Source organism: Liolophura sinensis, chromosome 6 (assembly GCF_032854445.1).
Source record: "Liolophura sinensis isolate JHLJ2023 chromosome 6, CUHK_Ljap_v2, whole genome shotgun sequence".
In the NCBI taxonomy this organism is placed as follows: Eukaryota; Metazoa; Mollusca; class Polyplacophora; order Chitonida; family Chitonidae; genus Liolophura; species Liolophura sinensis.
Window position 1 is genome coordinate 12,759,083 of NC_088300.1, and position 72,089 is coordinate 12,831,171.

At 38.9% G+C, this 72,089-nt stretch overlaps 1 protein-coding gene across 1 annotated transcript; it reads right to left on the reverse strand.

Annotated features, from left to right (window-relative positions):
• Window positions 1-7,544: 7,544 nt before the first annotated feature.
• On the reverse strand, window positions 7,545-39,793 carry LOC135467843 (homeobox protein six1-like). Its single transcript, XM_064745734.1, has 3 exons — window positions 39,170-39,793; window positions 14,495-15,158; window positions 7,545-10,949 (listed from the first exon to the last, which is right to left on the reverse strand). The coding sequence occupies exons 1-3, from the start codon at window positions 39,225-39,227 to the stop codon at window positions 10,604-10,606; spliced, it is 1,068 nt and encodes a 355-aa protein (XP_064601804.1). The 5' UTR covers window positions 39,228-39,793; the 3' UTR covers window positions 7,545-10,603.
• Window positions 39,794-72,089: the final 32,296 nt, after the last annotated feature.

Here is a 72,089-nt window from a genome sequence, read left to right on the forward strand (position 1 = left end):
TAAGAGCGCTACCATTTAACCCACTTTATTAATTAAGTCATCATCCTTAGCCATATCAAGTAGTTCTTCTACGTTGTGAGGGAGCAAATGCAACAATCATAATAGTGCGGAAAATGTGAAAGTCGTTTGGCTTACAAGATTATCGGTTTGTACCGAGACAGTGCTAACGACCTGGTGGCTAGCACGAAAACCCAACAGAACAAATGTGTTTGTTCTTGGGGCATATCTTATGACCTCGTTTTATCTAGAGAAATGCACTTTACTAACTAATGACCAGGCCCCTGGATCACGAAGCGATCTTAGACTTAAGAGAAAATTTTAGTCATTAAATTTTGTATGTTCCTTTCCGATATTTTAGCTGAAATTTGTTGTACAATAACTTACCAAGAATTTATGCTGTTAGGCAAAATTTTTACCTTTAACATAAGAAACAACAGTTTTAATGTGATTTGAAATTTAAGCCTAAGATGGCTTCGTGATCCCGAGGCCAGGCCAAAAGGCCTGACAGGTATTACATTCAACACGTGTCCATTTGTTTCATCTTTATTCAGTAACAAGTTTCTTATGGTATTTTGGTGACCAAGATCCAGCTGGTACTGGCTAAATTTCGCAAATCATAAATCCATGATTACACCGACTATTTTGTAGTAGACTATACTACTCGGAATGCAAATTAGCCAACATTGATTAAGCGTGGTGACGTTACGGCAAATATTCATGGAGGCAATTGGTAACATCTCACTGGACAAACCTTATACATGGAAAGTGCAAATCTTGTTGAATAACCCGAGGTTTCAAACCTTTTATCTCTATTAAGAAGAATGTTTTAATCAACGTTCATTCACCTTTATTGTTTGAGGCGTACAGTCTATTTTTATAACCTTGAAAGACATTTCTACTAGACGACGCTGTGCGGAGATGCCTAACCTCTGGAAGAGATGAAAGTTTGCAGTTGGATATGTTTGGTATATAGCGTCTAGTAGAAATTGGGCCTCATATCGCAGAAAGGTTTGGGTTCCTCTTAGAGGGTACAGCAGAACATAATTGGATGTGTTCTCCATGTTCAAAGTTCTTAGTCTGAACTATAAGAGGTGCGTATCTGCAGTTGCACAGTTGCAATGAAAAGCGCTTTAATCGCTGATAATATAGCGCCCTTGGAGGTTTACTCGGACCTGAGTGTTTGTGCTTATGACATACCATTAGAACAACACGCTCATAGGTTTGAGAAGTGACCGTGTCTGGACATGCGGAGGGTTTACAGTATCGCGCGTCCGTGAAACTATGAATATGATTGGCATTTTCAAATTGTGCACAGCACGCGTTTTAAGACTTCGTTAATGCAAAATGAAAGCTCTCTGGTCCCAATTGTCAAACTATGTTCTCAAATGGATGCGATTCCTACTCAGATAAAGAAACTTAATTTGATTTTGTCCCGTAGTTGTCACTTCGCATAAGTCTGACTGAATTAGAATAACCACAGAATTATTATTTGCAGTGATAGTTCTATTGCTTTAATAAATCTGATAAGTTGTCGATTATTGGGCATGAGGATTAGAATACGGTAAATTTTTGGTAACAGTGGGTGGTTTTCGGTATCACTTAAAGACACACCGATGCCATGGTGACTTAAATGTGTCCTCTATAGTCTTCTGGCTTCCCCAAAACGCACCAAAGTCTATAGCCATCTGTACAGTCATTGTCTAGATTTCTAAAATGATGTCTGCTAGGAAAATGTATAGGAAGTTAAATGGCATGTACAGATGTATATAGGATATACTTGTTAAATTTGTAGTGGGCTATACAGGTACGTGAGATATGATCTGAAAGCTCAAAGACATTTAGAGTGGAGACGTGTCAGCCGTTGAACAACAACCCCTAGTTTTTATGATAACTTCCACGGAAAAGGATGGGTGGTGGGTGGAAGAGAAAGCGGAAGTACCATGCGATGATGCAGGATAGAGGGCGAAGACTTCGTTGTCTGACTATCAACTTAATTTCGGTGAACATCTGCAGCTGTCATCGACTTTTCTTACTTGGCAGACTGGGTAAATGTTTGAAGACAGATGGGGCAGGGCATATCGGATGTCAGAGGCCCTCACTTATCCCTCCGCGTCCAAACAGACCGCTCTGATTGTATGTTACAATTTAGATAAGAAATCAGCCCGAGTGTAACCCGAAACGACGACTTTAATTAACGCGGTGTGTTTTCATCGCGACCATCTTTTGTTTTAACTTTCTGCCCGTCTTGGTTTGGGTATTCACATCCGCCAATGTTCCCTACATTCTCAACCAGGTCAGCTCATCCCGGACATATACCAGCGATGGCTGTATCTGGTCATAACCCTGCACCCGTGGGATAACAACTCAAACGGATACTGAATACAAGTCTGTCACGCTGATTTAACCATTCGACTGAAACAACATATGTGAGTTACAGATCGTACGATTTCTGGTTCTTAAGAAGTGCTGTAAACAACCACAGGCCTCCACCATTATCAGCGCTCTTAAATCAGAATATTTTATACGCTATCTTCTGTTGATTCAGGAATATGAACAACTACTCTTTTGGAGGTAGTATTTTGTAATATGGCGTAAACACACAGTAGGGGCCTACGCCGTTGCAAAGTTACCAAAAGCAATGATGTAAGGATGAATTTGATATTTTCAAGGATAAATTGCGGCACTGTAGCTCTGTTAAGCTGTTATCGTCAGCCTAAATTTTTTTGAAAAAAAAAACTCCAAGAAATCTGTCTAAGCAAACCACTGAGTCCGATGGGTAACAAATGTGAAGGTTTTAGTTGTTTTATAATATGTTATGTAAAGAATTTGCCTGTGGGCAGGTAGAGTTTCGCTGGCGTAAGATTTAGACACTAGTGAATATATATGTAGCGAAGTGTTGACACCTCTCTCTTCGAGCCTTATACCTCCTTCTCCTCACATCCCACCCATTGCCCACCCAAGGAAACATATAACTGACCCCTCCCTGTGTAAACATTCTGTGGTTTAGGCACAAAGAATGTACTCATTAATTAAGCCCTACGAACTTCGACCTTCTTATATATGGCAAACATTTATAGACAAAATGATATCACAAAGGGAGCTGTTCTTGCGAACGGAGCTCGTCTGGATACGCCATTGTTTTTCGTTATCTACATATCTGCAGACGTTCGAGAGTGTCTAGTCGGATGGGTGTCAACAAAAGGGGAGCACGCGCTCGTCATGGGGGCGAAGCTGTCAACCAGCGTCTGCGCCATCCAGCCGAATAATTCTCACAACTACACACTTTTAATGATCACTGTTTTGCATAAGTGGATCGAAGCGTGTCATTTCATTTCCTCTCACATCCGACGAGGTTCTGGTCGATATGAAATAACAGACAACGTTGCCTACATCCTCTCGTACCTGCCTGGGATAGCAGAAATGGAACCTGATTCATATGGGAAGGTGCTATAGGACCGAGTTGTAGCAATAACTCTCCCTCGCCTTAATAGTTTTAATAATTTTTCCTCACTATAAGACTCTCTATGCAGTCGATATAGCGCGTTCATTGTCAACTCTGTATTACAACCGGGCAATACGTGTTCCTTTCATGGCTATACACCAAATAATTGCATTGTTTCGTGAACGGGTCCCCATGAAAACGAACCTGTGATTGAGCTGACCGACATATGTTTGTGATTAATACGAATTTATTCCGGTGTAGGAATATTAATCTAGAAGGGAAATTGTCAATTGTCATCCTACAGCAGGTGCGTGTTCAACACCTATGTACTGTTACGAACATGTGTACATAGATGCGTGTTGTAACAATGGGGTAATGTAAGTCACGCTGAACACGCTGTTAATATTTAGAAAAAGTGTGCAGTATAAGACATTCAGTTGACATATTCGCCATGTTAAAAGGTTAAATTGTAACTTATGACTATGTACTTACATAATTAGGAGTAGCAACATTCACACATATAGCGAGAATTTCACCGAAATTCGGAGCTAAATCTGATTGCTATACACTCAATGCGTATATAAATGTAAAAAAAAAATCACTAACAAAAGCAATGAGGATAAAGTTAAACTTGAATTCGGGAAATCAGCGTATACAAAGTTTATGCTGTTGCATAGCAATTTTTCCACCTGCGGTTTTTACTGTTTTGACAAAAAAAACTACAGGCTATTTCCTCTCACCATAATGTTGAACACCGTGATTTTAAGTTATACATTCCTGAGTACTTCTTATCGTGGATATAGTCACAGTGTAAACACGTTGGCCTCTTGAAACAGCACGTAATACACAGGACACAATAGGTGGATTGCATACCGGATACTAGTGTGCTACATAACAGCCGTGAATTTATCATGCGCATATACAAGAAACACGGGCAATGCACTGACTGCCTACGTATACAGTCATATACATAGCGGCATTTACAACCACAGGATGAACAAATTTAATGCTGCACGTCCAAGTCTTCGTCACACTATCAAAATTCCACAAGCTCCCTCGTTATTTTGCTTAACCATAGACCGTGACATATTAGCTCATTATTCTTCAGTGATGGTGGAATATTCCATATGAACTACCCACCCGTTCTTGTCACGTCTGACGTGGTTTGCTTTGACTTTATTACCCATGGCAGATCGCTTGAGCTGCACAATGAATTACCCATTCCAGGAGTTCGGCTTCTGTGGCTTGATTTCAATTTTCTATACTATGGATCAGTCTATAAAAGCATATGTAGCTGATTACAACACCCGCCACAAAAAGAAGTCTCAATTGTACATTACCTACATATTTATTATAAACAACGGTAAACTGCTTTGTCGCTTTGCAATTTCTTAGCATACATAACCATCGTTATTCCGGTATGTTGCCAAGAGCATACGTATACCAGCAACCTTAATCATATGCAGTATACTCTCTCACCTCTTTGTTGGTTGAATATGTCATATCAAACTGATGGTTTTCAAAAAGGATGAAGCAGTCACATTTTTAACTGAACAATGCTTGGAAAACTTCGAAAAAAGATGCACATATTTTTTATGAGACTTATCAAATTGAAATTTCCGGCGAAAGTCCGTTGTAGAAAGAAGATTTCTTCGTCGACTACAGAATTAAAGCAAAGCCTTAAATAAAAAAAAGATGAAGAGAAAATGGTGGCATTTTGGGTGTATATCGCTTCAAGTAATAGTCCAGAAAGTATTGTGTATCAATCTATCTCTAAAAGCAATTGTATGCAATACATACACACCGTTTACCGAGGAGATACACATTAATTGTAACAAATTTGCATAGGTAAATTAATACGTCGAACATGTCACTCTGTACGTACAATTTAAACCTGTAGTACATACATCTTTACAGGTACAGTGACATATATTTACAAATCGGCACACGTTTGCTTTTAGGGAACAATTAAGTCAATTAATTCGTAAAGGCGATTATACCCAGGTTATGCATATGTAATCTATATCCCGGAAGTTTCAGGGGCTCGGTCGCTTCAGTTTTTGTGTGTGTGATACACAGAGCGCAGACATTTACCCCTATAGACAATTCCCCCTATAAGGATATCACCCTATGAACAATTCTCCCTTCGGACATTTTCCCTATCGGAGAATCTCCACTAATATATACATGTATGGCCGGGAAATGAACAGCTATATTTTTGCTCTAGTTTGATATCTATTACTTCGTATTTTATAATATTTCTTGGAATATACACATAGGGGGAAATGTCCAAAAGCGGGAAATGTTCGTAATGGGAAATTGTCCACAGGATCTATTGACCATAAGGGGAAATGTCCTGGCCATTGAAAACTGAACATCACCAACCCCATCAGTTCTACGAGTTGCCCTATCCCCGCCAGTGTCAATATTTTCCCATCAGTCCCATCCATAAGTCGTGTGTATTTCGCTGTGTTGTAAATCTGTAACTACTTGTTGTAGAGATATGGCACACAGACACATTGGTCATTCCATTCAGCTTAAAACAGGAAAATGACCACGTGGGATATCACCAGTTTATACTGGATTCAGAAATATTTCCCCTCATTTTACATTATTAGTATTTATCTGTGAATAGACACCCAAATAACTGCCATGTTTGTACACAGCAGAAGTGGGGCATATATACAGAGCTGTGTGTATTGATCATCCTCACATATAACCGTACATTCAAGTACATGCTATGAAATGCTATATGCTGAACATAATATCCTGCACAATGACAGTACATTTTAGTTGTAACCATACCATGATTCGGGAATCGAATTATGATTGCTAACCTGTTAAGCTGAGAATAAATTTTGTGTCAAACAGTTGCAAAATTGTTCCCTGAAAGAAGAAACTCAGATCACAAAAAGAATCTTAAACTGGATGTGAGCTGGTCTGAATCAGTTATTAACAATCAGGAATGGTGATGAAACTTCACATTCACATATTTACCAAAGTCAGTATAAAGAGCAGAAAACGACTGTAGGGTGTTGTTCAGAAATTATTTTCAAAAACATTTTTTTTTAAAATATCTGTGATATACATCTTCCTAGAATCCTTTCCTGTGAGTTAAAAACAAAGTCTGAAATATTTTTTAATAATAATTTTAAAAGGCTGCAAAAGGTTATGTCTCTAAAACCTTCAGAAAAGCCATTCTAAAAAAGACCGGTTTAAGAAGGTAATTGCAATACAGAGACCTGTTTGGTGCCAGGCTGCAGTAGATTAAAACTTAATTAAAATTTCAAATTTTATTTTCTTCATCCTGTCAAAGGCAGAACTGTAAAGGACAATATAGTCATTGTCCTTGAAGCAAGTCAGAATGAAAGAAAATGACTGAATATAAATCAATTCATTCCAGCTTCCTTGAATGCAGGTATTCCAGTAAAGCTATACTAGTATACTGCTGCTTCGTGACAATGGAGGAGTCCTTCGAAATTATTTTTGTCATAAATTCTTTGTGTCTCCAATTCTTATCTAAACAAGAATAGTTGTCCTGAACTATACAGTAATTAAAATACTACAACCGCAGCGATTAAGAGTATATCTGAGAGAATACATCTTACGACCACATTTCAAGGATAAGTGTACATGTGTCATTATACACTGCATGACAATAAATGAATTTTTTTTCAACTTCATTGAAATTAACTGCCTTGTTTTTCGCACCATTCCGCATGGCGTAGTAATTGGTGATTGCCTCTGTTATGACATGGGAGTGGTCACACGAGGGATGAAGTAAGAGCGCCATGAGATGACGTAATGTTACTCAACAATATTGCATTTGAAACAGTTATAGGCTGAAAGATTTGCAGAACACATGACCTGATAAAACAAGCCATCTGTACAGCTTGCATGTTTTTTCTGACACGTTGGAGTAAAACACATATGTGTATCACATAGCCAAGCCATCAATTACCAACACAAGCCCGTCCATCGCTTACCATGGCTTCCTAGCAAAAACGTGTGCCTCCAACCCTTGACTTATTAAACCGTTGGCTGAATATTTCATGCCAACCTTTGCTCAACAAAATGATGACTTAGAACTCTATACTTCAGCGTAATTATTTATTGAAAAGGACTGGTTTGGGAATATTACTTTGCTGTATGCTGGGCTTTGTGGCTGAATTGGAGACTAAAACAAACCTAGATTGACATACATGTACATGGTACAAACATACACAGACACAACTACATTCATCTTATTGTTTCATAATTTACATATTAGTTTTAAGTAGCTGACAGGGTTTTAAACAATTTAATAGTTCAGAAAACAGAATAATGTAGAATGTTTTTAGTACAACATGCAGAAAAGTTAAATAACTGTTAAAACTATTTCCCCACTATTTTTCCAAAATGGAAACGCCTTGGAATTATTTGATTAAAGTAATATCACAGCCAAAAATTTACATATTTAAAAATATGCAATATGTCTAACTTGTTTGGTGTAACGAAAATAGTAAATAAAAGAGTTTGGTCTTCCCGAATTACACGCTGGTGTATTTAATGGTTAAAGATCTGTATGAGCTTTCTAAGCGATCAAAGTAATTCACCATTAAACAAGGCCAATCAGTGTCTGTCGCGGCACTCGATTTGCCACATCTGGTGAGATGGATGTTTGTGTAATGAGCACTCTATTCCGTTAAGACGAGAGTTAGCACTATTTGTCCCAATGTCTGTAACAGGCAGTTTGTTTTATACATGACAGTTGAATCCGCTAAAAGTAGGGCGGGCTAAAATGGTATTATCAAACCCTTTAAGTGTTGACACAGCGACCCGAGGGACATTTGACACCGGCCGTGGGCCCAAGCTCTGAGGAAACATCTGAAACAGGATTGGATTATATTCTGGACGTCACGATGGTAGTGACAAATCACAACAATGTCGGCGACATCATGACGCCACTGCTCAGCATTAGGTCTGGCACTATGTACAGAACTAACTGGACATACTTTTAGGACAAAAAAAAGGTGCCCATAGAAGAGATTTTGTCCCAGAGTTCATTGAGGCCAATGATAATACTCAAATAAGAACAGAGAACTTAGCCATTACAAACACATAATGCAAGTTCACGTAAAAATAACGGTATTCTGTACAGCTCACGAATCTGTCAAACAAAAATATTATTTTAACACTAAATTCTAGAGAACTGTGTGACATAGGTATTCTCGTGGTCATCCACACTTATACGAAAATGACTTATGTGGAATTCTGAAATTGTATATTTTGACTTAATAAGTCTAAATTTTAGTTTAAGTTTAGCCACGTTCGGAGTAACATATTCGGGGATACAGTGATGCTAAAGTGTTGATTGTAGTAAGGACTGATTATATAAATCTTCACTGCCTAACCTCTAATCTTATTATTATTTTGTTGTTCCTGAAGAGAGTTTCGGTTTTCCGAAATCGCAAAGGAAAATTCTTAAACAAAAATTCAGTAAATTAAAATTAACATGTTAAAATTACTGTATAAAATTATAAAACACACATTCGCACACCTTTACTGACACCAACACGTTAAACTTGCTGGGGCATTATGTATTGAAGGATTTTGCCTATCTTTCACGAGGTTATCTTCCCAGAAAAGTGTATAAAATATACATAACATAGACAAGGAAATGCAAGATAATTGTCTTTTAATGAATGAACAAAGCTGTTTTAGTCGTAAATAACATTGTTATTTCATCTTAAAATGTGCAAGAAAAGTCGGTCGTATAAAGAAACAGTAGGGGATATAAATTGTAAATGGCAAGTTATGTACATGTACTATGCTTTTCGGGAGTTACAAGGTCGGTGTGAAAAAGACAATAGAAATAGTGATTATAATATTAACAGTACCTGCAAACAACACATGAGCAACTGGCAATAAATATTGGTAATATCAAAACAAAAAATGGCTGTACAGACATACGGTGACTGAACGTTTTTCTTAAAGAATCACAGGGGTTACATATTTTCTGGTGTAAACAATGGCACGTTTAGAAAAGGATGAACAAAACCGTTACGTAACACGTAACACTGAAATAAAAGCAGTAGAGAGAGGCTCAGTGCACAAAATTCTATGGTCTACTTCGAAGATACTTAAATGGTTAAAAAAAATTCATATTCATTCTGTAAGACGCATTAAATGGTATAAATGGTACGAAATGACCCCTTATTCAACAAAGATGAGTCCTCCTTAATTATTTCAACAACCATTTCTTCTCATTTGAGGTCATATAACTAGGAAGAATATTAAAGACATTATGCTTATTCACGAATTTAATTACGGTCCTCCAGAAAACAATGGAGATTATACAGCACCAACACATTAAGCTATAAGTACAGAAGCAATAAAATACTTTAACATCATGGACTATTCTCCACAACATGCGTTACACAGTGAACATAATTCCTACTTACTAACCGTCCGTCATGGGGTAGCAATTTTTAGCACAGCTTCAGGGCACACAAAAAAGTCTCACAAATGCCTTATTGCAGTCCAGCTTTAAGTTATAAACGATGCCTTCATAGTATTAAAATCATCGTGGATCTGAATGCGCGAACACAAATGAATTCTGACTAATACAGTAACATCGTGTGATGTTTCTTATATACGCACGAATTACTACCACATTTATTCGCGCAAAGGGAGATTGTTTGAATCTATAAAGATCTGGATTATTGTTATGCCGGAGTTCAGAAAATCTGATGTAGACAGAATTTTTGTCAAAACTAAGTTTCCTTCAAAACTGTATAACGTTTCACTTTCCATCCAGCTGCAGTCATTTTAACTTTGGCTTGAATATGGAGAATTCCCGTATGGTTGCACTTCTGGACTTATCTGTCATCTGGCGGCCCATACTTTTCACTTAGAGTCACATTTGAATTCACTATTTGCACAACTCCAGTTGTCCGTCTATACACAATACTGATGATGGCTGAATACTGAACAGCGCCACCCAACGGGCCCATCTATCAACAGGGGCCTAAACCCTTATGGGTTGACAGCACTGAAAACTGATCACACAAGGACGTCTCTAAAGTAGGGCTTTAATAGTGACACACTATGTTCATACGTCGAAAGAACAGTTTTTGTTCAATGGCCCAAATCCCCTGTCAGGAAATGGTCTAAATCAGGTCATAAGGCTTGATAGTCCACCATTACCTGACTGATATCATGGCCATTTGATAAAGACATGCCAGGATGATGGAGCACTGGGTGATGGTGATGACTGTGATGACCCGTCGGTGTCACCATATGATGGGAAGCCATGAGAGCATTGTTGTGGGTGTCATGGTGATGCACGTGCTGTAAGGGAGAAGGTCGTTGCAGGTCCGCATAAACATGAGAATGGTCAATCGGTTGGTCCGGTGATGGACTTCCGCCCTCGTGTTTGGAGGGGAATCCCCCAAGACTGTCCTCTTTGCTCCCGTCTGTGGTCGGTGACGCTTGGTCCTTCAGGCTACCTTGTGAATTCTGATCGCTGTGTTGTGAAAACAGAGTAAAATGGATTCCATTAATATTGGGGTCACTATATCAGAGATTCCACACATTTTAGGTAAACAATTACCCGCCACTGCTGGCGTCCATCCAGGACTATCCGGGGCCAGCAGTTGCTGACAGGCGAGGAAACAAATATATACGTGCGGCAACAGCCCGACAATTTGATGAATGCCCAATTAACATGAATCCTGGCCAGACATAAATTAAAGGAATTAATTCTGGCGGCAATTTAGGGCAGGCACATTGGAGATGTCCAGTATGCAGACACGACTTCTCTGCAAAACACAGGGAAAGACTTTGTAAAAAGTTAAAAGCAAATTCTCAACAATACCAATATTATACTCTTTCCACTGTCTCTAATGTCATGTTTTCCATATTGTATATAGTATGATTACTTAAAAAGTTAAAAGCAAATTCTCCACAATACCAATATTATACTCTTTCCACTGTCTCTAATGTCATGTTTTCCATATTGTATAGAGTATGATTACTTCTGGTGGATATTAGGTCGTACTATAAGAACCTCCTCGGGCATGACCAGATGTGAACAGACCTATCCAAAGGAAATTTGTTGTAAGGAGTTAAATCGGCTGAGTAAAGGAAGTCCACAGTTAAGACGATACGTTCCCAGACTGGCCCATTAGCTTCGTACAAACCTCAAGCTCTGCTCAATGGGCCGGTATAATTGCGGCATGTACAATATGAACTGGCCCTGACAATCTACCTGACTCCTCCATAACGCTGTGTCGTTGCCCGCATTCAGGTTCTGCTCTATATACTCTGCTGACAGCGTCCGTATAGTGGAGAATAAACTACCCCGTGTTCTGTGCATGCCTTTCGCCATAACGTACAAGCTCAGCGGGCATTTCAGACTAAACAACTAAACTCTACAAAGCCAGCAAACGTGTAGCACACTATCTTTAAAAAAAATCTTATATCCAAAAAGTATTCACTGGAAATTTCGGGTTTTATGAAAGTTTGGGTTAGTTGAAAACATAGGATGGTGATGGAAATAGTTGTCCCTGGACAAGCCAAAGCCCGGCGTTAATCTGCATATTATCTCAGCAGATCTTTCCCTAAAACGCGTAGCATATAGTGCAGAGTAAGCAATGTTACACTACTGTTGTCTTAGCCTTTTGTCATAATTGCAAAAAATATTTGGGGGGGGGGGAGATAACAAAAACGAAAAACACACACACACACACACATCTGATCCCATCAATGAAAGAATAACACTGGCTTTAGCATTTCATGGCTCGTTACGACCATTGGCAAAAATACAAAGCAAAATCTGCCACACAGCCAGTATGATCCTGAGAGAATCGCACTGTGCTGAATGAAACTTGAAAGGCATCCAATAAACTCAGATAGCGAGGTGTATTAATTGTTGTATTGGTCTGTTATGCCCTCCTAGTGGGGAGTAAATGGATTCATTTGAATTTATCCTCAAAGCTCTGGATATCTGGCGCAATAATGGACAGTATGTGGCAATACTGGGAATAATGCAGAGCTCAGAAATGCACCCTAGCTAGGCCATGGATTCTACTTATTCCAGATATTAGTTTCCACCATGTAAATTAAGGTCACATGGTTTAATTTTAAATATTTCCCACATTTCTTGCGAATGGGGTGAGATATAACTAACAATTTTAGGAGCCTACATAAAAACACGTCGAACTGTTTTCGACGCTGCAACAACACGAACGAAAACCGCGACGTGCTATATGTAGCTAAAACATCATAGTATTTTCAATAGCAATAACACATAGTTAAAATATTTTGATACTATATTTCATTAAAGGCACGTTTTCCACTCAGTACCGGCTACTTACAAGCTATTACACACCTTAACACAATTGTAGATTTCATGTCTTGTTCATACTATTATATTATCTACTTACATAATTTTATTACATTCAATAGGGTAAGCCTGTGATTTAGTTTTGGCTATAATTCCTTCCTGGTAATATACCTTATTAAACCATCTAACACACAAAATAACTTATAAGCGTGCTCTTCTCAAACAGTTTTTGCTATACACGATACTAGCTGTTAGCATAGGTTTTAAAACGTATCAGGTATTTGATATATAAAACACGATTTTCTTTTTTTTTTTACAAAAATCAGTGCTTACATTCTTCACCAGATTTTGATATAAAATAGACCTTTCTTTACAAATGAAAAACAACCAGGGCTTACACTGGTCTAAAATTCCATTTATATAAAAAAATAAATAACAGGCTTTTGGCCGATTCGAACGTCGATACAATAAATATGACTTGGAAGTTATATATGTTTTAAAACATTACCAAATAAACAAAATCTTCAGCAGAGGCATGATGATTTTTTTAACATTTGTAGGGAGTTATCTAAAAATACTAACACAATAAAAAATATTATAACTTGCATTTTATACATAAAGATACGGGCAAAAGTTTTTGAACTTAACTTTTTGGAATTAATCCGTCGATTAAAAACATAAATATTAGTTGCTGTTCAACGGTGTTTCCGCTCGAAGATCTAAACAGCTTGCTGGTAGGGTTTTGTGATGAATAAACTGAAGTTAAATAAATTAGTCACTTGTGCCATTTGCAGAAGGAAAATATCAGTAGCTGAAGCCAAAAAAATGTTTGCTTTTAATAGAAACCATTGACCATTGTTAAATAGAAATGGACAAAAACGAGTCGGTTGTAATGTTGGTAGCGTGTAAGGAGTGGAAAAAATAAAGTAGTGAAATCTCCGGTGAAAATGGAGTTTGCGTTCACGGGAACATTCCTACAGCGTCTCGGAAACAGCTGGGCGCGGGGAGGGATGGTTTAACGTCTTGGCCCTGAAGAACAAAGCCGCTACGGGTTTGGTACAGATATTCTGAGGGGGCCAAGAGTATGAAGCCAGGGTCGTTTGTTAGCAGGAAGTCTCTGAGATCAAAACGAATACAAGCTGTGCAAACGCCGAGCCCGGGGCGAATATCAGCGCCTCACGACAAGGAGCCGGGATGACAGCAGACTAAACCTGGAATGTCCCACCAGCTGCTTAAAATTAGTTTAGATTTAAAATCAACCAAAGCCTTATTAGTCAACTTTTTAGTTTTTCACACGCATTTAAAAATAATTGGCCTTCTGGGATTGCGGAAAATTCAAAGCGGCTGAAAATCTTTGAACATGTTCTTCTAAAACCTTACATTTTCTTTTGCTTAAAATGTTATGTATTCAGGGATAAACGTATAAACACACTATAAACCTAAAAAGGCGTATTTTCGCCGTGAACAACATGCTATTTATTGCGTTTAAATATTTGTTGTTTGCTTTCATATAAAAAATTAACCTTGTATCATATAATCTACTTTAAAATATTTTACTTAGATATATGCAAACGTTAGAAAAAAATTATATATCACATTAAAGAATAAACCAAATATAGTAGATAGCACTTTGGTACTTCGGGATTGTCTCTGAAAAGATACCTACATCATGTTACATGTAATTTAATGTCACAATATTTTTAAAGAGGACTTAGTAGACTTACCCAAATCGTTCTTTTTGCTCGGCCGCCCTGTCCCTCTGTCGACGGTTTTTGAACCAGTTGCTAACTTGTGTTGTGGTTAATCCTGTCGCCTCTGCCAACTCCCGCTTTTCTCTCGGTGATGGGTAAGGGTTGTGAGTGTACCATTCCTTCAGTGCATTCCGTGATTTCTCCTTAAAGCAGTAACTAGTTTCCTCGCCGTCCCAAATGGTCCGTGGTAAAGGGAATTTTCTCCGTACTCGGTACTTCCCAACGGCTCCCAGCGGCCGGCCCCTCAACTTTTCCGCCTCTATATAGTGCGCTTTTAACCACAGCGCCTGTAATTTGGGATGGTTATGCTGGGAAAAGCTGTTGTTGTCCAGAATTTTGTATAACTCTTTAAAGTTGCCCCTGTGAAAAGCGACCACGGACTTTGCTTTGAGGACACTTTCATTTTTGTGGAGATGTTCACAGGCGGGTAGAGACCAGAGGAAGCGGGCGAGTCTCTCTATGTTCCCTCCCTGTTGCAGCACTTCGCAAACGCAGGCGACTTGTTCCTGCGTGAAGCCAAACGATGGGACCATGCTTGATGTGGGAGAGGGAACTCCCGGAATCGCTTGATCTTGTAACATTGTTACATCTGACGGAGAACCCAAAGTCGCCGCCCTATGTCCTGGTCGAAAGTGTGCTGTTAAAAATGAAGAGAAACCCTGATTCAAGTCTCACATCTTGACAACATTACTTAAAACCCGGCATGGCTGCGAGAGTCGAGCTCAGCGATTGGCCCGTTCAACAGGCAGCCATGGCGGTATTAATTCCGTACAATGCTGCAAAATTATTCACCATGGCAACGCCGTCAATCATTGAAACCCGAGCCGCCCCAGGTCCCGTCCCAGAGACTCTAGCATGTAAGTACTATACCACGATAGACTACAAGCAACTTCATTCACAGCCGCTCACAACATTCATTGTGCGCAGACACATAGAGCAAGAGATCAAGTATAGGGAAACAAAATGATATTGGAGGCTGTTTCAGAACCAGCGCATGGGCCGTATCTTCAGGCCGCGGAACAATGATTTAAGTTTGTGAACTTGTAATCGAGGCAAACACAGGCTTCACAATACGGGCCCCGTCCCCCGCTGTTTCGCTATGTACTCTGTTTGGAGAGATGGTTTAAGATTTGACGCCGCTATCTTTTCTACGAAGTCAAAGCCGTAAAATTAAGTCTGGTATGGCTAAAGCGGAATAGGCGAGTCAATTGCAGGGATGGGGGAGATTTTGTCACTCGACAAAAGGTCAAGAAAGGTTTCTTATAGTTCACGAATAAAGGACAACGACTTCGCACACAATTTCGGCGATATAAAATAGAGGTTTACTGTGACCATCGGACAAATGGACAAATTCGGCACGCGAAGGGAGGCTTGTGTTGTTATTCTCCGGTCAAAAATCTTTGTTATTCACTCGAATCCGCATGGAGTTTTCTGAATTTGAAATGAGATCCGTGTTAGGAACAAGACATTTTGTGCGGACACCGGAAGGAAAAAAAAAACACGAATGTTTGCAATTACATTTTTAAAGCGCATTCTTTTATAGATAAACAAGACAAGGGTCGCCATGAAACCATTAGTCGACCTGCAAGGTGGTACAAAAAGACAAATTTTTACTTGTATTTGTTTAAGACGGTTTTTGTGTTTCCGTGCACAAAACTAGCAGTTGCAAAAGTCGACGCCTACAACGGATGGTAAATCAAATCAAGGACATTCACAGAAACCTTAATCAAACAACGGTACTACTACTGGAAACAAGAATGTGAAAATACATGTAGCATCATCTTACTTCCGCGACTTTTTGGCAATTGTAAAAATTACACTGCAGTATGTTACCCCAGCTAATACAGTGTTGTACATGTGTCCAACATCAATCCCACTACAAAATACCTTTTGCTCATATATATCAGTATTTTTAAACAAAGAAATTAAAGAGGCTATTTTTATGCACCGACCTATATATGCCTATATTACCATTGTGGCCAAAATATATATCGTGCGTTTTTTCTCCCCATCTATGCACCACGGAGCATGTGACATTTGTAGATCAACCATATTTCTGTGTTTTAACATATTTTAAAGAATCAAAAGTAGAAAACTACCATCATATATACTAAGTATATATGATTAAATTGACTCAATGGGAATAATTTACTCAGTCTGTTACTCTGGTATTAAAATTACACTAGTATATATTCTGAACATGAATGTGCCGGTATGCACAAGGTGTAACGTTCATTTACAGAAAAAGCAAGGGAGATAAATTCAGGAAATGAGGTGAAACAACTTGACCTTTCAACGCTTCGTGGCGTAATAATCTGTAACAAAAAAGTTACAATAATGTTCATGAAGAAGATTGATGAAAGTGACCGATGCCGTCCATATAAACGTATCCTAATTTTATGACATTTTAGGTTTTAGTCAACCCATATAGGAACATGAATAAAGGCTTTATGAAGCGGTATAATTACGATTCCTTTTCATATTTGATTTAATGGATCTTTCCAGGTGGAGGCCTATTATGAAGATCAAAAGATTAATAATCTACAGAATTTGCTTGGATACGAGCAACACTTATCTTAATACAGCACTCCGTAATCTTATCACTTAATCTTATCCCCTCGCAGCGCGTGCCATTTTGTTTTCCTAGCAGACGCTTTACTGTAGTGTAACTGCTGGAATTGTAGAAACTGCAGAACAAAGCCTCGTTGTCTCGCCTTAACAGGGTAATGGTCGTTCAAAGGCACTTGCCATTCATGAACCATCCTCAGACAACTGAAAGCTGTCCCGGTCTGGGTTTCTCGGTGAGAAAATTGCAGCGGCAAAGGTGTTTTTTTTTCAGATGGTGTGTTTGTAAAGTAGCCGTCGGTGGTTTTGACATGCTGTGTAATGATACCCCGATCAAATTTGGGCCGAGGTTTTTGGATGATGTCCCCATGGGTCCTCCCGATGGTGACCGCTGGGGTCGACAGCTTTCGCAAAGGTTGGTGGCAGACGGACCACGCCCCTTCATGGATGCCGGCTGTTTAGGGGATGTGGTCTTTGGCACTGATACACACATTTGTGCAAGGCTGTGTACTTGTCTAAATGAATTACACTTTCAAGCGGGTTTAAACGTTTATACATGTGTTCAAATTATAGGTATAAAACCGATTCGCTGAAACCATATTGAACATTTACAATGTATGGTTAGATTTTCTGCTGGTAAAGAGACTGACTGGGACTTAAAGTAAGGATGAAGTCCTTAGGCCGGGTATTTGGTGTCACGTGGGGTAATCACTTAATTAGGGTCTAATACACACACAAAAAGCCGTCAAATGATCGAACTCTAACAAAGACAAGGTGTCAGTGCAGTGAGTAAAGTCAACAGATTATCAGAGAGACCTGGCAAAATCTTTAAATCTTGTAAGCTTAAACAGGTGTATCAAGAAAAGTGGGCTGATCTTGTCAGTATGGCATTAGGTTGAAAAATGACATGGTGTCATGGGGGAAAACACATAGTAAAATGGAAAAAAGTCTCTGTCATGTGTGTGAGGTGTCACAAAAACAAAAAACAATTATAATCCCAATATCGGCAGACAAACAAGTACAGTGTATTACAGAACGTGCACTCAAATATATGACAATATCTGCTTGATAATTGGAAAATAAGAATGTGCATTTTTTGAATACATACATTCCTGACTATAAAGTCTTTAATGTTAACGAGGTGAAAGAGTGGAAACTGAAACCTTTGATCATGTGTAAGTGAAACTAGTATATTTCGATGAAGTAAATATTTGTACTTTAATATCTTACAACCAACAGATCTCTCTGCACGAATTCACAATTCGGAACAAATAAATAACTAAATAACTAACTAACTAACTAACTAGCTAAATAAATAAATAGATAAATAAATAAATATATAAACCTATACGATCCCAATAATGCATTGAAAAGAATTGTTTTACATGCCAAACTTGGTAAGAAGCACGTCCCGCATTCTGTTGCATTTTATCACATATAACTGTTATAGTTAATGTCCTAGAATTTATTTGTTTATTTATTTAACGCCAGGCTCAAATTTTTTTCCTGGAAGTTAAATATAGTACTATATCAGGAGAGAAATGAATACAAATCTTAAATACACGTATTGTCATTCGTTCGAGATCCATGTCGCCTCCAGAAGAATAATCTTATCTCGTTCACCATACCTAGTCTATAGTTAATAATAAATGCCACTTAATTCGTTCAGATGTTCCAAAAATTTATCCATGGCATCTCGGTGACCGAATTTACGGGTCGCATATGTCAGGGTTTTCTGATTGAACATGGACAAGTGAGAATCCAAACAAGGTTTTGTTGATTTTCAGAATAATCATTTAGGCATACAACTTGAGCGTAATTGTTTGAGCAAGCGAAGCACCTTCACTGCTCCAAGTGTGACGGGGACTTAATCGGAAGGCATTAACCTCCACGGAAATGACGCTTTTCAATGGCGATGTTAGGAGGAACGAACGAGCAGCATTGTGCTATGGTCTAAAGACTTCTTGTAGGTAAATACTCAGAAGCCCTCCATGGTACCGCCTTGCCACGAAGTCTCTAAACTTCCCATTAAGGCTTTGAGTTTGACTATACTTAAGCAGCCATATCCAAATCGCGGACCTTTGTGAGAATCAGATTCCTCATCAGTCTGGGTGTATTTTAACGTTGTTGATCAGGCCTCGGGGCGGAGCAGGGCACGTTGACAATGAAGGGTTAATACGCTAAAGAAACTAATGTAGTGTCTGCTGGAGTCGAGATTACGACTGAGTTAACACTTTAAGTTATGAGTGGAATGAGGTCAATGCCAAATATTCGCTAACTACTGGTCGGCAATGACCAGTTAACCACCTGACCACACCAAGCATCGCCCACTGAGAACAAGTTGCCGCACAGGTGCGAAGACTTACATGTAAATAAACGTGAATTAACACTGCTCAGCGGAAGTTTTCTTCCTGATCGGTGTAAATTTGTACAAAACGAAACTAAAAGCTGCAAGTGCTAAATGCCTATCAATTTCAGATTAACGTCAGAGAGAAAGTTAATACTTTTTGATGCCAGAAACTTCGTGTCAGATGTAGAGTATATACCGACAATAATACCCTTAATTTCCTGTTTTTATCGTGTAAATGGCTTTTGTGCGCCTTCTTTTCACAGCAAATGTCTGTTCATTGTCTATGTTGTAATTACACACCCTCAGTACTAAATATAGATTGTTATAGTAAAGTGGAGATCCTCAATATAAAACTACTATCTTAAGTAAAACAAAGACTCTCAGTGTGGAACAGAGATCTCAGTGTAATTCATTTCCACCATTCCATGAAATACTTAATTATTCCATGAAGACAATGTGTCGAAATACGAATCCTGTCAAATATGTCTAAAACATTTTATGACATCTGCTTTATAAATAGCGTTTAAAACTTAAACGTTATACAATGAAGAAATAATGTGAATTTGCGCTAGTTTCCGTTTTCTGTATGAATTATTTCAGATTGGATCCTCGGACAACACTCACAGACGCTGGGTCGGGTGAGACCACGTGGCATCACAGAGGTCACCTCCAGAGTTCAATCCACAAAGGTCAAGATGGAGATGGTGTGATAATCTACTTTCAAATCGCGACAAAGAAAAAGCAACTGGTTTGTTGATGTCTCTGCCCTCTCCATTGTCCCGGCCTCTTGTCAGATGATGACTTTGGCAACATTTACTGCCGTGGCCCAGCAGGTCTGTTAGATCAAACTCTCTTCACGAAGGGTCATTCTTCTCAACACAATACCTGGTAAAATCGCTTACCGGGGACTAACCCTCCGAGTCTCTCTCCACAAGACACCATTTTGCTTGTCACACTTCCTGATTACTAAGCTGTTACAAACCTGGGCTACGTGACGTAACTCCCCACTCCCCTTACACGCGCTGCACAGTTGCCACAAACAGCAGGGACGGCGAATTGATTCACACTGATACACATTTGTTCCTCGAGTTATTCTCACAAATAGTTACTGTTACTCTTTAACATGTAATCTGTTAATTACCTTAGATGATACGCCCTAAATAAGCTCTTGTACTTTCGCCATTTTTTATCTCGTCTCTCTAGGAAGATCTGTTTACTTTTCTGGACCGGTTCTATAATCAATTAAAACTGAAAAACTAAAAGTAATCACATTATGAGATAAAATAATTTTTTCTAAACATTGACTATGTATATGTTTGGCTGAAAAAGGTCTAATACCTAATTTGGGATAAAAAAAAGAATATTACAACGAAACTCACAGGATCGACTGTATTACCAAAAACAAGACAGAAAGAATTGAAAGGCAGCTTGATAGTATGCAAATAATATTATTCGTGCAACGCAATTTAGTGCAGTTTAATGCTTTTTCAAAACCTTGATTTTTTTATATTTTGTATCTAAGCAAATAATGAATGATTGCTATGTCGGTGTTAGGAAGGGTGCTTGTATAACAGCTACTTGTGACATGCTATGTGGAACAGTGTTTCTTACCTGTTCAAACGGCACATGTTAATTCATGGTTGGCATGACACTACAATAAATCTATTTATGATCAAACATAATTTTCAAGGCCATTCTCTACAACAATCTGAGAGTTTTTGTATGATCTGAAAAAGCGAATGGAAATAGAAACAAAAAATGTCTAACCCCATGTACAGTGAGCCATAGTTGCAATTAGACCTGAACGCTAATCACTTCCTTGCGTGAAATTCTTTTTAGTATATAGGTATTTGGTTTAAGAAGATAGAAATAAAACCATTACTAAACTGGTACATGTATTCTTGGTCAGTAACCTTTTCCACTGTCTCATACTGGAATTATATATATTACTATTGTATAGTTTCCATGTTCATAGATGTCCGTACTGTCAGACTGCATGTGTTATTTGTGGACATGACAAATGTAAGCCGCGTATGGCCAATGCCTTGCAGTACGTTTACCGGCAGGATCGAGTCAGCCGTATTTACGAGGAATATCGGCCCCGAACAGTACAGACGAGATCATGCACGCTTCGCGCCAGGGATATCAAATATCCACAACATATGTTCCAACTAATAAACTGTAACCGGATCTCGGCTCTGGCTGGCATTTGATGAGATATCCAGCCGGAGGATAGTCCATCCTGCTACGCTCTACCCTTTAACAAGCAAGAGGTGGACAATGGCATGAGGAAAAGCCGTTTGTTATTGTACATTCGTAGACAATGGTAACGCCTAAACCTTGCTCCCATGTGATATCGTTGTAGTAGGGTAAAGTGTAAAATATTGTTAGATGACAGCACATCCCTAATCTCTCAATGACATAAAGTGCCTTAGAAACGCATCGCTTCATATCTGCAGTGTTCCTATTAAAAGTTTTAGATTCGTGGTTTTCTTTGTTCATTCAAAAACACATACGAGAAGTAACGAAGTCATTATTACGCTATTCGGTGTTATATCTCATAACAAATAGTCCAATGTCCAAACCTTTAACATAAGCCCTCGTTTTTAGCAGTGTTTATATTATAACAGCATTGTTTGTGGTTTGTACATTAATCCATTTGGCATAACAAGTTTTTCAAAACAAGGGTCACAAAAACTGAAAAGTTACAATTGCCATCTACGCAACCACTATTCGACCAATATTTCAGTAACATGAGAAATGATCGATGAAGCTGAGAAGCATGCGCATTTCAAACATAACCCCGCTGTATAAAGAACAACAACAACAACAACAACGGCGTGCTTCCATAGAGCAGCTTGACAAAAGCTAAAATACTGTTATTCTAATTACAACACAAGCATATAAGAGCGCAGAGTCTGAAGTTATGGCACTCGAGCACACTACGGATTGCCTTCCTTAATAAAACCTACAACATGGTTCACGAGTAGATTCCGTACGCCAATAAAATGGCCCCCTTGCGTTTAAGTTAAAGGGTTTATCCTGGCCTGCACATAGCGGCTGTTAGGGAGTTAATATGATCACTCCTCTGTGGCGTAGTCACAAAGCATTGACACGACCATTCTACAACTTTCATTGAGTTGCCTATAATTGACGTTTACACAGTCAGGCTTGGCGTTCGTTGATTTCTGGGGCTTCAAGTCCTTTCCTGCGAGTCAATCGTATTTAGCGGGACAAGTGATCAGATGTGTCATTTGTATAGGCTTCACGAGGCTTCCTGGTCTCGCAGTGCCAGTCGGGAAGAGTCTATCATTCCCCCATTTCTCACCCCTGAGACGACATTAAACGCTGTAAGCCGGGTTAGAAAATTAACAATCAACGAGTTCCCAACAAAGCAGGAACTGGGACGAAGTAGAGCAGAACAAAATCGCCCTTATTGCAAAGTGAATGCTTGATTCAACAACGCATACCAATAATTTGTTTAGCTATTCACATCCGCGCACACTTTAAGCCGTTGGTGGGTATATAAGCACCTTTTTGCGGTTTACAACAAAAACCTGGCCCCGATTTTTCGTGATCACCTGACAATCTTGCCATGAGGCGATTTGAAGCTTACATCGTAGTCTGCCGACGTCCATAAAGTCATCTCACACACTGAACACACATGTTTAATGGAAAAACATTCTATCGCAAAACGTGAAATCATGCATAATTTTGTACACGGAAAAAGCTGATTCCTGATAAATATTTTAATACAGCAGATGTCAGTTCTATGAACGTGTCGTTGTCGAAGCCATTTTGACTAGATATTTAGATTAACAGTCATGTTATGTACGTTCAGCTTCCCATAAAACCCCTGCCATTTCAGACGCAACGACGAGGATCTGTACTTTCAGAAGTCTTCAGGGCTATTAGCGATTGATATATCCGCGAAGTTTCGCTGCTAGAAACCTAAAACGAATTGACGTTACAAGGAGAAAACCATACACGCACACACCAATCAGGACATTGCCGATCACTGCCGTCATAATGTTATCCTTTACTAATGTCAAAATTTAAGCCTCGCACAATGCTTAATTTTTGTTACAGGAAGTTGAGATTTAGAAAAAGTACGAGGCGGCTCTGGAAACATAAAATATTTCAGAAACACTGAAATGTCATTGTGGAATGACCCACTGTAATGAAGGGTATTTCTCCTTGTATGGGAATTTTGCGCATTTCATTGGAATGTTTATGACACTACAAGGTTTAGTTAAAGTCGAAAACTTTGAAAAATAAACATGAAAACTTATAACTGATCTGACTTTTGGACTGTCTCTAAACTTTCCAATAATCTGGCACAGATATAAATCGCTATGTGCTTTAGTTTGTCCATTCTATGACCCATTGTGCACTGGCGTACCGGTGCGAAATAGAACTGTAATGTGAGGCATTGTGTTCAGGAACCGCAATATAGGGCGACAAGGAAGTCGGTATTTTCAACAGGAAAGCCTAGACTCGGTGTAGGCACCAGTGGCTTTTCTGATGAACGACATGCATGAAACAGTGATAAAATGAAACAAAAACAAAACAAAAAAAAAACAAATTAAAAATCACAACAATCAACCTCGTGAATAATATGTCCGAATAAAAGTATACACATATAGCTTAAACACGGGCAATGATGGAATCGTATATATGGCTTCATTAACAGTAATATTATGTGTTTAGAGCCGTGCAAAGCCCAACATTATTCAATCATTAACTGCTACTAACAATAATTAAGTGTATATGGTTTGTTTTAAAACATCATGCAGTTGTCTTGGCACGTTGACTTAATTCTGTTAAATCCGAGGGATTAAAGTTATTGGTAAAATGGAGACAAGTATAAACAGACGCCTTCAAATGTATTTATATGTGCTAACGTTAATGTAATGGTAGGATATATCTGTCGCTAAACTTCGTGACATATTTCATTAAACAGTGTGCTCAAGTTCCGTCAAGACACTGCACATAGCCATATCGGTGTCACATCCTGGTGAATCAGACGTGTTCTGAGCGTGCTTACGCAACATTGTTCAGCTGAACTCCATTGTAAAGCGTAAGGCGCTATCAACGCTATCAATTCGTAAAATAACATTAGTTTTGCCATTCAAGCGAGACATTAGACGCGTATTACCTCAAAACACGCCAAGTGTACTCGACCGGGTCGTCGAGGTTCAAAACCGGAAGTGATCCATTTGACATGCGCTGAATGAAATGCATACTCGATCAATAGCAGAAATGGCAGTCGTCGGATTAAATAGATTGGGCAGAATGGCTGGACGTTCAAAAGTCTAATTTTCGGGGTAATTTAATTCAAACACAGACACAAAGGGCTATGATTCAGATTGTATTCCATTTATAAAGATGCTATGGTTAACAATTGTCCTGAAGTCTGCGCTTTATTCTCCGGCACAGGAGTACTTGCCAGTAGTTTTCATTAACTGAGCTCCTAAAAGATGGCATCATTTTCTGATCTAATAAGCGACCTCGTCGGCTCTATTCCTTCGCGATATGAAGGCAATTATTGATGGCCCTGCATTTGATAGCTCTCCCAACAAACTTAATGCCCCCTAACTGTATGGAGCTTGCAAAGATAAAATGCTCTTAGAACAACTGTTTGACGGAGAGCCAAAACAAACACAAATTAACAAAATGCCAAATTCTTCAGCTATTTAGGCAAATCAAAAATTATTCTCACTACTTGAATACCGAAATTCTTTTTTAAAATTTTCTGCAACTTACTTTCCCAGACTTTTAAGTGGAAAATATATCTGTGCAAAATATCATCATTTTGTGGGAGAAATACTGTGGTTTAAGACCTAGGTGTAAAAGTGTATATCTTTGCTGATATTTATACGTGTACATTTCCCTGGTTAGGATAGTAATATAGGGTATGGAAATCCCTATTTTAACATGCCCAAGTGACTCAGTGACAGATGAAACCACAAATCACCGGATCCTTACACTTACATAGACTGATAATTTTACGCAGTAAGTTTATAACTTCGCTGTTTCTTTCATCGTTATTGCCCTGGTCATCTCGGTCAGACTCATCAGTTATGAGTTGAAGGATATCTTTATTTAAGACGCTTCATGTGCGCCATAGAAACCTAGCCAAAGAACAAGAGTATCGCGGATGATGTATTAGTGATGTGTTCGGTCTGATCATCACTGGCCGATACGGAGGAGTCCCAGCGGTGATTTTCCTCTTATTGATTGGTCATAGCCGCTTAGCCCCTGTGAGAGAATCATCAGGCAACTGGTCCCGAAGAAAACGGGCGAGGCAGCGCTGGGTTTCGATCAGACAGGCAGCCTTAAACAAACAAGTTATTGATTAGGATGAAGTGCTGGCACGGTGAGAGAGACAGACCATTACACTCTCTGCGTGCTTCTAATTGGCGGAGGGGATTCCAACCAGTGGGAGAGAGCAGCAAATCGCGCTCTCTTTTCTCCCATTGTTAGATAAAGAAAACACCATTATGCTGTTAGACAGATTGCTCACCTCCTTAATCAGGACGGAAAGCAAATAGCTGTAAATCTAGGAGAATCTGGGAAGCCAGCAATCGAGCATTTCTTAAGAGGACAGTCTTGTAGGAATTGGACAGAGAAGGCCAACACTCTTAGGGTGCGTAAGCTAGCAGGCGTCGTTCAGTCAACATCTCCGGCCCAGAATCAAACTGGTGTACTCGGAACGTTCTGTTATTTCGCACAGTTCTTCACCAACTGGCGGTCAGTCCAGACCCAGGAACAATCCACCCAACCACACCTCATACTACCCCACACGACTGTTCATTGCCCGAACACTTTCCCACCAGACACAACCTTGGCAAAAAATCCCTCCGGATTACGACTGGTCATTGCACCTGTCAGAATCATAGCAACAGTTTTTTTTAAACAGAAACAAATTCTGTTTTCACCAGAAATAAATTCTGTTTTCAACGAAAATAACTCCTGTCTTCATCAATCTTCACAATATGGTCTCCAAAGTGGGGCAAATCTATACTCTTCATTAATTTATTCATTTATTCGTTCTTTCCATCAAATTCTTTGCGTAAATTCATATTATAAATGCTGGTATTTCGTGATTTACTTTCAGTTGACTATCCTGTGCTTGTCCACAATTATGTAATGAATGCAAGCATCATGTAAAGCCCTAGGAGTAAGCTGGACGTGGTCTGGTGGTTAAAGGCTCTTGTCATTCAATCGTTAGGTCACACGAAACTCATCCCGTGGAAAAGGAATTTGTGCATTGCTCCATCTCATTCCTAGTGGGGCCTTGAATAACACTGGTTTGGCCGTTTGCCCAGACCACTTTCTTCCACCAATATTGTGCGCATCTCTGCGCATCACATATGGGATGTTCGATAGTAAATTGGAACATGCCAAAGGTCAGTGGTTTTATACGGCGTACGTCCGTTTCTTCCACGCATAAAAACTGAATACGTGAACTGTTTTGGAATATGGCGTTAAACAGCAACCAAAAACAAACGTATAAATGGATGATTAAATATAGTGCTGGATATAAAGAATTGTGTATGAAATTAAATCATTTAGATCGGCAGCATATTAGAGATTTCCTGAAATAAACCTGCAAAAACGACTCTAGATGATGATGAAGTGGTAAACACACACTTAACTTTAATCCAGTGATTGAAGAATACAATAAATTATACCTTAGGAGAAGCGCAAAGATTTATGTTCAAGTTACAATTCACATTTGGATTTAGCATATGCATTACGCACGTTCTATCATCCATTCGCTTTGACAGAGAAAAGAATCCACAATGACTGGAAATCTCCGAGCAATAGGATTTGTCTGACTTGATTCCCACTCAGCAGAGTTAGTATATTTTTGTCTTCTTCGCATATATATGACTAAGAAAAAATTTACCCATCTGATGTAATACCAGTGGCTATGTCATCGAAAATCATGACAAACTAATGTAGTTTAAGAGTTCTAATCTGTCTCAATCCGCGAGTAGGGATGGTTATTAAAACATGACGCAATTTCAGGTTGTAATACAAGACTGTCGTGTTATTAGGTTTTGTTATGTAAAAGACAGGAAAAACGCCGACGTTTATACCCAGTTTAATCCGACTGAGACAATTGACAATGTGGATAATTTTATTGGGCCATTATTCATAGCTTATGTAATAACGTCTCAGGAATACTGATTGGCGGAAGGGGTAATTGAGGAATATGGCGGATAATGGAATGTTGGCAAAATATACTCCCAGGCAAAGAACGGAGATCAGTTTGGTATTTTTTCATAGTATTATTAAACTGTAATGGAACTTTGGACTCAATGTCACGAAAAAAGGGCTATTTGTTACATAACTCTGACATAACTGGTCTCTTAAGCATGAGTCGTTGGCCTCTTCTACGATGCTATAAACAAGGAAATGCGAGGTGATTTATTTTGGAGAAAAAAGTGGAAGAAGGCTACATGGTATTTAAGCCCACTATAACCATGGCTTTCAAAGTTATGAGAAGCGTGACGTAATATCCAATATATGGCTAAACAGAAATTACAATATCATGAGGTTATGTCATACAGGAAGTGATTATAGCCCATCTGTGAAACTTTTTACCAATTTTGCTTGTCGAAGATCGACTTCGAATGTAATGTGGGAGCAAATGTATGGGTATACCTTACAAAGACAAATGTGCAGCGGATTCTAAATGCATGCTTCATGAAGACAAACATTCTCTTTCTCCGAATACATTAATATAAACTGAACGCTGAGAGTTTTGATGGCTTGTTTGTGTTTATACCTGTACTTATCTTAGATCACAAAATAGCTAAAGAGTCAACGATCTGCCGGTCAAGTGACTGGGCCAACAATTCGTGACTTGTCAACCAAACCACAGCCAACATTGTGAGCAGGTGTCCAGAGTTATTGGAAATATCACCAGCACACCTGAACTCCAATAAAACGACGGACTCCAAGGACGGCATTTCTTAGGCATCATAAATAAAAAAAAAATTGGAGATATGCGGTAACACACATTTTTCTTTAATTCGCGTTTTGCTTTCGATTGACAGCGTCATAGCAATGACACCATGGCAGAAAATATCGACAAAGTAATAAGCTGAAACTCTAATGATAACATATATAAATTCTAGAATTCTTCGTAAAATGGCCCCAAAAAGGTTAATGTCATGACATCGGCAGATCTAAGCGTTAAGTAAACATTTTACTATTAGAACTGACCATCCTAATACACATCAACACCTTAGATATGATTCAAACTCTATTTTATTCTTTGACTGGGGCATACATGATGATGACTTCATCATATATTTCAGTGCATGGTATTGTGGACAGCGGACAGCTTTAAAGAGGACAAAATCGAAGTTCTCGAATTACACAACTTTCCTATCGCGAGGAAGGTGCTTACCTTTCAATCACTACAGGGCACGCAAGGCGCGGGTTCAGTACTAGCCTTGGGGTGGGGATTAATAGATTTCCCCACTTTCATTGATTGTGGGGCTTGGTGACAATAAGCGCTCGAGCGGCATCTTAAGCAGATTATCGTTCGCTAAGACCACTAGTCTGCATATCTCAACGTCACATGGGGCAGGTGATCTTCAAAGGGTTTCGTGTAATATCACTTGAACGACCCATGTAATATCACTTGAACGACTTATTATCACTACCAACACTATGTATGTCCTAGCAACTGAAATACATCTAAACTCCGTAAGAACTGCGCCACGACCCTCCTCAGATGTTAAATGGATTAAAATTATATTTCACTACCTAGTATATTATAGTCGTGTGTGATTAGGAAATAGAGAAATTGTACGGAGAGATGTAAATCCCTGTTAATCGGTACATGATGCCTGGAAATGGTCAAGTATTTGTGGTGCTACAGGGAGGAAAATATGCCCACAAGACGGAGGGTAAGATGGTGAAACGTTCTTTGAAGGAGTCACATATGTACTCGTGAAAACGGTTGTTGAATATATACTTCCATAGGGTATCGCCCACCCCCACCCCCCACCACCAAAAAAAAAAATTCATAGTGTGTACATTTATTAGCATGTATCTTTGCAAACTAATCTTGCTCAATCAATGGCAATCCTCACAAATATACAACAAATTTCGTTAAAGATAAATAATCCATGATATCGGAAAAAGAAATCCGGGCAAATCTAGAGATTACCTTTTAAACATCTAAAACATTTCAAACTTCTAAAATCTAAAAGACTGTTTGTAGTTTGTTCATTAGAAGAACACCGTTGTAACGTCAGAGACTGAGTCTCCAGACGTTAGCAAAGGGAGCATTGTCTGTCATCAAACAAGCACCTTTAATGAGACAGGCGAGAGGAAGAGGCGAATTGCCGGAAATGAGGGGATTGGACCACGACAAAGATACTTTGCTGCAAATTTCCCAGATCTGTTCGGATCATGTCTTTGGCGACAGGCCCTCGGGCAATTATTTACTGCTGTTAGGAGATAAGGCAGCAAAACACATGACAGTGATATATTAGGCTGCACCGGAGTCCCGCTCGACATTGGGGAGTAGGATCGGGGTGTGGAAAATGAGTACGTTAATTGTGACTGCAACCCTCGACAGGCGCCATCAGACATCACAGTTACTGATTACAGAGAAAGAAAGAAACATCGACCATAAACGTCACCTCACAGTCTTTGTATTATCCTCAGTTTTCACCCAAAATGAGAATCACCATCTCCGCTCTTAGTTTTGGCCAAAACATCACGTGGTATCAAACAAACTCTCCTATAATGTGCCCTGCTGAATCAGCCTGATTGCAAAAGGAGATGCAAAGTAGAAGAGTAACTCATGACAGTTGAGTTTTACATTTTCCATTCCGTACATGTATGTGTACTCTATTTCGTTAGGATACTGCCTATAGGGCCATTCCCCCATGTTTATTTCGTTAGGATACTGCCTATAGGGCCATTCCCCATGTTTATTTCGTTAGGATACTGTCTATAGGGCCATTCCCCATGTTTATTTCGTTAGGATACTGCCTATAGGGTCATTCCCCATGTTTATTTCGTTAGGATACTGCCTATAGGGTCATTCCCCATGTTTATTTCGTTAGGATACTGCCTATAGGGCCATTCCCCATGTTTCAATCTTGAAACGACGTGTCATCGTACTTTAAGGTTAATATGTGTTTCATGATGACATCGAATACTGAATGGTATGTTTGAATTTTTTCCAGACCGAGTCAAGTATTACGTTACGTAATGTCCCCATGGAACGTTCAGTCAGGTGTCCTAATGGAAAGTTCAGTCACGTGTCATCGTGGAAACTTTCTAGCCGCCAACTTTCAAACCACTTTCATTGGTTTATTTTGATTGGTGTTTTACGCCGTACTCAAGAATATTTCACTTATACGACGGCGGCCAGCTTCATTGTGGGAGGAAACCAGGCAGAGCCCGGTGGAAACCTACGACTATCCGCAGGTTGCTGACAGACCTTCCCACGTACAGCCGGAGAGGAAGCCAGCATGAGCTGAACTTGAACTCACATCGACCGCATTGGTGAGAGGCTCCTGGGTCATTACGCTGCACTAGACCGCTAACCAACTGAGCCACGGAGGCCCCTCGTTAGCTTATAATTTCACCTCTAGGAAACAGCACGCATATATAGAATGTACCAGCACAGAATGTGATAGATAAGTTTACCACTGACTATGCGAGTAAAAGAAACAAATTTTGATTTGATCGCGTTGTGGCGTTATATCAAAGGTGACAATGCATGTCAGTATCAATGTTTCGTGATGAAAGTGTGTAGCACACAAATAGTGCTTAAGGAGACAGTACGATTACACTGTATTCTAGAAATGGAACGATAGCTAATAAGTTGGCCATCTTTACGGCTTGAGTTTAATCGACAGGACAGTTAGGCCCCTATAGGCAAAACATGTGTTTTATCCAATTCCAAAAACATCCAATTAAGGCATGTGAATTAAGTAATGAATTCTAATATAAACATTCGCAAATTATCGTTCATTTCACTTCATGAAATAAAATTATAAATAGATACACAGGATTGTTTAGAAACCCTGCATAAACTATCGTTGCTGGTATCACTCGACGGGTCAAGTAATACAGTCAAGGATGAGTTGAACGTCGACTTGTTTTGTATCACATGTAACTATCCTTTTCTGCTGGTGGCTCACGATCGAGACATCTTACATATGTGACAAAAACAAGCCACTCGTTTCCTAATTACAGACAACACGCAAAAAACTCAATGACATTCTAATTTTATTAAGAACGACTTAGGTAGGTTTATTCATTTATTTTTCTACAGCTTATTTCAAAATCTCTAATAGGCTTCTTTTTTTTCTTAAGCCCGTTATGTTAGGCCATTATATGCGTGTGTCAGTATACGTGTGGTGGGACATCTGCCCCTAGCGTAATTATATCCGTAGTGCTAAAAAGTGTTCACCAGGCAACTGCAATTTGCAAACCAGTCCAACTGCAAAAACGTCACTTTAACTGGGATTTGAAGGGAAAGACGGAGAGAGGAATATTCCTCTAAGTAAGTAATAAGCAAATACACATGCATCTCGAGGCAAGACACTAGTGCGATCTGCATGTAATAGGCTATAATGGCCTATGGGTATGAACTCATACTAAAACAGATCGGGGCATCATCAGGTTTTACTGTATATTTGCAAGATTTAAGTAATGTCACTGCAGACCATCTCCCAGCGGGGAGGCACGCCATTAAGACTATTGCACACGGCGACGCATGGCGACAAAGGGGTAATGTTTTAATGAGATAATTATCAACGCCACTAACAATCAATGGGCACTTTATTTGTATTGGGTGTCACTTCAGTTTCTGAATGTCAGACATTATACCATCGACGATTTGTAGAGTTTGATGTCAACTTGCCTGTTTCTGTAGATATATATTGTACTAATAACATCAAATAATTGACTAATTGCAAACACAGTCATGCAGATTGTCATTTCAGATAAATTCCGTTAAATGCTCGATGGAAGGGTTTCTGCTGACTTCATTAGTTTGTCACTTAATTTCCATGCCAAGTGTATAATGTTTCCGTTATTTTATAATATCAAAGATGCGGATAACTTTCTGCACAACATTTATACCAGTATATAATATTAGAATGGTAAAGTATGCACATGTAACAAGCCACGAAATAATGTTTTGAAAAGTGCTTGCGACACCTTGATGACAGAGATCTTGCTACAGAAATAACTAACATTTATCATGGAATAAATCTACACCGATAGTAAACACCGATGAATGACTTAGCTCTTCGTATATACAATATAGTCTACAAAAATTTATGAACGTTTTCCACAGTGTTTGCGTCCGGTGTAATCTGTTGTGAATCAAAAAACGAAGTAAATAAAAATCAGAGGCGTAATATCCTAATCTCTCAGCAAATGTTAAGCGTTTTTCAACACATATCAACTGGGAAGTAAAATCTAAGAATTGATTTTAGAGTATATCGCTTTGCAATTTGCTAGGCATCAATATTTTGCTCAAAGAGTATTTCCTAAAAGTATTTGTATTTTTTTTTACCGAATTCTGCTTAAGTCATAGTACTACAGGGAGCGTGTAGTTTGCCACTATTTCACCATCTACATGAAGTTAGCAGTAAATTGAGGGTCAAATGATCACCATTTGCCAACTGTCACACTGCCGTCTCTCATCTGATTTATTTTATTAATGTTGTCAACCAGTTTCCAAAGTATGTACGTCTCTACGAAGGCGACACGAACTGAATGCGCTGATACTGACGATATGAGCAAGGGGAAGTTACTCATGGTGATGCGTTTAACGAAGCCTGGTGCATGGTTGTCAAGTATATCATAGTGATGGCTAATTTTTAGCGAAACAATATATATGTGTATGCCTGTACATGATAACACTCTGAGTTGGTTGCTCCTTTGTTATACGCCATGCTAACATACACTGAAAGGGCCTGGTGAATTTTTGGTGTGAGAAAGTCACATAGTGAGTCTTCACACTGAAATATTGCTCCATGGGGATTCCAACAACGGGACTCCGGTGAAACTGCTAGTCCCTTATGGAAACTTGAAAATCATTTATATCTCGGACTAAAATATGTCAATTTTGATCCAGCCACAATAGCAGCCATCTGCTTGGTCTTTGATAGGCCGTCAGATTTGGCTTCAAAGCTGCTACTGTTAATCGATTCAAATAATCCAAACAATCTCCTATATATATCAATCACCCGAAGCTATTTTCTCTCTAATGATGGGGTACAGTTTCCCGGGTTAGAACGCCTCACGGAAAAAATATCCTCTAATGTCAAAGTGCGAGGCGAAAAGAGTTGGTAGTGATAATGTTTGATTGTGTTAAATGCCACAGATCCCTCCGTCTCCCGCCGCCTGGCAGGACAAGCCGTCTGCGGGTGACGGTGGCCGTACACTGTTTCTCAGCATAGATGGTTAGTTGGCCGACCAGACGTCACGCCTGGACTGTTGTAACCCAATCATATAATTATAGGATAGTTAGATCTTCAGACACCTACTATATTCCTCCATGAATCATCTAGTGCTACACAACAGTCCACTCGCGTGTGGTCCCCCGCTGATAAACGCAAAGCTATTTTACGGCTTTCAGGAATTTTAATTTATGGCAGAGTTATTAGATGATTTTCGACAGACATGACTCTTAAGGCACTTGCACAAAAGGAAAGGCTTTTCTACGGGTCGCTGTTTTTTTTCCCTTACCTTTCGGGAATAACAAAAAACAAAAACATTAGGTAACGATATATCCAGGTCACCCGCTATAAAATGACTACAACATACAATAATTCCAGTCTGGAACAATTCTGGCTATGTCCTTCTACACTATGAATACTAAACAGCGGTGAACTAGATATCAAATGACAAAGTGTAACCTATTACTCTAACTTGTGTCACAGGTTTTTAACTCGATCATGGCGAAAACCCAGTGTTTACAATTTTAGAATTGCCTTGTGTTTATTAAATGGACTTTTTGAAGGCAATGTTTCAATTCTACAAACTTTTTTATGTTTGTTCTAAAATTAGCTCACATTTCTCATTATTTTCGTTTCTCATTTTGTTATATTTTTAAATATCGATGTATAAATGTATAAATATAGACGTTTGAGAATCAAATTTAATTTATCAAACTAACATTGGATCCGTTTTATGGAAAAGTGACAGATGTGTGAGAGCGATGTAATATCTGTGTGAATGGTGTTAAAATACTGGCGGTTTGTGTCAAATCTAAGACTTTTTCTATGTACGCTACGATCTTGATTAGAATATCTGCATATATCATTTGAATGATCTGGTATTTTTAACATGATTGTAGTTAAGAAAAAGGTTCATTGGACGTGCCATTTATTATCCCTGCCCAAAGCTTTACTTCTATAGCACCTCTGTTGTTTCGTCTTCTTCACCAAACATTGCATGTCACATATCTATGGCGGTTAGCACTATGAGCTGCGCTCACGGCTAACCTTAAAAAATAAAGCTTACTCCCCCCCACCCCTCAAAAAGCAACAACAACGCTTTAATCACAACAAATCAGAAGCGTGCTATTCATTTGATCAAATAAGCAGTCAAAATGCTCTTGGTCTCAGAATTTTTATTTTAGAAAACTATTTCTTTATGGCTTTAGGTATGAATTTACCACATTATTTAACAGTGCAAAACTGCACGTGTTTTAGATTTAAGACACAGATCGTTAAATGTGCATTAAGGATATTTTAATGGGAAGTTAAAAGTATTTGAACAGGTGATTCAACAGAGTTTGTGGCCAGGCGATGACAATCAATGAGGTTTGCCGATAGAAAACGTGCCTTTGACCACTACCGCTGGAACAGGTAAAATACGAGCCTGACGAGAGACCAGATGAGGCGATCATAGGACAACCAGCCTTTTTTGTGCGCCGTAATTATTACTGTGGAACTTCTCAATCTTATCCAGCTCAAAATATCCACAAATATATTTCATTTTCCTTTAAAATACACTGAAACCTATTCACAGTATTACAGACATTGTCTGTGTAAAAATGGTATAACATGGAAGTGAGCATACTTTAAGAAAAACCAATCGTTCTGTGTTTTTTTTTCGAAATTCACATAACATGAAAATTGATGAATTCCATAAGATGAGATTCATATAAGTCTATATGTACAGTTGTATTGACCCTGGTTGGAAATATGATAAATGTTAGTAACAGCTAGTCTGAAATCAAATTATTTAATAGCCGCAGGAAATGATGTTCCTAAAGTGGAAACAATACCCCCCCCCCCCGCCACCCACCGTTTTCCGTGGTATGTTCACAGCAGTGAAATTTAGCTGTTACCTACTTTGGAGTATTCCAGTGAAAGTACATTTGTCAAGTTGTAATTAACTGGCTATAAATTTTAATTAAATTAACTAAATAGACAAGATATACATTCTAGTTTAAGCTACATATAAACGCAATGCATTTGTTTAGAAATATTTGCACATAACAATATAACATATAACAATTTAGAGATAATATTTCGTCGGACTGACACTTATATAAAAGGCCCTAGAGAAATACTATTTTGCCTGGAACGTGTCACAGGGCGTTTTACGACGTCTTAGTTCATTACAATCAGCTCAGCCAACATACTAACTTTCCAAACTTTCAAATCAGGGCATTTCAAATCCTCCACATCGTTCTCTAGTGCATACAAGCGGGAACGACGTTCGCACAGGAACGTTCAGTTGGACTCCTCTTGGATACCAGTCCTTCCTATCCATCAAACGGGCGCGAGCCTGTCCAATAATGCGGCCATTATTTGCTATATCACACAATTTGGTGAGCCCAGATAATATTGATGGAAATTGATATGTATTTTCATTCTCTTTGTCATCCCTTGATGAGTGTCTAGATGTACGGCCCGATATGTCCGATTGCATATAGCAGAACATTGATCAACACTTGGGATGTGTTTAAACAAAAGTTCTCAGTTCAGATGAAATTGATAGGGACCCTCTTCGGACAGGTCCTGACACTGCGTTACATCCCATGCAGTCCATTGAAATCGGTCTGCGTATGTTACATCCAGCAAACCTGATATCCCAGTGAATGTGTATATCGTGTATAGATTACGCAGATAAACATCTTCTCATTCAGTGTAAAATAAATGTATGAAAAATTAGAAAATTGGTTTACAATTTTTTGAAAGAACTTCGATCACGATAAATTCAATTTAGTGTGTATATCTGAAAATGTATTCATGTGATATTAATGTGGTAATAGGTTTTTGCGAGAAATGCAAAAAGAACAAATATCTGGGCCAGTTTAAAGCTGAAATTTTTGTATACAATCAGTTTGTACATGTACTTTCCATTCACATCTATAACGCTTAATACCGGGGAACTGAAAAAAAACCCTGCCAAAATCAACGAACATATGGCCATGTTTGCGTGTTTCTGGTCAACTATTAACGGCCTATATACTAGAGCATATAACAACCAATTTACTGCAAAAACTGCTCTTTTGACAGCTCTTGCCTGTAACGATTATGAGGCAATGACAGTTTGCTAACTGCGCCCAACAACTGGTTAACCGCTCACTTGCACAAATCAACTGTCACTCGTCAAGGTTAGGGACACGAGCAGGCAAAATAAATGAGTTAAGTGATTCGGTTTGCGGCGTCGGAAAATATTGTTACAGTGTTATCTTATTACATTTATTACATAAACAAAGCAATTATGCACTAGCATCAGACAATTGTCCTTCATCTGTAAAAAATGACTTCCTGTTGTCTACGAACAATATCAGTTATCAATTGTCAGTTAGCTAGCGGTTCTCTGGTAGACCGTAATTAGCAAACTCTCCGAAAGGCGCAGTAATATCTAGAGTTTTAATTTTAGCGGTTTTGACTATTTGATCAGATTTGCCAACTCATGACGGACGGCATCTTTCACAGGGCGTTCGTGTAATTCATTTACATCTATTTATATTGTTAATTGTCGCGTGACTTTACAGTCGGACTAGAATGGCCGATCCAGACTGTTTTTCGTATTATGGAAATTCTCAATTTCCCTTCGCAGCGAGTCCATTCATTTAGTTAACTACACTCATCGAGTCTTAATCATCTGTCTATAGCTGAATATACAATGACAAGGTTTGTAACATAAACCGCAATTCTGCAGTCCTAGAGCACTGAGTCGACAGGGGACAGTTAGCCAAGGCTGGGGACGTTGGGTGGGAAGGTGGCAATCTCCAACCTTTTAAACCTGACACCCTACTAAAGACAGTGCCAGTGGAGAACCCAACACCATTCGGCCAGTCCCCGAGGAGGGTTAAGTAACCTGCATCGGAAACCCTCGTTAACAACTCAACTTCAGTCAGCGTTATTTTCTTGACTTTTCCAAATTAGGTTTTACCATGTGAGAAGGAATCGTAGAGGCGGGACATCGAGTGAAAGGCGCGCATTTCTCACCTAATTTTACAGGCGTCCAGGCGAGAGTCACTTGTGGTAAACCAAAACCCTTTCCTTACACTTGGGGTATTAACCAAATCGATTTCCTTCTTAACAAAAATGGCTTAAATTATCGTTAAGGGACCCCTGGAAGCCCAGTGGTCCCAAAACGCCGTTAACCTCATATTGCACCTTGGATTACCAAAGAAAATACGTCGGCTGTGATCTCAAAATTGAATTGGATCAGCTTTAAAGCCTGTGTTATAGGTCATGAAGAGCGAAAATATTATATGATTTCCCACTGTTTGTTTCCTTTTTTATTTACATGTGTCTATAAAAGCATGCTTCAGAGGAGATGATTAGTCATCCTGACCAAGGAAACACAAATAGCACAAAGTTTCTGGACGGGGTCCAGGCAATTCAGAATTATCTGCAGTAATCTCAAGCCTTTAAGTAGGCGGAAAGAAACCTTTAATAGATCTTTTTTCATTTGATCAATTTTCTCAGTGAAATAGTGTCGATGTCAAAGTCCCTTCCAACCCCAGTCAAACATAATTACAGCCACTTCGCCTTCTCCGAGGGTGGTATAGAGTTGAAGAATGAGCTGGTATATGGCCCTTGGCGAAGAAAGCCCGATTACAGGGCTATTTCACCAGATGCAGGGGCTCGTGTGCGAACATATGCTCTAATTTAACGTTGTAACCGCCTGTATTTTTTTTCGGTTACACTGGTAGTCCCATGGAATATTCATTTATTCATGTTACCACTAAGAAAAAGCGGTGTGAAAATACAAAGGCAGAATTTTACTAACTATAAAGCATTTTCAATTTTTATTAATAACAACTTTTTATGTGTATAATGATATGATAAAATGAAATGACATGATTTTGTTCCTCAGCTTTTGCTACATGAAATGATAATTCGAGGCCCTGTAGCATGATTTGATTACCAGTGCAGGTCAACGTCTTAGTCTTCGCAGGTACAATATACAAGTGACGCATCCATTGCACGGATGCAATCTTGAAAAGAATATGTTATCTAAAAAAATGTTGAAGACATGTTAACCATTGGCTGCTAGAGACAGTGATATCTTCTGACGGCTCTTACATGCATACAGGGTGAGGCATATGGATTACCACAGTGTCAGAATTTTTTTTTATCGTGTTGCAGACGATACATTTCCTATTGTCGAAGATGTCATTCTTTTAAAGCAGAACTAATACACAATTTAGAGATGTGGCTCACAAGTTGATGCGGTTGGAGACTATGACTTACCGGTGTAATTATAGGGGTCTAGATACGCAGGATGAGCAGGTAACACTTCTCCGTACATGGTGGATGAAGTTAGAGGTTCCTCAGAGACGACTTGAACACTTGACCGCCTTGGTGGACACGGTTCGGCAAAGGTGCACTCGCCTCGATGGCAACCTAGGGATGAGATATCAGCAGCTTAGTGCGCGACCACCGGAGGTCTAGTCCGTGACCAGTTAACGTAGTGTTTGCAGTGCGCAGATTTCGCTCCCTTCGTATGTATTTCCCAATATGTCACAGTTCATGAGAATTGTTTTAACTGAAAACACGCTTGTTAATAATGTTCCTGGAAACTCTGAGAAGGCGCAGACGGAACAACTCAAGACCCCAAACTATCAGTTGCTGACATATATGTTTGCCATGCCACTAGTCTCTGTTCGCACCACGTCTCATTCCCGCATCTCAATAAGATCTGCCCGTATAATTGGATTCTTCAGGCTAGTCTGAGCTGTTTATGAACTCGACTTCGGGGCGTGCGACGAAGGCGGACACGGAGTTCCTTCGCCTGTCTGTTCAAAGCTCCGTCGTCCGAACTCTATCTCTAACTCATCCATATCCTCCTATCCCAGGCCGGATTTGTTCTCAGTTGTCAGCTTTAGCTCCACCCCTCAAATATCCTGACACCTCACTTGGGAATTTTTTTCGGCCATCCGCCCATCAAGCGTCAGTAATTCATGTCATCTATGAACATTTGCAAACAAAGATGAGACCAGAGTGCGGCGCGCGTTCGTCAGAAATTTAATCCGCGATTTCATCTCAGAGTGACGATCCATTATTTAGGACTGACCTAGGGCAGAGGGGACTTGGGTCACGTTCGCTTAGGTTAAAGATATGGCCGTTAAATAGACACCAACTCTTAACCATTTTAAGCCAACCATTTTTGTGGGAGCCGAAATCGTTATGCCATGGTAAATAACGGTAAAATTTAAACACTTTTCATCGACAAAGTGTAGTGGTGTTTATATATACAGAGCCCCTACATAATGTCAGTATTGTTATAGTGGATTTGCTAAGAACAGCTTGTGACTTGAGGTCAGTGGAACTTTCCGTGAATTTGTTGATGAATCTCGCTCACATAATATATGCGTCAGGACATATGGAAACTTCTCCTTTCTTAATGGCTTTAAAAGACAATTTGATCAGCCAGTCCGAAAGAATACCACATTTCTTGAAATCTAGATCTCATGAATCATTTAGAACGATATATTTGATAAAGGATGCTGTTTGAAAGACGATAGTGTTCGTAGTGAACAACAAAGTACTGCCGGCCCAGTAGCACGAGACAATTAACAAAACCCAACTCAACCGACATTAAAGGACGCTTAGACAACTTCGCCTTGCATATGCTCCAAACAACACCGATCAATTTCCCCCGTCTTGGTCAAGGTTAAAAATGAAACTTCAAGAGGTTTGGATCAGATTGTTGTGCTGCGTACAGGGCAAATATAACACTTTAAATTTTTTTCTTACAGCATCGCAGTCTGTAACAAATAAGTAATAAACTAACATTCGATTTCTTTATTCACTTATGACAGACAGTATCAACTAATTCCGCCCTGTGGTAATACATGTCTAACGAAAACTCTATACCTTTTAAAATAATAGAATAGTATAACCTCTACGAATAACTTTAATACAATTTTCATACAATATTTAAATTCTAATATTGCTTAACTACTTTGGGATTATTAGACAATATCACTACACGAGACATAACATCGATATTGCCTCAAACTTATTAAAAACCTTTAATGAAAATGTCATTTAAATGCGATCTTAACTGCTCCAGTTCAGACTATATAAACCTATAACCAAAACATTCTTGAAGACAGCAAAAAACACTAATCACACAAATAAGTAATTAAAAGTAAAAGAAATCTATGTTATATACGACCGTAGATCCATTTTCAGACAAGAACACCGTTAATTGTGAAAAATTGTGAATATCTTCAAACCTGAATTATATTTTAAACCAACAAAAAATAACATTAATCTGCAGCCTGCGGATGATCGTAGGTTTTCCCCGGGTTTCCTCCCACCGTAATGCTGGCAGCCGTCATATAAGTGAAATATTCTTGAATACAACGTAAAACACCAATCAAATAAATATATAAATAAATAAAATTGTGACATTTATATTACATCATGCACAGAGCTACGTGCAGGCTAATGCAAGATTAGTTCCATTCCAAAAAGATAAGGACACAAGTATAAGATATTTTTATCACTAGCCTCTATCACAGATATATTTTAATGTAAAAAAATGCTGACATAGTGCTTGTGATGATACATATAAACTATTATCAGTGTATATTAGCATGACAACACGGACACTTTTACATAGATAATATAGGCCTATAAATTAAAATGGATGGAAAAGGATATTCCATTCAGGGTGAAACCATATCTATACAGTTTTGTGTGGAAAACAGGGAAAAAATAGGTATAGCTAAAAAAGGATAAGAAGTAATGAATGCTGTGGAGTTATTTAAAGACAAGATGTTTTTGTTTACTTATTAGCTTGTATGGTTTTTCTGCAGTGGTTAGGTTTATAGTTGGTTTCCTCAAACCTAACAGATCTCAGGAATAGTACCACTAAAATTACATGCCATACCTTCTACATTAAAGTCGCTTCCAAAACGTTGAGATTTAGATTCGAACACCCTACCTCAAGACAGCTAATTAAACACCTCGACTATTTTGTATTTATGCTGTGTAACCAGATGACCACTTAGACAAGCAGTAGTCATAGAAGTATAAATGCAGAAGTATAAATATAAATATTTATGCAAAACAATTTTGTTTATCATTTCATATCCTTGATTGGTGTTTTACCATGCATGCAGTTGTCACTCATGTATATTTTAGTTATATGGTACATATCATCTATGTACATTTGTGTTTATACAGAACATGTCACACATGTAGATTTCAGTTATATGGAACATGTTACACATGTCGATTTCAACTATATGGAACATGTCACGCATGTAGATTTGTGTTTACATGGAACCTCACACGTGTAAATTTGTGTTTATATGGTATACGTCACGCATGTAGATTTGTATTTATATGGAACATATCACGCATGTAGATTTGTGTTTATATATGTAATATATCACACATGTAGAGTTGAGTTATATAGATATGTCATACATGTAGATTTGTGTTTATATAGAACATGTCATGCATGTAGATTTTCGTTTATATAGAACATGTCATGCATTTAGATTTTTGTTTATATAGAACATGTCATGCATGTGTGTGCCCTTGACAGTGAAAGGATGGGAATGTTTCTTACCACAGCATGGCGTTTTGCCCCATCATGCATGCAAAAAGCAATATAGATATGGCAGCACGTGCGAATGTAGGTATCAAAAATCAACGAAAAAATAAACATCATCCTACAATTTCATAACATTACATGGGCTATTTTTTGTAACGGCGTTTCGAGTGGAATTTTTTTTACTTCCCTTGTGAACTGATGCAGCGGATAATTATGTATAACAACGTCTCTACTGGTAACAGATGTCGTCTTTTGTAAAACGGCGAGAATCGTGAAGAAACTCTTTTGTGCCTTTTCTTAGTAACAATGTTAATATTGCTCTAATATGGGAGAAACCACAGGCAAGACGAAAATCATATTTGGCGAAATTGGTGAAGCCACAGAATGATTTCGGATTCATAAGTCTACGACATAATATTTTAACAATTGTCTGATGAATGGTAAATTTAGTTTGGGTAATTCTGTGTATCAAAACAAAATATTTATTTCCTTTTTTTCTATTGTTATTTAGCTAAGTATAGTCCAAAACGTTTCACTTATGAGATAGAGGTCAAATTTATGGGCGTAGGAAGCCGGAGTGACCTTTATCTTACATTTTCCCATGTGTGACGTACAGATGTGTATATGGGTGGAAAATAAGCGGTCTTCAAGAACTGTTATGAACTGCGCATGTAATGCAAGTGGCTATATGACAGTTGTAAAGGCTCCACAAAAACGGAGAGAAGCTGAATTCACGAAGTATAATATGGAATACCAAATATAAGGCGCATATTCTGGGCAGCAGAAAGATAAAAGTACAATCAACAAACTTTATATTCAAAAATACCTACCTTAATTTATGGGGGTACGGCGCCTCACGAAATTCATGATGCATTAATGATGTTTTCCTTCATGGTTTAGACCGTTTACGACGGATGGGGTAAGGCACCTCACCAAACTCACAATGCAGTAACGATGTTTTCCCTCATGGTTTAGACCGTTTACGACGGATGGGGTAAGGCACCTCACCATACTCACAATGCATTAACGATGTTTTCCTTCATGGTTTAGACCGTTTACGACGTATGAGGTAAGGCACCTCACCAAACTCACAATGCATTAACGATGTTTTCCTTCATGATTTAGATCGTTTACGACGGATGGGGTAAGGCACCTCACCAAACTCACAATGCATTAACGATGTTTTCCTTCATGATTTAGACCGTTTAAGACGGATGGGGTAAGGCACCACACCATACTCTCAATGCATTAACGATGTTTTCCCTCATGGTTTAGACCTTGTTTAAGTGACATTTAGAGGTTGGAATGAAAGTACACTGAACAAGGCATTCTTATGGATATTCTTATGGATATAATAAACCAAAAAGTTGTATATCCATAAGAATGCCTTGTTCAGTGTATGATTTAGACCGTTTACGACGGATGGGGTAAGGCACCTTACCAAACTCACAATGCATTAACGATGTTTTCCCTCATGGTTTAGACCGTTTACGAAGGATGTGGTAAGGCACCTCACCAAACTCACAATGCATTAACGATGTTTTCCTTCATGATTTAGACCGTTTACGACGGATGGGGTAAGGCACCTCACCAAACTCACAATGCATGAACGATGTTTTCCTTCATGATTTAGACCGTTTACGACGGACGGGATGGGATTTTTTTGCAAATAGTTATTGCTTGGATCTGAGGCCTAGACCGTTCGACCTACAGGTCATAGGAAATAAGCATATAAGGGAAGTGTGGAACTAAGGCTCCCACATTTTATGAAATTAAAGGACAAAGTAAATTTAAATTCACACGGAGTAACGTTTATAAAGACATACGGGAAGGTTCAGAGCTATTGCAGTTAAATTCGAAAATATAGATGACAGATAAACATATTATGTTAGACAAAGTTCTCTCCAGCTGCCAACTGGGTATATGGAGTACGCAAATCGCATCATCTCTGATGCGCTTCAGCAATCTATTTTTATATTACGCACGTTCGTGCCTGGTAATATGGGTTCAGGTTGACAGAAATGTATGCATATCAATATTTGTACAAACATATCAATATCAATGTACACTTTTGAACTTCACACTTAAATAACGTGTAATGTAGGACCTTCATGCAACCTGATCGGTTGAAAACGTCTGATCTTGTACGTTGAAAGTACTTTATATATCAGGCTAGTATATTTTTAACCTTATAACCGTTAGAAAAGGAGATTAAAGATCAGGACATCTTTCTCGCCATGAGTGTGCATGGATCTTTCTAATTAAAGGAACAGAGATACCTGATGATTCGTTAGATACTTCAATTTTACATGGCAGTTATTTATGTTGTTAGATTTCATGTAATTTAGTGAAAAGTATATGCTCTACCCATATATCTACAAATGATTATTGTGTTTGGAAGTTAACTGACGAAAATAAGACAACCACCTATCTCGTGAACGGATTTCCCGGTCCGCCAAGGCATGGGACGATAAACAGCCTTAAAGATGTGCCACACAGTTCATGATATTGCCAAGGATATGAGCTAAACTAGTGAACAAACAACGGATAAAGTACACAACAAGACGGACCATTTAAAGCCTTATCAAAAGAAACGCTACTTTCTTGTAACTAATTAAAAGTTAGCTCATTGTTATGTGTGATATTTAGCGCGCGCGTGTGTTTTGTAATATGTAATTGAATATCTGCCAGCGTACGTAGCATACAGTCACAACGAGGACAAATATGTTGCAAATCAGTTTTCTGGTCGTTTTGATAGCTAACGTCTCAAAACTTTACGATTTAAAAGAAACGTCAACTTGTCTGGTAAGAGTTACAACTGATATAGACACAGTAGCGGTTGTTATTGACACTTTTTGTTGTCACCTTGTAGATGAACAGACTTTTTTGTCGATCTGGAATTGGTAAATACACACTCCCATGTAAAGTAACGCTGTGTTTTGCTGCTTGAAGGAGATCTGAAAAGTAAAATTGACTTTTAGTTAATGTTATGCTATTCCTCAGTGACAACTTATGAAGCTATCGCATTATTTAAATGACACTCTGGTTCTGGAGATATAAATTAGGTATCGTGTGAAACCGGTGAATGGGCTATTATCGCATCAGAGATAGAACACCTATAACGATGTTAAAACAATGCTAATTCTATACTTGGTTAAAATATGTTACACGTGACTTAAGATAACAATCTCTACTAGTTAATTTTTTAGATATATTTTTAGGTGTATATTAAAACACTCTTTATTAGGAAATTAATATAATTTGCATTTAACGTATTATTCAGATGCTAGTTATCATGTGAAGTATAAATATTACTACCTTTGATATCTAATGCCAAGAAGGAGAAGTACCTCTGCTAAGATTTTTGAAAGGCGCTGATTATCAACAAAGTAAACGATCAGAAACATATGCATTTCATGTTCTATGGAAGGCGGGGGATGCATCGGGAGGGAGGAGCAGTGTTTCTCTCCGAGCACTCTGTTTTCCAGCACTGTGTGCACCATGGCTTCCAGCAGTCCAGGCATTCCGGTTTCCAGCATACATACGCCTAACATACAAGTGAAAATTCTTGAGTAAGGCGGTAAACAGCAATGAACTAAATAAATACATAAATATATTAATTATTGGATCTTTTGGAAGGTTGAACACTTTCCTTGATAGTTTTTAATTTTATTTTTTTTTATTTAATTCCTGTTTTACGTCGTACTCAAGAATATTTCACTTATACAACGGCGGCAAGCATTATGGTGAGAGGAAACCGTGCAGAGCCCGGGGGAAACTGACGACCATCCGCAGGTTGCTGCAGGCCTTCTCACGTACGGCTGGAAAGGAAGACACTATGAGCTGGACTTAAATTCATAGCGACCACATAGGTGAGAGGCTTCTGGGTCATTGCGACGCGCTGGCATGCTCGGCCACGGAGGCCCCATTCTTGATACCTAGTCCCCCTCACTTCCGACACATTATCGACTTATTGCACATGTTACAATGTTGTATATAAGCGCTGGCCCGGCTGCAAAATAATATTGAAATTAATATTTGTGATTGTCGTCTACTCATTAATACAGTGATTAATCGAGAAGTTTAAAGTGTACATGTAAAAGAGATATATGTCAATAATTTGCATATTTAGCCATATTATCATCAATTAAGTATTCGAATTCTTACACCTATATCTGCTGTGTTGTACGATATCCATCATCATAGTAATTTATGCAGTGATAATAATACGACATGTCTTCAGCTACTTCTATCTCTCAGGTTTAAACAAGCACAGGAACTTGGCATCCCAATGTTTTATCTTAGCGACAAGTTGCTCTTCTGTGTCATTTGGTCAGAATTATTATAGTTGTCACTGTGGAGAGAGATAGACCGTGCAGCGAACCCAAGTCCTAGTACTAAAATAAACAGTGGGCATAGAACGCATTTGTCCCTCAGTCTTCTCAACGGCGAGGCTGACACTTAGCAAGTTTAAATATCAACTTTATGTACACCCTAAACGTGACATCGACAAAAAGGGTGCTTTGTGGAAATTAATTTCCTCGGCCACTGGAAGACGGCAGCGGTCGAATGTGTGAGAGAAGTGTTTCCCTATCCCCTTCTCACAGTCCCGCGACAGAGCCGGTCGTCTGCTTCTTTTGTCGGATTTGGCGCCAAGCCGTTAATATGTTACGCTTTACCAAACATCTTGAGCAACCACGAACTGGAAATCTCCCGTCTGTCACCCCGAAGTCGAACCAAATCAACCTCCGTGTGGATCTTACACCTTGTTCAACAGTTTGTCTCTTATAAAGAAATTCCTCGTCTAATATATGGAGAAAATGAAATGCAGAGCCTACTGGATATAGAGCTAGTGTAGACGCGCAGCGGTCGTGGCAATATTTGGGGAGTTTGACCCCGATTATGACTCGTGAAAGGCCCCTGTGTACACTAATGATCGTCGCGACACCTACAAATACGCCTCTGTCGCCCTTCAGTGTTATAGTTTCATTCCTCCCGAAAGCTTTGCCTATTTTCTTACAGTTTACTTGACGGTTTCAGACAAGATAAAAAAAACCTAACGTCCCTTTCAGCTTAGCCTTAATAGAATTCAGTGACAATGGTAAATCTGGCATATAGCAGCACGTTTAGCAGCTGTTTGATAACAGGTAGATACATCCCTGCTGACGACGTCCTGGTAAACTGATACCTGCATCAAACAGACCTAACGAAACACTAGGAGACTTACTATTATTGCACACAGATGATACTTTGTCCCTGTGGTACAGTAAACTGAATCCTGAAATACAGCCGCGAAAAACTGTCGGGACTTACGTCTGGACTTTGTTTTGGTGACACTTGTAGTTAAACGTCAAATTTTTGGGATGCTTCAATCCTGACTCAGAATTGTTTTCTTTGATTCACCTCGCTCTCTTTAGTATTCTACGCTAGGTTCGACTGGTTGACCTGTATCAGTACAATGGCTCGGGCGGGGCAGCTTACTTGCCTTCGGCAAGTAGTCTCAGTGAAGCAGCACTAGATAAAAGAGCGGTGGAAATTCGTCCTGCGACAGGAAGGCAAACTGCACACACTGCAATGACTGCTTCGTCGTCATATGACCAAAAAATTGTTAAGTGCGACGTCAAATCCCAAGCACTCACTCAATTCCAGCAGGACTGGAATTGATGTTGACCGGAATTGACCAAAAAGTGGAGATATGAAAATCTCGCGCATTCGCGGCGGGAGTCCCGAGTTGAGTCTAGCATTTATAAAGAAAAACAATTTAACCAGATAAGCATGATATTAGGTTGTTCTAAGTAAATATATATATATATATATATATATATATATTTATTCATTTGATTGGTGTTTTACGCCGTACTCAAGAATATTTCCTTATACGACGGCGGCGGTGGGAGGAACCCGGACATAGCCCGGGGGAAACCCACGTGGTTGTTGGCAAATCTTCCAACGTATGGCCGGCGAGGAAGCCAGCATGCGCTGGACTTGAACTCACAGGGATCGGATTATTGCACCAGGCTGGCGTGCTAAACCCCTCGGCCACGGAGGCCCCTAACTGAAGACATATATTATACTGATATAAATATAGCTATTTAATACATGGTTTTAGTAAATCATCATTTCTCATCTAATATCGTAATCAGCGTTCCGTTCCATTTAGTGAATTTGCGTGCATGTATTGTACTTTGTATGACTGTGGATATTTTCGCTCCACTACATTTGTGTAGAAACTACAATATTTTAGAAGTATTGTGTCAGAGTTTTGATATACGCTTCAGTGACATTTATCTGCTACCTAAATGAGAGAATTTAGCCAACTGACTGGAGAACCACAACTAGCAGTTGTATAGTATGTAGGACCTATACGTCTCACACGGTGCCTGTACATGTGTTTTGTGTAACTACGATACAGAAACCCCAAAAATGTGTTGCAAAAAGCCTTCATTCCTCAAACGTTGAACATCCCAGCCTAGTATCTCCACCAACCCCCGTCCCTGGAAACAAATTGTAGCATTACTGGCATATATAGGCTACTTCCTTCTGATTTATATATAAGCCAGTGGTAGTTTACTTCGAGTCGCACCGGATTATGGAGATTTTCAGTTTAAATGTATGGGGACATGTGAGCACCCACCTGTACATATGCGATTTAAACCCACATGAATTTAAATGATCGACTACGTCTATAGCTAAATGACACGGCTAGGTATTAATAAATCTGATTAGAAAGGGGATGGGTATAAACCGTCAATCACCACTCTAGTTGGTTAACAGGTAGTGGGAGTGACAGGTATAGCGGTTGGATATTAGCTATAGGAAACCTTTACCTGTACGCTAATAAATTACCATGTGTCAGTCTACAGATGGTGTCCGCGGCTAGTCAGCGACGCCATATTGCCTTCCGATTGTCGTTTGTTACAATGGAGCGTTACTTCCACCTTCACATTATCCAGAAACTGCTTATTCCCATCATATTTGAGCTCATAAATCTCAGAAATAAATGCCATTGTATTTTTAACCGGTTTTCATCTGAATACATGAGAATAAGATAGTTAACTGTGACATATAAATCTGATATACCCCATGCTGTACAGGGAATTAGAAACTGCCAGGGCTATCTGTTATGTTATACTTAAATTAACAGTTATAAATATTGCAGAGAACACATGCTGTGTTTTATTATTGAACAATCTTCTCGAACAAAATTTGTCAAGAAAAGCAAAGCAGTTACAGCCATGAGAATTTTCCCACTGGATCGTGGGAAAAGAGTCACAAAAGTTGCTTACCTTAAAATAAGAGAACTTATCTTTTTGTTTTATTCTTATGTAAACCTAGTCCGTCAGACAGACTAAAACAAAGGTATCGTACGTGTTCAGAGAAGACTTCAAACAATCCAAAATTATGAAAGTTTTGACGCTTTAAAAGCTGGAGAATATACTTATTTCTAATGTGAATGTTAACATTTTAACACAAAGAAAGAAAATTTAATCTTTTATGTCGCATGAAGATAAGGTTGAACCATTAAGGAAGACATAAAACTTATTTTAGACACCATTAACAGACAAGCACAGAAAGGTGATTTGAAGATTTTGTAGGGCCTATCAACTTTCTCACAAAAACCTGTTGTCAGTTCAGGTTTGGACATATAGTGTAGGTGCACTTGCTCCATGTAACAGTTATATTTTTTGCAGTGACTTTTTGGAGGAGCGGGCAGATGTCAAGATGTTTGCTATTGACTATTTAGAACCACGATATATTAGAAATGATACTTATCCTTTATGCAAGGCGACATCAAAGCATCGCGATTACTTTCCCGGGGGAGAAACAGAAGACACAGTCAGCAATAAGTGCTGTAATTGACCGCCTGTGCCCAGGGGAAGAGTAACTAGAGCCTTTTTAGCGAAGTCTCCGTGGACTTGGCTACTCCCAGTAAACTGATGGGGAGATTTAACGATGGCCAGATCACCAGTTTAGTCAACGCCACTCTCATCTTGATCATTTCCATATTCCCAGTCTGAATTTGATTAGTCCCATCGTCTTTTGGTTTTTTGTTCCAACATCTGCCTTTTCCGTTTTGTTATTTCATCCTTCATTTTTTCCCCTTTGAAGGCATCCATCATATTTCCTTTGCCCATATGTTTGGAAACACCTCTTGTGATTGACAGATATAAAATCCGTGTTAGGCGGCCAGCAAACATACAGAGTGAATTGGGAATGCGTGCGTATGTTCAACTATTAGCGTAGGGTTACCGCTTTGAGCTTGTATTTATGTGACGGGTGTTCAGTGGAGAAGAGTAGTACCGTGTTAACGAGTTACAAGTAGAGAAATGCGCTGATGTTTGCCGCTGATAACATTACAGAATTAATTCGAAAAATACGACAGGAAATGGCTATCAGTTACCAAACAGAATTTATCAAAATTTATCTCGATATTAAATGCAGCGCAAAATTCCACAACACATTGTGTTCTACGATGACTCGAAGTGTTCACAGTATGGTGTTAGCTTAATTTGTTCCGCACACTGATGCGTCTGTTCATAGAGTAGGAGACTCTCACCAGGGGCCAGTGTTAAACGCCTGTCAGATCTAATGACAGCTAGCCAGCCCAGTTTGAAAAGTGCGTATGTTTAAACAGGTACAGTTCCTGATTGATGGAAGATTGTAAAATGAATTTTCTGACGCGTTTCTATAGCTGATGAACATAAATGAGCTAGGGCGCTTGGTTTTTTTTTCGGCCATAACTTGTTCAAACGAAGTTGTATTCCTTTATTGTTTACATGCATAGTTCCTGATGACTCCATGCATCCTTAAAACATGACTGGAATATTCAAGCAGTGATTTTCATGAAAATACATATATCAGATAAATAACCACTTGAGCACTTAAAAATAAAATAAACAGCGTTTAACACACACACGCCCTCAAGGAGAAAGTAAAAATAAAAAGTAGATCGGTATTATTGACCTGGAACGTTCTTATTGGCTGACGGCTGAAATACTAATGTCTGTTTCAACGCATAGATTCGTATCGAGACATGAATAATTGATCTTAATTTTAGGCGGCATAAGGTACAGATGATTGCGATCATGAAGAAGTGAAGCCGGACCAACTTTCTACAAAGACGGGACACATCGCTGATCTACCAGGCGTGATATAGATACAGTACCGGAACATATCATGGTCATACTATTTAGAAAGATGCAAATACCTCCACATTCAATACGCTTTCTAAAATATTTTAACCATTGATGAAATCCTAACCTGGACAGAGGCGAGCATTTACGAAAGGAGTAACAGAGGAAAAATGGATTTTCGAATTTCAGTGAATGCATTCTGTGGATTAAAGTGACATGGCCGCTCAAAGATTACGTATTTTCACGTTAATACAGAATGACATGAGCACAGGGTATTTTTCTCAAGAAGTAAAAGTCACAAGCTCTTCGTTAATCCCCCCCCCCCCCAGCATTGTACGTTTAGTGAATGTTTGAAAATGAAATGAACACTGAAAATTCTGCCAGAATATTTAAATGAGGCGCTGTAGATGCAGTGGAAGTGGAGTATTTGCACAGCGCTCTGTTAACTTCATATGCAAACAAACATAACTGATTACAGCTGTAAAAGATGTACTTACAGCTTGCACGTGATAGGATCGGCCAAAGTCTAGAGTTGTGTGGTGGTCAGTTTGAACGATGGAGAACATCGAAGAAAGAAAAAGAGTCTCACGAAGCAGGAAGATGTCGCACAACTACTGCTTGATAGGTGGGCGGAAATGTTGTTGCTGTTGTGGGCAGGGGGTGTTAAACTTTTTCTCATTGCTGTTTCAGCTGATGTACTGTGCATGTATCTATGTGTATCAATATTCGAAATTTTCCGAGTTCGTTGACTCTTCGAATGTCGGTATCCCAGGCAATTTTACGAACGCTGTGCTTATGTTTCAGGCCCTCCCGGTTGAATGTTAATGAGGCAAAATGGCCCGCCCTCTTCGTGTTGATTTCGATTAAGGGCAAGACTTCTCCGGGCTCGTACAAGCTACACACTTAATGTACAGTATATATTTATTATTTCAACGTGAGTGTTTTAGTTTATGAACGAACTTTGAAACATCGTTAAAACGTCTCACTCAGAATTTGTTTAAAAATCCAAATTTTGGGCGACCATGTCACTTTAAAACCATCAGCACATCTTAGGAATAGAATCTTATTGTGCGATATAACATTTAAAGTACAGCCCTTCCTTGGATGTCTAACGTGTGATTCGGTGTACAGTGCTTTTGCTCATCACCTATGAAAGTGAAAAATGTATTGCTGTATCACCTCTAAAGATACAAACAACACAAACTGTGAGGGCTAATACGTCAGTGTATAACTTCACTTGTCATACTGAGTGCAACTGTCGCGGGAGCATACGGCCACTGAATTTTGAACACATTTATAGCGTTGGTTCTAATGCAAGGGAGATAACTTGGTGTTCGTGTGCCATACGCGCATATTATACACTGTCGAAGGTTTAAAAGGTAAGACATCTGATGGCGTCCACTTTAACTGTTCTAAATGCTGTGAATAAGTAAATGTATGTGATGCGAGGATGATATATATACAAAAATCAGTTTATATAGATATATTAAAAATATGCAAATCAAATAGAGATGTGTAATAACTCGGAAACCAAAAGGGTTAAAAAATTCAACATGGCAGTTCGACAATTTCGTCGTTCTCGGTTTGAAATCAGGGATGTGCTCCTAGTAGAAAGGAATGTTTATCTCAACGTGTTTTGCTTATTTGTCCACATGAAGGAAGCCCATGTACTTTACACTCTCCCCGCTCTTAACACCGCGCTGGATGCCACAGCGTGTATAGGTATCTCCCTGTAAAACCATTCCAGAACTTGTAGCCGAGTAGTTTCTTCAAATAAATATCTTTTCACCAACTATTGCTTTTGACTATCGGCAAATCTTTTCAGTGGTGTCTATTCCGAAGTACTAATATTTTGTATCCGAAGGAACGTCTGTGAGAAGATCCAATCCACTGATAATTGGACGGGACCTGGTGTCTGCCCAATGGTTAGGTGTCTAACTCACGAGTTTTTCTTCCGTTGATTTATTTTTACAAGACTTTACATGCCAACTTTGAGGGTATTGGCTTTGTCACTTTCCCAAACAGGGGCTTTAGCGGCCGTAGAAATTGAGATATCATAGCGGGTCTGATATCGGATACAGTAAACCAGAAGGATCCGGCGTTGTGAACGACGCTGTTTCCTGCTTGAAAACAGCAAGCATCGACTGAGGTTCCAACCCGTCTGTCAAATTAAAATGCTTCATTTCCACCTCTGAAACTTTCCACATGGTCGCTTCGGATATATCGCATTTGTAAATAACTATCTCACTCCGGGTAACCAGAAATTCCAAAGATAACAGGGAAACCGAGGAAAAACACAATATTGAATCTTTCCAAAACCCAAAGACGCCAGCTTTTAAACAAACATTTGTGAAGTAAGACTATGTGTAATTGTAACATGAAAAGTTTCTAGAAAAACGTATTTTTTGGGGGTCATTTGAGAAAATGACATTTGAAATAAATTTAATAGGTTCTCACCATTTTAATCGTTAATTAATTAAGTTTCACGTAATCACTTGCTCTTTTTTTTGTAATCTTATGATTTTCTGGTGTTGAATATTCTCTTATTTTCCTTTTCGATATTATATATTCGTAATAAATTTGGTGACAAGATTATTGTCAAGTGAATGAGTAAATGATGAGGATTTATCACCACCACGGCAATATTTCAGCCATGTCGTGACGACATGTCACAAAGAAGTAAAATCACATTTCAACCTCTGTTTCTCTTTATGTTAAACGGCCTTTCAACATATTACAAATCCCTTGTAATGATCATAATTACAAACTAAAATACAATGCTTGTATAAACGAAATAGTCTGGTAAATTATGTATTTATATAATAGTACCAGCCTGGACAGAATGACTTCAAGTAATTGTATTGTCTTTTATATTATACGATAACAAGTCATGCACATAATTTTGCTAAAGACAAGTGATCTTTAACGGACTTCAGTATCGGTACACCGGCCTATAGTCGTAAGCTTATTGACACCATTGCACCAAGAACAGTGACAGCGGGAATATCTAGAAATTCCCTGTCCAGCGCAGGGACAGAACCCACACCTCGTCCTTCCTATAGAGGCTGAAAGCTATTCGCCCTAACCACTCGGTCTCTACCAGGGAACGATATGGTAACGATTATGCCTGCACTAAAGTATGAAAACATGACCCATACGTAAACAAAGAGCATGGTAAAGTTTTAGTCTGATTATTTGTTAGTTTGCTAATGATGTACATTAAAACAATATTTCAGTCATATGTAAAGACGATAAATCTCTGTAGCATTTAAAATTGGTTTGGCACTAAACACCGAGCCTCAGATCGTGGTCTATCTTATTTGCAGATTAAGTCTGCAAATAAAGTATATTATTACAGATATCGAACATTTGTATATTACGTTGTTTGTAATTCACCCGGCCTTCGTCCGATTTCTCTTAACAGTAATCTGATAGCCATCTTATATCAAATATTCATGAGCATCCAATTGGCATGTAAGTATTATTATTTGACTGTTGTTAAGATCCATACTCACTGTTTTGTAATGTTTACAATGGCGACCAGGTTGATAGGGCATAAATAAAACCGATGTAAAACATAGGCCTTTAGCAGCTTACTCGCAAACTGTCATCTTTGTCACAGGGCGTTTAGAAAAATTCATGCAAGCTTACAAAAGACAACAACCGAGAAATGGAATCTACCGAACACCCTTACTGAAAATGGGATTTTCTCTTATCTGAGTTATCCTGAATACATATCCCATCGAGACAAAATTTTTTATTTATTTATCTTATTGGTTTTTTTGTCGTACTCAAGAACATTTCACTTATACGACCGTGTCCAGCATTATGGTTTGCTAGGAAACTGGCACGACCATCTACAGTTTACTGGAATACCTTCCCATGTGCGACCGGGGAGGAAGCCAGAATGACCTGGGCTCGATCTCATAGCGACCGTCCTGGTGAGAAGCTCTTGAGTCACTGCGCCGCGCTGGCACGCTAATCACCTCGGACACGGAAGCGCTGCCCACCCTCAAAGGCTGAGAATCAATTTTGAAAAAAGTAAATTATCCTTATTTGGACCTGCATATGTTGTATACACCACGCGTTTACACGGTGTATCAGCTTCCCGGTGATAAATATATTCAGAGCCCCTAGTTCCGTAATTGTACGTAATTCCGCACAACAGGGGCATACAGAGGCTGTATAAGCACCCATTTATTGTTACAGCAACAAGGTGCATTTATGAACAGTTGCAATGAAAGCGCGACTGAGATATCTATATTTATATTTGACCTGGAAATGTTTTCATGAACAACAAATTTGCCCATTGCATCATTGCTGTGGGAGCTGTTGCTTTAGATCGAATTTGGAACTCCTTTCAATGATTTACGTTAATTTGATCTGACGCTATAGAGATTTAAACCCGCGTCTGGCGGGTCCTATATATAGGGATTGAAAGCTAGTACAAGTATTATGTTATTAATAAAATAGAACGTTCTAAGAACAGTTAAGTGAGACAGCAATTACTTACAAGGCTATTTCCTATATTTTAAATATAGCAGTAGTTGAAATAATTGCTTTGGAATAAAATCACAGTCGCGAGTAAGAACTTTCTGCAGATAATGCTTTTGTGTGTTATTCCTAATACCACACTCTAAATCGCCTCAAACAAACCAACATATATAACCTAAATTAGATTAACGAATTACAACGTCTAGAGACCGCAGTAATGTTAATACTTCTTATGTGTGGCTGGGCGTTATTGGCTTATTAAAGTATTAGCACTTCACGTCTCGTACTGTGCCAAAAACAACGCACGGTGAAAACATTTGGCTCGCCGGACTTGTGTTGATGTGAAGTTCTGGCATCAGCATACTTATGATGGGGTTATCCAAGAGGCGTATTTAGGGGTTAAGGTAACTACTGATGCTCGCTTCTAACATTAGTTCTTCACCACCCGTCTTGCCAACCCCTGACCCCTGGGAATAACATCCTCATCCCCTGGGGGAGGAACTCATTGGGAGTCAGGATGGTGGCGAAACGATGCCCGAATTCATACATCAAGCCTTGGTAACAAGAATCAGCTTCGCAATCTCTAACTCCCATCTCATCTTACCCAACCTCTAGTTACCCTGAACGCTTTGATATCTCTGTTTTATAGCTACTATCGTTTCCTGTGAGCGAATGGTGGCCTCCTGTGAAGGGTGGCTGTGCCGAATTTGCAGAGGGCAGGGAAGCAGAACCTCTCGGCGCGCCGGTACGCTGCCCACACAAGATGATGTCCCTATCAGAAGCCAGACCCATAAATCCACTTGGTTATTCGAACCCAAACTTTGCCATCCCTTGTTAACCGCTAAGCCGAACATATCACTGGATCAGAATACCTCAGAATTGCGAGTCTTAATGGCCGTGCAAACTTTAGGCATAAAGGGGTGGAGTAGCAATCCACTCCGATTAGCTCACTACTCGCAATTTAGAGGGCAAGGATTATCATTTGTGGATATGTCAACCAAATCCATCGGTTAAACTGGCTTGGTGAATATCCACAATATTCTGGCGCCTAATTGGTAAGAAAATAAACAATATCTCCATGAGTTATCGAGTTTTGTCCCAGTGAATTATAAACATCTGCAAGTTAAAGAACTAAAAATATACACAGATGTTTGAATGAACAGAACAGTCGCGTTCTTATAAACGTTGAAATGGCTACATGCTGCTTCATACAGGCAGCTAATGGAGAAAAAAGTAGCTGCAGTATCCGTCGGATATTAGCTTCTTTTCAAAAGTTGCGGATATGGATACATCAGGGAATTAAGAGACCTTACAGACATAGTAACATACACACTGGAACCCCGCAGAAAAAGTTATGAACGAAGTGAAACCAATGTCTTTACGATCTAGACTCAAAAAATTTATCTGTAATCCTAACATAATTAGCAGAGTAATGAACACACAGGAATCTTGGTCAAAATGGCATCTTCGAAGTGTAAACGATTTTTAAATCTTTTTTTGATTGAATCATTCCTTATTTGAATGCCATTCTTGCATTCTCATCAAGGCTATAGGTGGCATATAGTAGAGGGTCGTTAGAGTTCTTCTCTCAGAACAAATAATCTGTTAAATTTAACAGAAAGTCTGTTGTCTAAGTGATACTAGAATGTGTTCTGCTATTGTAGCAGATTTTACTGTCAAATACATCACACATATTCTATTTTCTATGTTTCTATATTCAAGATATCAGATTATCAGAACAACATGTCAAATATGACACAGTCTAACATGTCAATAACAGAATGCATTCTAGCACCACTCAGGTAAAAGACTTACTATCAAAATGAACGGACTGATTTTTGGAGTGGAGAGCAATGCACTTTGGTCATAATAATGACGACTTATGACTATAACCGACATGAGTTTATACTGAATGGGCTAAACAATTTTAATGACATCACTTTGTACAGTGGAGCCAAGAAAACTACAACGTCACTGACCATAAAGCTAGGGGGACACAGTGAAATTTCCATGGCATGTGAAATGTTCACCTTTTGATCTCTAGGACACACAAAATTCATATTAAAAACCAGCTTGCATTAAATCGCCAGAACACGCGGAGTGAGGGGTCAAAACCAGCTTGCATTAAATCGCCAGAACACGCGGAGTGAGGGGTCAAAACCAGCCATACATACGGAATTTTTACAGTCTCCCTGCACTAACCATTCGTGGAGCTTTAGTGACGAAAACGCTGGCGTGACTGTGTGTGCACTTCAACTTTCATTGAACACTGCTCGTCTTCAGTTGACTTGGCAAAAGTCGTTGACCCTCCCATTCCTTCCACCCATAATCGTATTGGTGAAAACTTAATCCCGGAGGATGGTGTTTAACAATAACGACATCAGTGGACAAGTAGATTTTCATGACGAGAAATGAGGATGGACTGAGAGTTGTGCTCTTTAAACAATCAAACCTTTAATGATCCAGTAGAATCCTTTTCTACCTACTATCGGTGAAAGCAATTTCTTCCGATTACAACTTACTTACCCGTGCATTACTGCCTATGCTTATTAATTGTATTAACAGGCTTAGCCAACTGTAAAATAAATTTCTTGATTAGAGTAGAGATGTGAAGTGCTGTTTTGTTAAAGATGTGATTTTCGGCATTTTTAGTTTTTATGTGGTGTGTGAAATGTCTGTATATATACTATCAGTATTATATGCTGATCAGTAAATATTTAGAGTATAGCTATGACACAGTAAAGCAATACCAAGAAAAAGTTTAATGCATAGTGAGTAAAATCAAAGCAGCGGCTACAGTATGACAGATGGCAAATGGTCACATGGAACCCTGAGATCTGGGGGAAGGTATATGTACATGCTCAGCATAAATGTATGTAAGTGCATGTGTCGTGTAAATGCTATATCACGGTCGTCTAAAAGATGAAGATTCACTGGAGCGCGACATGAACTTAAGTTTTCAGTTTTAAAACGTTATTCTGTACCACGGGAACAGTTTATAGTAATCATGGTTGCACATTTGCTCGTTACAATTCCAGCCTCAGGCCTGTGCTCTGTAACACTCCATTCTAGTCGATTCTCAAAGGCAATAGACAATGTTTGTCATGACATGGAAACACTTTACAGTGGAGAAAGACTTTGATAACTGACAAAGGCGGTGAGATTTTTGCGCAACTGATGGTTTGATGCATTCTCCGGAAACACTTAGAAAAAGTGGCCAAAAAAGAAAGTGTTTCTTTAGGTTTATGACTGTGTATAAACGGTAGGGTGAGAGTGATATATCTCTTTGCTCTCGGTACCCCCGCGGGATACGTAGAGAGCAGACATCACAGAAAGCTGTAAAGTGACTGCTACACCCTGCTAAACGTCGCCACTTCAAACAGAAGCCTTGGCACCGCGGGCAATAGGCGGAGGTTTTACTTAGTTTTCGGGTGTTTCTCCGGCACTGATGATAATGTATCTCGAGAACTACTTCAGCTGAGTGTACTCTCTCAATGACCGGATGTAGAGGAGCTTATCTTTTGCTTGTTGTAGATACCTTACCCAGCCTTTATCGGAAGAACAATTTTAATGGTGCAGGCTTCCACCGGGTTTGTCTGCTACTGACTGTTAGGGATACAGCTAGAGGGTGTAATAATGGTTTGTGGTACAGGTTTTCCTCACAAAGCTAACTGCAGTTGTTTAGCAATCGCAAAAGGGTCTGATTTTTGGATCTGATAAATTCTCCGTTCGTGGAGTCCATGGGTTAGTTACAACAAATTCCCGACACATATACCCTTATGGTTTAGATACAAGAAATACATAGAGCAGAGTTGAGAGAAGGTCTGAAAGCAACCGTAAGAATTTTCGTAATCGGAATCACGACGTTTAACTGCGATCGTCGCCGGTTTCAGCGACTGTGTCAATTCAGTCCACTTCATGATATGACTATCCCCTTGTTATAACACGCAACCTCATCATCACGTTATATGGCACAGTTTGTTTCAAAGTGTGCGATCGTTGGGATTTCAGACATAGCACTGTTAGCTTAATTCCACAAACGAGGCATTCCAATTATCAGAGAAAAGCATTGCATTTGTATCAGCAAGTACATTTTAATACATCGATACTGTATATTTTTTTTACTCGTACTATTTAGCAGATGTTTTTCTTAAGTCTCATAAAATATAGAGATAAATAAATAACGTTTCATAAATCGTGAGCCCGGAATACAATACATAGGCAAGGTGAAGCCGTGCTATATGATAAGTGATATATATATATATATATATATATATATATATATATATATATATATATATATATATATATATATATATATATATATATATATATATATATATATATATAAGGTAAACATTAATCTTCATTTAAAATGTCACCAAAATTTTACCAATATGATGATTTCAAACTGATTATGGATAAAATTGCGTTTAATGGGATTTAGATAACATGTATACACTGGTGTATTAATTTTAATTAAGACCTTAAAGTTAAAGATAAACATTTATCTGTTGCCGAACTATAAACGAAGTAAAAGTTAAGTGACTGTTGCTATTAATAAAGCATGAGCTATTGTATATGACACTATGAAAACACAGGCTGTGATAACATAAATGTATCAAGACACGAGGTGTAATAGACACAGACCATTGAGAAAACTCACAGTGCTTATTCACCTTGCAATTGGTTTTTGTCTGGGGAAATTCGACCCACTGATTTAATTATTTTGACATTCAAGCCCGAAGTAGCCAGACGATTTTCATGGATAATTCAATTGCACCGTTGGTCGATTTTCCCTCTCTATGGGCGATTATCAAAATATTCATTTAGGGTTTTATTACGCTATTGATTAAAGATATATCAAATTGTAACCACGGTCTCAGTGCATAAGCCCGATATGCAATGGAAAATAGCGGTAGCCACTCAGTGTATATTGTGCTCGGTGCTGTTAAGAGAGAAGACGCGGTCGCTGGGACCAGTTCTTGCTTTATCGACATTGTATCATTACAAGTTTTAAGTTATCACTTTACATTGTTATTGGAGACGGGGCAATAAACCGTGATTTATAACGACGCGTTTGTTTTTGTAAAAAATCCAATCAGGATCGACACCCGACGGAGCACTGAGCGGACATTTGGACCATACAGTTAGAGAAAATATTTATTTGCAGTTCGTAATGATACCGAAGACATTCCAGATTCACATGGGCATATCGGCAATGTACGCGTCAATTCAGAATGATAAGACTCTTATCTCGTTTTGGGGAGTTAATTTATCAGAAAGGTCACAAAGTATCAGTGTCAGTTGAAAATTGCTTTCAGATAAATTAAATCTATTCGAATAAAACGAGATAAATACCTCCACGATTTCGACTTCAAAACCCATCCAGATGAAAACGTAGTTAATATATTGCATGGCCAGTTAAAGTGGAACCCTTTCTTGGGCGGTCAGCGTTTCTCTTGGGTCCTATTTCTGAACTTTGGCAAATGTATACAGCGTGAATATAAACGGTCCTGTTGATAAGGTACGTTTATCAACCAACTTTCATGTCGGCAAACTTTTTAGGTAATTGCGCTCGATGAAAAACCTTTCAGCGGTCGTTCTGGCTTCACAATTGTGCGTTGCAAAACACAGATCGCAATGTGTGCAGCTTCACAAAATTATATTCACAAAATTTCTGACGTGTTAGGAAATTATCACAGGGATCAAATTGTGTTTTGGTGTCACGCAGACGTGTTTTGGTGTCACGCAGACCTCGTGGAAAGGCTCGACACCCGATTAGAGCATTTATTACCCCTAACCCAGTCGGACAGGCATTTAACGGGAGTCAGATATGTTTAATGACCAATACTAATGTTTCGTGTTGTGCTAACTAATTTATGTGGGTGTTTTTCGCTGCACCGATTATAAATCTCGACCCTTTTTGCATGCCTTGATCTGTATATATGAAACACCCCGTCTTTCATCTTACAGGATTTATATCTGCGCCACAAAACGGCTTCTGTCTTCAATTATAGAGTGTTGCTAATTATCCTATGTCAGCAAAACCTGTAGAGCTGCGTGTTTTGGTAATAAAAAGCACAACCGATTTACCCATCGTGACTGGGTCGTTTTGGATATCCTGTTCACAAAACTGGGAGAGACCGAGGCTGTCTTAGTCCAACCTCCATAAGACTACACTTGTCCTTATGTTAGGAACTTTGTCAGAGTGTGCTATTTCAGAAGTGCCATTTATATTTACCGAGAAAAGCGCCTGTTCCTTCATGTCCAGAACTTTGTCAAAATTAACGTACTAGGTGTAATTCCAAAGTTTACTTGCATGGAAAAGCGTCAAGCTGCGGTAATACGTCCGGGGGTTTTCAGTGTGCGCTAAAATTATATTTCCATAACGTTCCACATGGCCTCAGTTCCATATGCACAGCGTTACGCTCAAACTTAGACAAACCGGCGGTCGAAGTACAACACTGAACGCATACTCCGGCTTTCAACGTTTTTCGTACTTCTCGATTTCAGAAGAGGGCAAGTTCTTTTTTTCTCCTGATATTACATGAATTATGGAGTCTGGAATATGTTAACTTATTTGGCTATATATGTCGTATTACCAGACGGTAGTATTTTGATCGTCTACTAAATGATCGAATGCTACAAAAATTAAACCCTTTTTATCTTTTAGTTACGTATGTAATTAGTAATTAACTCCGTGCTCAAGAATTTTTCCTGATGATAGAGGAAACCAGAGTCAATTACCGAATTTAATCAGATACAAAACATGGCAAAATATTCTGGCCTAAAGCCTCAGCCAAAAACAGCGAGACATGCATTCGTAAACGAGACCTCATTGGCCAAGGGTCAGATATATATCTGGGGCAACCCAGAGTGATCCAATATTCGAACAACTAGAATTTTAGCCATAAAGTTACTGATCCTAATGGCAAAAACGTCTAGCTTTACACAATAAATATTCCTAATAAAATGGAAATGCAAAGTTGGGAACATAGGCTAAAACTCAAAAGTCAGTTTATATGTTCTTCTTATTTTTTTTCGCCACGTATATAAGAACGATAATTTAACTTCATTTACATTCAATTTACGCATGTAGCATACTCGATCAGAGATCAATAGCCTATGACGTAATGAAAAACAAGGCTTTGGGCTTAGTTGTTCCAGTAATTGTAACTAAAAGTAAAGAATAGAGTAAACTTGAAGTACATGTGACGGAATGGAGTAAACATGAAGTACCAATGACAGAATGGAGTAAACATGAAGTACCAGTGACGGGTTGGAGTAAACATGAAGTACATATGACGGAATGGAGTAAACATGAAGTACATGTGACGGAATGGAGTAAACACAAAGTACATGTGACGGAATGGAGTAAACATGAAGTACATATGACGGACAAGCGTAAACATGAAGTACATGTGACGGAATGGAGTAAACATAAAGTACATGTTACGGAATGGAGTAAACATAAAGTACATATGACGGACAAGCGTAAACATGAAGTACATGTGACGGAATGGAGTAAACATAAAGTACATGTGACGGAAAAGCGTAAACATGAAGTACATGTGACGGAAAAGCGTAAACATGAAGTACATGTGACGGAATGGAGTAAGCATGAAGTACATGTAACGGAATGGAGTAAACATAAAGTACATGTGACGGAATGGAGTAAACATAAAGTAGCCTACATGTGACGGAAAAGCGTAAACATAAAGTACATGTGACGGAAAAGCGTAAACATAAAGTACATGTGACGGAAAAGCGTAAACATGAAGTACATGTGACGGAATGGAGTAGACATAAAGTACATGTAACGGAATGGAGTAAACGTCAAGTGCATGTTACGGAAAAGCGTAAATATGAAGTACATGTGACGGAATAGAGTAAACGTGAAGTACATGCGACGCAATAGAGTAAACATGAAGTACATGTTTCGGAATGGAGTAGACATAAAGTACATGTAACGGAATGGAGTAAACGTCAAGTGCATGTTACGGAAAAGCGTAAATATGAAGTACATGAGACGGAATAGAGTAAACGTGAAGTACATATGACTGAAAAGCGTCACGTACATGAGACGAAATAGAGTAAACGTGAAGTATGTGCGACGGAATGGAGTAAATGTGGTCCCCAACATTTTGGGTAGAAAATTTTATAATTTTAATTTGGTGAATTTGAATAAACCGATGTTCTTATTATTAACTGTATTACGTCACTACGACAGTTATGTTGTCGTAATGTTCATCTTGAAGATGGCTTGGCGGAAGGGTTTATGTATTGAATTGTTGCTAAACGCCATTCTCAGAACTTTACATTTACACGTGGATGGAGAAAATCGCACGTTATTGACGACCATTCCCATACACACGTGACATATAGATGTGTCCACGATATTAGAGGAGACAAGTGATCAGCAAGAAACGTTAAACTGTGCGGACGTTCACACGAGCATCGTCGACCGCTGATAGTCACGAAGGTCTCCCGGAAGTGTCCTAGGACAGCATATTGTCATTAATTACGTAGACGTAAAGACCTGTCGGATGAGTACAAGTGAAAGTAGTAGTTGATTGCTTAAACAGCTCTTCAGTTTCTCCATTTTCTTATTGCCCTTTAATTCCTCAAATCAGACTGATAGATTTTCGCAGCTTGATGTTGTCGTTTGTGATGCTGGCAAAAGAAACCTGCTCAGTCTAAACATTTTATATAGTAGAGAGACATTTATATTAACTTGTTTATAATCCGTGATAAATGGTAGTGGGGTTAATCTTTTGGGCCACCTTAAAGGATACATGATATTAGGATACATGATATTAAAGGATGCATGATATTAGGATACATGATATTAAAGGAGATATGGTACTAGGATACATGGTATTAAATAATACATGGTACTAGGATACATGGCATTAAATGATACATGTACATGACACTAGGATAATATAGGACACTATAAAACAAAGATTATGTTTCCATGCCAAATGAAGAAAATTATGTCCCGGATTTCTTGTTAAAAACTTTCGTAGTTTTGTATTTTTATACATGTTAATTACTCCTCTATATTATGCATATTTTCCGTCAATGGTCGGATTTTTTTTCGTTGATCTTGTTAGGAACTCGGTGAACACCACCGTTCGATCTGTCCCTCACAGATTTCTTTTCAAACAGGGATCATCGTTGACGTCACCGGTGCAAGCTACCTAATTTCCGGACTGACAGCTGGGGCATTAAGAAAACTGTACTTTAAAAGCCATTTTTACCCTTCAAAGTGAAAGTTGAAACTTTTGGTTGTACTGTTATATGTTATTACACATGATAATCTGCACATTAAGAAATAAAAGTGAAGCATTTCATGTATCCTTTAAAATTCACTGTGGCAATACAATTCACATGGCTTAATTCACCAAATACTATACCCAGATCCCCGTAGAGCGGAATAAAGGGCTGGGAAAATCCATTTGTCAGCACAGATTAAGCATGAAGCAGAAAGTTTGATGTTCTCATACGATGTACATTTTGTATTAATTACGGACAAATATACACGGGTTCTGTGACCTGACTATTCGCCTACCATACTCTTCTGGAAAATTACAAACGGACCGTTTCCACGGCTGGCTTCCAGCCTGGATGAAAATCACTTTAGACAAAACCATCTGGTGCGTATCCTTGTGCGGGGATGGAACAGGTGCTCGTCTGACAGTAGGCTGGACTAAGTAAACACGTCCTTTCGTCCCAACACTGGCAGGAGGCGGGAGAAGTCCAACTAAAGCTTCTTACGGAAAATTGACTGCTGCCCATACTAAAAGTAGTATCGCAGCAAATTAAAATTGATTTGATATTTAAAAGAATGTATAAACTAGCAGAGGAAAGCCTTTTCTACAAAAAAAGCAATAACGAAATGTTGTCAGTTACAGGCTCTGACAGCTCAACCCTGGAAGTCGAAGTCTTATATCTTATAAAGTTATGTTCTCACAAGTGCAATATTTGTGCATTTTACACTTCAAAATAATGAAATTCTGAGAGCAGTTGTTCATCCACACAAATTCTAATTTAACCAATTATACAAGTTGCTTTAACCTACTGTAAAACCACTACATCCTGCTCAATGTATATATATTTTTTTATTTATTTGACTGGTACTTTATACATTTCACTTATACAACGGCGGCCAGGGTCGTGGTGGGATTTCATTCACAATGTGAAGTCATTCTGTTGTCGTGACGTCATAACAAGAAGCTTGTGTTCAGAAACCCAATTTATCGCACTGCTACTCAGTCTTGTCAGAGTATACCACCCTCTCCTTGTCCACTATCCTGGTCAGAATTTATTTATTGCATTGAGGTCACCATGTTGTGCACCAATATATACAGACCAGAGAAATTTCCATGTCAAAACTTCTATGAAGGTGTTTAATGAACGGAAGAAAGCACCACAGAGCCATACTTCCACTGGTTTCCTTTCACCACGGGATATGGAAGTGTGACAGAAAAATGCACATGAAGCAGTTAACTGGTGTAGATGCTTTACGACTCACGTGAGCTGCTTTTAAAAACTTAGATCAACAGGGTAAATTCATATGACGAGAAAGCTTAAACGTGAAATATATGTGACGAAAGAGAATAATTGTGAATACATGTGACAGCAAAGCTTAAATGTAAACTACATGCGACGATAAAGCGTAAATACTAGTGAACGGAAAACTTAAACGTGAAGTACATGTGACGGAATGGAGTAAACGTGAAATACATGTCACGAAATCGAGTAAGTGTGGAGTACATGTGACGGAATGGAGTAAACGTGGAGTACATGTGACGGAATGGAGTAAACGTGAAATACATGTGACGAAATGGGGTAAGCGTGGAGTACATGTGACGGAATGGAGTAAACGTGGAGTACATGTGACGGAATGGAGTAAGCGTGAAGTACAGTTTGGAGTTTATCCAACAGTTTGGATATAACTTTGAATATTTTAAATTTGCAAACTTGTAGTGTCAGCGAACAAAACATATTGTACCTGAGAAATGAAATATAAAAGAAAATGTTAAAACAGTTGTTCCCGTATGTTGTTTTTCAGGATACATATGCCGCATACATATTTAGTGATCCTGCTCGTCCTCGTCCTGCATGGGTGTAAGGATTAGGTTTAGCTCGCGGTACTGACTTCAGGGCATTTACCGAACATAGCAGGACCTTCTCATTGATAACAGATCCTTTCATTTATATATTGGAAAGATATTTTCGTAATAAACCTGACTTTACTAAGAAAAAATAAGGCAAACACAATATTTTTCTTCAAGCAAGGCGGTTTTCTTGCCAGCTCACTCTTGACAAGTTACTGACGGTATCTTGCTCAACATGTACGCATTGTGACACGGGCAGTCGTTCCCAGTTCCCTGCTCATAAATGTGTGGCTCAAAATGCATCAGTTGAACACTTAAACTAACTGCAAAATCCAATTTATTGCACCGATATCTGTCTATCCACTATAAGAAACCAGACTGACAATCGAGAGCTAACAGGTTTTTTGACGTGACTGCCAATTATCACGTGACGCTTTCAGCCCTAGTGATTGGCCAAGTTCATGAGTCCTTCTACAACTCGGCTACTCGAGTGAATTGTCCGTCAGAGCAATATCCCTAATGCTGAACTTCATCTTCTCGGCTTTCAAAACTTTATAGACTTTTATACATATTTTTCTGTGCTAACTGTGTCCTATATCTCACGACGTAGTGTGTTGTTCGGTTGATATATACGTCCGCTGGAGAAAAGCTGTCTAATAAATCAAGCAGCTTGTTATATTATTCATGCTCAGTTTCACGTGCGAAGCGGTAAACGTGTAGTACTGGTAATGAATATCATCTGGCGGCGATGGAGACCAGGATTAACCAAAGGCGATCAAGTTTCCGGCTCTTTTGATGCCTTTGATGAATCTGTTTACTTAAACGTCCAAGACGGTGATCCTGATGGTCTTGATCGGAATGTTCGCGGGTTAACAACACAGGAAAGAACGAACTTTAACCGAAGAATGAGCTTGTTTTATTCACGTGCAAAATTCTGCCTAGTATGTGCTAGATACAGGATAAAACTGACTTGCTGCAAACTCTTTTTACACGTGTCATTTGATTCCTATTTATCAATCCTAAGTTACCGCTATCCACAGCCGAATCAAGGAAATTACAGGTATCCTTTAACATGCTGAGTGTTTTTACGTTTATTTGAATATTCAGCTCAATTTCCGAACGAATGTACGTAAGCCGTGATTGATTAGCTCACTGTGGAGCATTATGGCTTGACTGATTGCCTTGGGTGTACACGATTTCCTACACCAATAGATTCACGCATAGCAGCAGAGAAATAATTAAGTAAATAATTGCTCTGGCCTCAAGAATTGTGTGTGTGTTTAGTTCGTTTGGACCAGTTTTCATGAACAGGGCAACAAGTAATTTAACAGTTTCCCACATTCACGGTACAAATTTTCCGCTCATTCATATTAACTGTGCACGACACCAAATAGTCTAGAGAACTTTTTCCTCGGCCTTCGGTTTTAAGCCGGGAAGTGTGGCTGAGGGCGTACCAAGGAAACAGACCCTATGATATAAGGGACACAACTCTGCAAGTATCGATGCGGACTCAAATCAGATACTCAAGGGAGTTGTCTGCCGGTGTACCTTCTTCACAAGCATTACTTGTTCAGCCACACATTCTCACCATGACACAGCACGTGCAGTCTTTTTCGAGCCTTACATATGTAATACGCAACTTGAAATCCACATTACTCATGAAAGAAATTCCATACATTAAAGACTCCTGTTTATCTCGACAACAATATACAGGAGATAAAACAGGGGGCGGGGGCATATTCAGTTCTACAATCCTACAAAATAGCGTTGTTTTCAGTAATGAATGGATTAACAACTAATTCTCTCAGTAAGGTTTTAAGTCAATTTATACTATCATAAAAGCAGCAGTCCTATACTATATTATGTCTGCATGTGTCATCAGACAGCCTAATTTTATAACGTACATGTACATTTAAAATTATTTGGAACCGTCTCAGGCCAGTTAATAAAGCTGGGGAAAATATCTTTGTCTTTAGGCTATAGAAATTCGGCATTTGTCAGGGACTAGAGCTTAAGAGTTACACAGATGGGAAATCTTGGCACAGTTCGGCTTGCGGATTCTTTATGGTCCTGATTACGTATCGAGAACAAGGAAATTGTCAGCCCAATTATTCGTGGTTAAAATAATATGGACTATTTAAGGTCAGCAATTTTGAACACCATTTGGTCATATCATTTCAGGAGTTGGCTTTCTCATCTGCATAACAAACAAGTTTTAGTTGACGAAAATTTATTTTCAAAGCTTCAGCGAGATATTTGATTCATTATTTTATTACTGTTGATTTTACTTTATTTTCTACTGTTGTTTATCACCATACTCCAGAGTTTTTCCACCTTTGTCTCCGAGTGACCTAATCACATCAGGCTTGCTTCCAGACTATAACATGGCGGTGACAAAAAGTGTTGCGTCAGGAAGCAGATCATGGGCGATCATCAGAGCATAATCAGTCACAGCAGGTATGACGGTCATGTTCAGAACTCCTGACCTGCGATTTGAAATTGTTGGAGCCTGCAGACCAATCGTGCGACTGGGTGACATGCGATCAGCCACGCGAGGGTGAGGGCCATACAACATTGGTGTTCATGCTAGACCTGTGTGCGACCTCTTGTGATCCAATATCGTAAGAGGTTGCAGACAGAGGTCAGGAGATTTCAAAGTTGAACATCGACCTTGGTGTAAAATGATTAGTGACCAGCCGCGCTATATACAATTTGTCCATGAGTCCAACATTTTTGACTTGCAACTACGTCATCACCTGGACGCAGGTCTAGTATGAATAGGCCTTTAATAGAGATCGTAGGCAAAACTGTTGATTGGTCGTATCAAGGCCAAATGTCCACTCATCGCTTTATTCAGAAATCCCATGATCCGGTATGGCTGAGGCTTCAGCGATTTAAGAGATACGACATGGCAGAGGTCATGTTTAATGGTGTAAGAATCCACGGCCCTTCGGCAAATATCTGACAAGTCTCCTGAAATAAAGCAGTTGTCATGTCAGCTGGAGATGTATTGGAAGATGCAACTGTTATTGATCAGACATAAGTCGTGTTGTAGTTCTGATAACGAGATCTTCCAGATGGATATCACTGGCTGTAACACAAAATTCTTCTGGTGATTACTCTAAACTGTAATAATACAAGTGACGTCATAAGAAATGTTTAATTTGAAAACAGCTTGCTGGTCATACGTGACGTGCAGTTAGCAGCGACATGTACGTGTATATATGTACATTACTTAAGAAATTAACAATTTAAGGCGGTACAGAGAGAAAAAATGGCCATACGGGAACTCATCGGATTAAATGCATCGAAGTTTGTGCACGCAACAGACCATCGTACAGAATCTAACATAACAATGTAAAGCAAAAAATACTAAAGCGTAGTACAAACTGTTTCCTTAATTTTGATGGCCTTTCTTTTGATGTAAACTTTGTTTAGATGTATACCATTCTTTTAAATTTATTCAAGTTAAAAAGGGTATCTCATAACGGGACAAGAATTAGTTTTGGAAACACCCTACGTCAAAGGTTAAGATAATTCGTTTTACGTCAGCGTTTAATGTTTACATTGGATGTTTGTCACCTTCAATGACAATGAAAACATTTTGACTGCAACATAAATCGTATAAATAAATGAATATATTAATCCATTTGCATCAGGAATTGTATAAAACAAATAATTCAAAGACTTAACAGGCTTTACTCTTTATAATAAAATCGATGAAGTATTTATTTCGCAAGAAATAGATGAATGTATACATATATATAAGCGTTGCGCCATAGCCATATAGGCTTATGCCCGGCTTCCCTCTTCCTGGCGGCCGATGAAGAAGCCAACCCGGGCCGCCTGAACCTACCAAGTAACTTCTTTGATTAGTTACTGCAGACCTTGGGAAATGCCCTGAGATTGATTTACATGTCACTTAGATGCTAAACGACAAACGGAATAAGATCTGAATTGCTGAATAAGGCCTTGGGGCGATGGGCTTTTGAGATCAGCCATTAATATCTAAAACCAGACCCAGAGGAAGTTAAGAAATGAATAATTATTTTGGAAGTACAGACACAGCCTTAATTGCCGACGTAGGTCTCCTAAGATCTAAATATCTTGACCAAGCACTTTTCAGTACAACCTGTTTTGTGACATAGATATCATTATTATATCTCGTTCCCCCATTGGATAATATCACATCACGTGGGGTTCAGCATTTCGTGGTGTTGTATATCAGCAAGAATGTCCATCTTACGCACGGAACATTTTCTTAGACAGCTATAATCTAAGTAACAACAAAGTAACAACGTATATAGGGAGTGGTAGATCCAGGGTCAACCCTGGGTCGAGTCACACCTAAGGCCTTAAAAGAGAAAGTTGTAACTTCCTCGCTTGGCGTTCAGCATGAAGGGGATAGCACAACGACTGGTTGACCCGTATCAGTATAATGGCTCAGGCGGGGTGGCTTACTTGCCTTCGGTAAGTCGTCTCAGTGAAGCAGCACTAGATAAAAGAGCGGTGGAAATCCGTCCTGCAACAAGGAGGCAATTTACATTCACTCTAAGGATTCCTTCGTCGTCATATGACTGAAAAATTGTTAAGTACGATGTTAAATCCCAGGCACTCACTCACTCTAAGTAACAATTTTTCTATATGTTGAAAATGTCAATACAAAGTTAGCAAATCAGTCGCTATATATGCAGTATTTCCCCGTATCACACAAAAATGTTCAAGAGGGGCCTCCGTGGCTCAGTTGGTTAGCGCGTTAGCGCAGCGCAATGACCCAGGAATCCCTCACCAATGCGGCCGCTGTGAGTTCAAGTCCAGCTCATGCTGGCTTCCTCTCCGGCCGT

Coding starts and splice junctions, on each gene's coding strand:
- LOC135467843 (XM_064745734.1), bottom strand. CDS start 39,227: ATGTACGGAGAAGTGTTACCTGCTCATCCTGCGTATCTAGACCCCTAT. Junction 15,159..39,169: donor AGACCCCTATAATTACACCG/GTAAGTCATAGT, acceptor CATTTTTAACAG/CACACTTTCGACCAGGACAT. Junction 10,950..14,494: donor GAGCAAAAAGAACGATTTGG/GTAAGTCTACTA, acceptor TTCACAACACAG/CGATCAGAATTCACAAGGTA.